This window comes from Dendrobium catenatum, unplaced genomic scaffold (assembly GCF_001605985.2).
Source record: "Dendrobium catenatum unplaced genomic scaffold, ASM160598v2 fragScaff_scaffold_737, whole genome shotgun sequence".
In the NCBI taxonomy this organism is placed as follows: Eukaryota; Viridiplantae; Streptophyta; class Magnoliopsida; order Asparagales; family Orchidaceae; genus Dendrobium; species Dendrobium catenatum.
The window spans coordinates 3,216-68,226 of record NW_021319199.1 but is presented as its reverse complement, the minus strand read 5'-3'; the positions used below and the strand labels follow the sequence as shown (position 1 = coordinate 68,226).

Genomic DNA, 65,011 nt, shown 5'->3' with positions numbered 1-65,011 from the left:
GATAAAAACATCTATTCTCTGACTTGTGCCATCCACTGATCGTCCCGGGACGATCCCAGATCGGCCCGGACGATCCCTACAGGAAATCATTCCTGGAACTTCTGTACAGAATTTGGAAAAAAATTGCACTGATCGTCCCGGGACGATCCAGATCGACCCGGACGATCCTGGAGCAGATTTTGATGTTACATACATGGCCATCACTATTTTTAGGGAATTTACCTACAAAAAAGAGGAGAGCCGGCGACTAGGGTAGAGAAGGTGGGCGAGTCCGACGGCTGGAGAAGAAGTTTAGGGCGTGCAACTCAAGGAGACCGGAGAGGAGAGGGGTTCGGCTTGGAGGCAAGATCTTCAGCCAAAGGGAGGTTGTCGATGCCGGATTCCTGAGCAGTACTCAGAAGCGTGATCACGAGAAGGGGGCAAGCATTTGCAGTAGTGAGAGAGAAATGCGAAGAAGTGAGGAGGAAGGCTCAGATGGGTATATTTAGGGCTTTTTTGGCTGTTTTTCAGTGATTTAGACCGACAGAAATTAAATACTTAATACCGGCAGCCTTAGCCGCCGATTAAGGTGCCATTATTAAATTAAACCAGCGCCACAGCCCGCGGTTATTAAACCACTGCTAATTCCGACGGCATTTTATCAAACACCGCCGGTTAAACTGCTGACTAAATCGCCGGTATTACCGTCAGCTATAGGACCGCCGGTAATAGCCGTTGCTAATAGTTAAATTTTCTATAGTGAAACAATTGATTTTCACTCTAACACACACCATTAACATTAACCTTGATGTCCACCAACCTTAACAAGGTTTTCAACCACCTTTGACACTAGCATTAATGATCGCTAATGTTAAGAATATCAACACTCACTGTAGACACTTACACCAATGCTCTTCATCCCCACCATTATCAACACTCAAAATCAAAACCAATGATATCACTAACATCAGCATTAACACTCGGCCTTAAAATTAGTAGCACTCACCGTTAGCACCATTATTAGTACTCGGCATTAACACCCACCATTGACAAGAAGGTTGATAAATGTCATTTATCCAAACTAATGCTCAATATTAATACCAATACTGATGCATGATGTTGAAATTAATGTTGAAGCATGACTTTGACACCAATGACGATGTTCGATATCAACACTAATGTTGACAACCTTCATCACCAATAAGGCTTATGGATGTCATCAATGACAATGTTGATGCTCAAGGGGTGCCAACAAAGTTGCATTTGTGGTTTCTAGCAATGTTGATGCCAACAAGACCAATGCACGTAGTTAATATGAACCGGTACCCATGCTCTCAACATTAAGTTTGATCCCCATGCTAATAAGGTCAATGGCCACCATAAATACAAACTTCAATGCAAGCAATTAACACCAACTCTTATACTTTATGCCATCATCGATATCTACAATCAACACTAATGCCTATCTTCGATGCAACATTAATGCATTCATCAATATCATCTCTAATGCTCATTATTGACACCAAAATTGATACTCATTATATATATCAAATCTGATACTTATCTTATGTAATAACCCATAAAATTTGAAAGATGTATTTTGACCTACAACAATCAAATAATATTTTAAGAGTTATTATAAGTCCAATTTACAAATCATTTTAAACATAAAATAGATATTGTTATGCTCTAATTATAATATATTTTTTTAAATTTTCTGGGCATTATAGATATGAAAATAAGAAACTCTCATTTAATTGTAATTTTTTAAGAAACTGTCACATGTTGGTACAAATAGATCTTCTGAGACCTTTAGGTGTCTATTTTGTAAACCGATTTCACCATAATATTCTAAACTTGTTATCTAATTTATGAATATTTTTCTATAATTTTTTTATCCCCAAATTTAAAGATATAAAAGGACTTACAATAATTTTATGTTACAAATTAAATAATTGGTATAATTACTTTTGTGTCCTAAATATATTTTATTATAAGAATCCTTATCCACTTACAAAATATTGTATCTCAAATGACCTTATCTTTTTCATTTTAGTTTATCTAGAGAAGGAAAAATAAAAATAAGAAGAAAAAGATCGGAGAGAGGAAAGAGAAATTGGGGTTTGGAGGTCATAGAGTCATTTTTGTCAATCAATCCAGTTAAGAAAGTTGCTCGGGTCGAGGTAGTTGCGTTTTGACTATCTTAGTTTTCAATAATTCAGAATTTTTGAGATTTTCTAAATCAAATTTATAATTCAATTTTACAAAAATACAATTTTATCGGATGCTGATAACTTTCATCCGTATAACTTTTGACATTTTATTGGTACAATTATCATAGTCATTTGAGTATTTATTTGAGATTTTTTATCAGGTGATTTTGAAAAATAATAATTTTTATTAATTCAAAATTTTATTTTGACATCTAAAATAGTACTTCTATTCAGTTAAAGTTTTAGAATGATGTTATACACAATCTCTGATAATATGATTAAATTCTAAAAACTCAATTTTGCCAAACTATAGAAGACCAAGTGGAGAATTATTTGACAGACACTATAGCATTTTGTAGAGTAAAACAATTATAATGTGATTGTTTCTGTATTGTAGAATGCACTTTATTTTTGATATATGTGATTGAAATATTTGAAATAGAGGTGAAAAGGGATTCTCTTAGCGACGAGAAGAAATTCTATCATATTATGTATTAGAAATTCTGGAGATTGAGAGCTATATTTATAAAGAATGGATTTTGTTAGCTGTGAGAAAGAATTCTGTTGGTGGCGAGAAGGAATTCAATTAATTATTATAAATGGAAAATTGGGGCATGATGGTCATTCTAATAATTACTATGAAACATTTGGTTATATTTCAATCGGCTTCAATACAATTTCAATAGTTATTTAAATGTTTATTTAAATTCAATATCAATATCCATTTTAGCTTCAACTTTTCACACAGTACTTTCAATTTATTAATTTAGTATTTTCAACTCTTTTAGTTAGAGTTATTGATTCATAGTTTACACTACAATAATCTTCTAAGTCATGTTAGCTCATTCTTGCTTTTACTTTCATTTTCAGGTCAAGGAAAGGGTAAAGAGAGAGCTGAGTAGTGCTGATATCAGACTTGGATCTGTGTTGTAGTTATATCTTTTTTGTTAGTTTCAATTTTGCAAGCTTAGCTTTTATTTTTGTTGTACATTATATTGTTAAGCACTATTATAGATATACCTCAGATTGTACATGTATTTTTTAATGATATATAAAAAAATTATTTTTGAGATTTAGTCTCCACTTTATATTGTATTTAGTAGTGGCTATGTGTTTTATAAATTGAAAGTTCAATTTTTCTTAGCACTTCTCCAACTGGATCTTAGTGTCAGTTTATAGCTCTTGTCATGGTCGAGCACGACATGCCTATGTGGTATCAGGTCATATTGAGTCGGGTCATTACACCTTCTTAGTAACTAATTTTTCCTCGTATAAAGAAAATGAAAAAGCATACTACTAAAGATCTCTTGATGATATCCTTAATAGCCCAAGGCTTCTTATACTTTCACCATGAATTTCAACTGGACTAGGTTTTGTAATTTTTCACCTTTACATATTTTATATATAAGAAAATCTCATATATTTATAAGATGCTCTCAACTTATCTAATTTGTGAGCATGTGTTAAATTTTTGTATAATATTAAAACGATAAAATCTCTCTACCACCACAAATATGTTAGCATCTAACTAACAATTTTCCATTTTAGCCTACTAAAATCTAGATTATTAGATGATAGCCCATCATTAATGAATATTATTTATTTAAATTTTATAAGCATTCAAAGGAAACATAACAAACTAAGAAATAAAAATTTCTTCAAATATAAAGCATTTGAAAGATACAAACCTCCTTTATTTGTTCCCTTTGTTGGAGCATCAATGATGGTTACAAAACGTGCTTCAAAATATCTTTTCCCTCACACAAGCATGTGCTTTTAGGATATCAAAGCCTATAATTGAATGAAGCATTACCATTTATTCAATTGGTCCTCATTAAATCCTTTATTTCATATCCACCCTTTCCACAAATTTTATGACAAAAATACCATTAGATATTGGAGATTATTCCTTCTATAGCCCAAACACTTTTCATCTCCTATTATATTAATATAATAGTTATAATAGTTTACATTGACTACTATAACTCAAAATATGTTTACTTTATTTTTTTACTTAATTTATTGCAAAAGTTTTAGTTTCTATTCTTGCATTAGTTGTGGGGATTATTAATTTAAAATTTTATTAAAAATAGTATATTAAAAAATTGAGCCTTTTTTATAAAATAAAAATTAAAATTACATTTCATTAAGTTTTAATTAAGGTTAGATGATTTTGATTGATTTTATTGGATTTCAAAAAAATTTTGGTTCTAATCAAAATTTGAACACAATTACAAAAAAAATATAAGATATAATGAAATCAAAATATAATATTGTTGTGTCCTGCAATATTCGCGGCAGCAGAGAAATATAAAGTTTAATGTTTTAGCTTTGTACATAGATCCAACACACAATCAGATGAAAGAGAGTGTGCATAATCAACATTTTAACGTGGAAACCCTCAAAAAAGAAAAAATCACGGGGCCTAGCCTAATTTGAATGAATCCACTAGTATTTGCAGTTGATTACAAATGAGGCCCTTCATTAGAGGGAAAGTCTTGGCTTGATATAACAAATATACATCATATAGAGTGTGTTACATGGTGGAAATAAAAAGAATAAATATTGATGTATTTGTTTGGTCGGAAGGACCATAATCGGTGGGCGACGGAGGTCCGAAAGAACATTGTCTAGCGACAGAGGTCAGAAGGACTATAGTCGACGAGCGATGGAGGTCAGAAGGACCATTGTCTAGTGACAGAGGTTGAAAGAACAGTTGACGGGAAGAAGTCTGGTGTCGGGTAGAAATCCGACGACTAGAATAAGTCCGGCCATGGGTAGAAGTCCAATGAAAGTCTAACGATGGACAAAAGTTTGACGACGGGCGAAAGTTCGACGTCGATTAGAGGTATGATGAAAGTCCCATGACGGGCAGAAGTCCGCGATGGGTAGAAGTTCGACATCAGTAGAAGTCTGATGAAAGTCCGGCGACGGGTGGAAGTTCGGAGTCAGGTAGAAGTCCGATGAAAGTTCGGTGATGAGAAGAAGTCCAATGATTAGTGGAAGTATGGCGTCAGATAGAAATCCGATGACAGGCAAAAGTTCAGCGTCGGGTAGAAGTCTAACAAATGTCTTGCGACGAGCGGAATTCTGGCGTCGAGGATAAATCCGATGAAAGTACGGCGACGGGCGGAAGTCTGTCGATGGACAGAACTATGACATCGGGCAGAAGTGTAACAAAAGTTTAGCGATGGGTAAAAGTCTAGCATCAATAGATAGTCGGGCAGAACTTCAGCCTCAGTTGGCTGCCGGGTGGAAGTCTGATGGTGGTCGAAACTCAAGTTTCTCTCCTTCCTTCTATTCCTTGTTTCCTTCCTTGCTTGGGCCCTTTTTTATCCCTCCTCCCCTTAATGAAGAATGAGAGGTCTATTTATAATTTTCTAAGAGTGCATGACCAATAAATAGGAGGAAGATCAAGGGTAAATTTAGAGTGGTTTGAATGGATAGCCGATGGTGAATCCTTTGGTCGTGGACCGTTTATTAGGCATTTGAATGTCTTAATGACATCAGAAATTGACAATCTTAGGCTCATTGGATTCATCTCATCGAGTTTCTCGATTCGACTATAAGCATGTCATGTTTGAAAAACCGTTTAGTAATCCAAATTATGGTTTGAACCTTTTAAATGCACTTTGGGTCTTTGATTTAGATTCATTTGGGCTCGGATTGAGTTGAATTTGGTGTTGTTGAGTTTGTATTTCAGAGATGTTCAGTTTGACTATAAGCTTGCTGAAATCGGAGTTATATGGTCTACAATTTAATTTTTGAAATTTTCAACTTGATTTTGCTTCAAGATTCGTGCCTGATCAAAATAATTTTTTGATGATATATTAAATATAAAGTAAAACCATGCATTTAACATATTTTGTGACGTTCAGTTGCTTGTACAATAAATTCAAATGCTTGAATTTTTTTTTTTGGTTGATTGCAAAGTAAAACTAATATTTCGGATAAGGTAGCATTGGCTATGGAGGTGGGTTGTGATGAGGGGCCGTATGATGGCGGTCAGTAATGGTGATGATGGCAATGGTGGCCAACAACGGTTTCCAATGATAGCCGGCAAAGGCTTGGCTTATGATCGTGGTTAGCAGTCAACGATCGGAGGTGGTCAGTCACGGCAAATAATAGTGGACAAAATTTCACACATGCAGTGTATTTGAAATTCATCAAATCAAAAGAATTTCAAATACGAATCACATAGCGAAGTCTAAATACCTAAAAATCCTACTCTACACATTTATTTTCAAATGAAACAACTAAAATTTCAAAACTCCAACAATAAATCACTCTACATCTTACCACTCCTAAATAAATATAGTCCTAATATCAATTAGAAACATACCATGGCTTGAACTCGGTATGAGCTATGCGCATTCATCCACTAAGCATTTTCCTTTATATTATAATATAACTCCTTTGCGTGTCTCAATTAATGATATTTGTTGGAAGTTCGTACTTAATGGGCTTAAATTTCTTGGAGATCTCATCTTATGAATAATTGGGTCCAGAAGAGCAATGGGCCAAAAAACACAATAAAGAACTTTTATTTGTTGGAAGTTCGTACTCAACCGATATTTTGTTTGGAACAGCATTCTTATTGTTTTCTAAAGCAACTTTTTAGTATAAAATTTCTTGAAAGCGGTAAAAAAGCAATGGCAAAAGCTGTCCCAAACGAAGTCAAAATCTTCATTGATTTCATGAGTGAAATTTGATTTATAGTTAATTTTGTGTTATTCTTATTTATAACTGGTTTCATTAATTGCTAATTTGGAACTGGTCGTATATTATAATTTCAATTTTCAAAACATTTGGAATATGTTCTTTCCTTTTAAAAAAATAAAGTCTATCAATTGTGTGAAAGACATTGAGTCTGGAAAGAGGGAATTGAATTTGATTACTTCTAAAAAATGAAATATTGATCTCACACAGATAAAATGGTAAAAAGGGGAAATAGAAATTTTATATGGTGAACTCAAAAAGTAAAAATTCATTGGACATGGATAATTAAATAGTTAAACTAGATTTCATTTTTATGTGTATAGTTAAACTAAATAGTAAAAAATCATTTTTATATGCTAGATTTCCCATAAAATACAAGAAGATGAGATCTCACAATTATTGTTACTTGCTACAACATTTTGAACTTATGAATCCATGGTGTGTATGAACTTATTTAATAATAGAAAACATATGATTCAATATTTGAATTATTGGATCCAAAATTGTCTATTGGCAGTATATGACCCTACTAAAAAGTTTGGCTAGCTAGAGCAAGAGAAGGGAAATTAGGAATTAGAGAGTATGTCAAGCATATATACGAAAAACTAAGCAATCTTTGCAAAAAATAAAAGTGACATGAAATCCAAAATATATATCATAACCTCATATTTATAGGATTAAGAGGGCAACAAGAGAAGATATGCTTAGAATATATATATATATATATATATATATATGATTTGATAAATACTGACTAATACATACATGTAGATGAAGCTGGAAGGTATACACATTTTAATCTATCTCTAATGTGGCTTGAGGTGTCCCTCGGGATTACCTGGGCGAGTCCTTGAGGGCAGGTAACCTAAATAGATCATTAAGGGAGAGTGCCCTAAATTAGTCCTTTGGGATATGCATCTTGGGCTTTCCCATGAAGGAAATCCCTTGGATAAGTAATGAGTCCCTTGAGGTGAGTGATGAGTCCCAAGGAGTTTGTGATTGTGAGGTGGGGACGAATATAGTTGATGGAGTCATGACTGTGAGCTTTTGTAGAAGTGTGTGCCTCTTATAGCTTGGACAAGAATATTTGTGGAAGATGAGTAACCTTGAATAACAAGAACTATTAAAATTTCTAAGTCCAAATAAGACGAGTGTCTCTTCAAATGAAGGCTTGTTGAGGTGAGTTCTTTGGTCAAACTCATTCATAATGTGCTTACTCTTTACTAGGTTCCCTAGGGGTGAGCTCCTATAATGCGAGCTTTATTAGGGAGAATACCTACATATCCTTAACCTTATTTTGATGAATTCCTATTGGAGAGAGGCTCGCCTCGTAAAGAGCTCCTCAAAGGATGAATCTAGTTGGTACTTATGAGAGATCTATATGAACATGTATGGACTATATTTAGTTCTTTGATTTACTTGCTCCTTTAAAGAATGACTTTTGCAAAGGACAAGGATATTTTAAGAAGGAAACCATTTAATATCTCAACTAAACAAGGAGGAGAAAGTAAATAGAGTTTATTTCCCTTTATTTACTATCGACTCAAGAAGAATGATGTTGAGATGTACTGCCTTTGGTTGTAAACAATAACAAAGAGCATTGATAGGGCCATAATTTCTCCTTTTTTTTTTGTCTTAGTTCTACTAGCCTGCTTGAGAGATGACCAAGTCAAGTATTGTGAATTATGTTGATGTTGACAGTCAATATTTCTATAAGGCCTTCTCTCATAAATACAATGTAGTTGAGGTTGAAGACATGCTAGGTATACCCCCTAATCTAATTATAGATGAGTAGCATGTGGTGCTTCATCCATTTATGAGGCTGATGATCATATAATCCTCAGTGCTCTCACCAACATAAGTGTCCTCTACTGATGTGATGATGTCAATCATTTGCATGTGCTATCTTCTCTCTAACCTGTGAGCACTATGGTAGTTCCTATCATACTTTGCAATGTTGTGGTTGATCATGCCTTGCTAGTAGTGTTTTGGGCAAGGAAGACTTGGTCATACTGTTATATTCTTCTACTTTCACAAGGATATTGGTGAGTTTATATAACTCAGCTGATATTTGTGTATGTTGTATATCAAGTGCATATTTAAATGGCCATTCATACAAGCCTTGAATCAGAGCTACATGTGCAAATGTCAGCTCGAAGTATTTGACTTCATACATTAGTCTTTGGAAATTGATGACTAAGCTCCTTAGTGACTTACTTGACTCCTACCTCATCTTTAAATGGACTTGTGAGCTCTTAAGTGTTCTTTGGCATTCATAAATTGTATATCGAGCATACTTTTGAACTCATAAAAGGATATGCTGATGCCTAATAGTAGGATAAAAAATATCTAAGATGAATTATTTGGAAGAGACGAAGAATAGTAACACTCCAATGCATCATAGATGTTCCATCAATGATGGTGCTGAATTGAATTATGCAGTGTGATTATATTAAAATTGATAGATAAATAGAAATGCAAAGGATAAACAATGGAAATAAATGAAAATAATGACATATATAGATATATATATATGGTACTTGGTCTGAAAGCAATATACATGTGCATAAAAAATGGAGAAGGCTTGAAATAAAATGTAAATGATTATATCTCCATTAGTACAAAATTTAGATGGTGCTCCAAAAATAAATGAATAATGAAAAGTTAAAAAGTTAACAATTGAAATACTAAATAATATTAGTGTGAATTCATGATTAATAATATTTACATCTTCATTATTATTAAATAAAAAGTTTTATGATATAGTATGACAACACATATGCATATATTATTATTATTATTATAATGTAGAACTGTAATTGACCACTTAGTCTGATGATAAAAACTCAACCCTTTATACTAAGCGTTTAAGATAAAACCCAATTGAATAATGGTTGATCGAAAGGCCTTCGTGTATAGAAAAAAAGTTTCAAATGAAAATAGGTATGAAATATTATATATATATATATATATATATATTAAAAGTTTGAGATGATATTTTTTTGACTATTTAGTTAATGTTGAAAGAGTTAATTTATCATCCGATTGTTGTTCACGACTTGATATTCTAAGTACTTAGGTCGAGCTGTGATACTTTTGGCTCATCAAATGATATATCCTTAAGAGTATGCAGAAAGTAAATTTTACTGTAGTATTCATGCAACTTAATTATTTTAGATTGCATGAAATTATCAAAAGTGAAATAATGAAAGCTTATGTATAGCAACAAATGCAAATAATGAAATTCGATATAATCATTAGAGGTTCTACATTTCAACATGGAGAAAAATATGCATTTTCCAGTTCTATTTCATAGAAGGGAAAGATTCATCAACTTTCTTATTCAACATAGAATTATATACATTTTCTTAAACATTCGTACTATTAACTAAACGAAATGCAATTCTTATTTCCATTGCTTAATATGCTCAATACTTAACAATAGAGAAAATACAATAATAATCACAAAAACACATATTTCCTCTTCTTCTCCCTAAATTGCTTTAGCTTAGCCTTCTAAAACTTGGTTTTATTTCTTGAGCATCATTGGTCTTATAATAACTTAGGGGTTGCTTGAGATTATTTAGCATTTTTATTATTTTATTTATTATAATATAATTATTTTAGTGCAAAATGGAATATATATTTGATATCTTAAATTTGAGTAAATTTATTTTAATTGAATATTGTAAGTAAATTTATGCAGCGATCATGTTAGTATCCATAATGGGAAGATTATTCGGGTGCGAAGTGCATACGTCATTCAAACGTGAATGATAGGAAGACATGCGGATTTTTTTCTCTCTCTTGTATACAGAGGAGAGATTATTACGTGCGGAGTCTGGACACAGAGAACCGTTTTGTTTTATGACTGTGAACAGTAAAATCACAATGATGAATAGTAAAAGCACAAGTGGTTTTACTGTTCACTGTCGCAAAACCGAACGGTCCTATGTATCTGGACTCCACACGTAATAATCTCTTGTACAAGATAGAGATAAAATCTAAGTGTCTTTGTGTGATTGTAGTCCGGACGAAAAGCCACGTCCAGACTCCGCACGTAATAATCTCTCCCACATTGAGTTATGATGGATGGCACCATTGATATTATAATGACATTATTGATGATAATTATATAAAGTATAAAATAGTATAATAACCTCCCTCTATTTTTTTAGCTAAATTCACTTTATAGTGCCCAACACAAGTTTTGTTAGAATTCTTTCTTGGGGAAATATTTTGTTAAAATTCTCAATCGACATTATAGTAACTTCGTACACGCAACTAAATCTTCTATTTTTTTAACAATGCTGTTCATAGAATCATGTACACCTCGTAGCTCACGTTCTCTCCTCGATTCCTCTGGGCATTTTCCGTAGAATATTCCGTTAGTAGTTTCAGATAATTGTTGATTCTCCGTTTTGATGCCGTTAACTTTCCATCTTGAGGGCAAATCCTGATCTCACCATTTCTTGTCAGCTATATCATCTTTCGTTCATTTCTTGCTTCTCCGACTGGTCTCGGATTCTCTTTCTCCTTTTCTTCACATCAGTTTATCTTCGCCTCCAATGGCGGCCGTCGCCTCTGAAACTGAGAAGATCTCAAAGCTGCAGACCGCTGTTGCTGGTCTCGATCAGATCAGGTAGCTGAGGATATGAGCGTCCTTGCTTATTTATTTATTTTTGTTTCGTTTCGTATCGAAATTTGAGCTCCGATCTTAGTTTCGGGTTTGCACGTTCTGTTTTTTCAGTGAGAATGAGAAATCCGGATTCATTAGTTTGGTCTCTCGCTACTTGAGGTAGATGTCGGGTTCTGTTCATTTTCTATTGATTTTTCTGTTCTTTTATGTGCTTGAGGGATTTGAGTGTTTGTGGTTGTTTGATTGAAGTGGAGAGGCCGAGCATGTTGAGTGGAGTAAGATTCAGACTCCGACGGACGAGGTTGTCGTGCCATATGAATCCTTGGCTGCTCCACCTGACGGTATTTGTTGTCCAGTCTTGTGGAAAATGTAGTGAGGTTTTGATTATTTATCGGAAGTTGTATTTAGCTCTGCTATTGCAGATCTTGAAGCGACTAAGAAGATTCTGGACAAGCTCGCTGTTCTAAAGCTCAATGGTGGGTTGGGGACGACGATGGGCTGTACTGGCCCTAAGTAAGTTCCAATTTCAACTCGTTAGATCTGACAACAGAACTTATTTCATTCTTGCAAATAGAGCTTTTTTGTTTGTTTTATTGTGCATGGATTCTTATGGGAAGCAAAGCTGTGAGATGAGTTCTTTTCAACTTTAAATAGAGTAACAAAATAATGGCAATTATGCAAGGAGTTGCTCAAAATTTATCCTACATTCAGTTGCTTAGATAATACTATGTGCTTCAAGATGCGTGCTATGTGCTTGAGCTTCAATGTATTGTGATCCTTGTGAGGGCTTTGGGCATGCTATATATATATATATATATATATATATTATGTTTCATCCATATTTGCAAATTAGTGATGCTCGTGTTTTACTAGGTTGAATAAGAATGATATTTCTTTTGCAGGTCTGTCATAGAAGTTCGAAATGGATTTACATTTCTTGATCTCATTGTTATTCAAATAGAGGTAAAACTATGCTGAATGAGCATTCCTTATTATTTTTTATAATAATTTTGTTTGCATTGATTATGAAATCTACGGTTGAACCCTACTTGTTGAATACAGTCTCTCAACAAGAAGTATGGATGCAATGTCCCTTTACTTTTGATGAACTCATTCAATACCCATGATGACACATTGAAGGTGAGTATCCAGTAGATATGTTCACATTGGAAGTACACTCCTGTAGGATATGGACTGACCAACTAATTTGTATCCTCTGAAGATTGTTGAGAAATATACCAACTCAAACATTGAAATTCATACCTTCAACCAGGTCTGAATGTAGCTTCCTTCAAGTAATTATTATTTTTTTTTACTGAATGCTTTGGCAAAACTTTTTCATCTTGTCTGTATGTTGTGCTATTTCCCAGAGCCAATATCCTCGCTTGGTAATTGATGATTTTCTGCCTCTGCCAAGCAAAGGAGAAACAGGGAGGGATGGCTGGTAAGTGATAGCAGATCTATTGAAGTTATGATATGCACATTGGAACTTATTTATATTGCTAATGGCAGCTTGTTTAATGTTGCCTTTGTGATGTCGAAAGCCACACCTTTATAAAACATCCACCTATTGTGGCATTTCTTGTCAACCATTCTTCTGATAGTAGTATGAATTATTCTTTTTGAAATAGAATTGGAGGTGGTTCTTTATTTATCGTAAATCTTTTCATCAAGTTTCTAAAGTTTTCATGCCTAGTTCACTTATGAACTAGTGTTTTGATTATTGTTACAGTTCGTTCTTCATTTTTAAAATCTTGTCTCAACATCTCTAGTTGTTGACTTGTGAATATTTGTGCTGTCAATTCTTGAATTTCTCAGTATCATCACCGTATTTCAACCATGGTGAGTATATCATTCTCATCATCATGATTAACCTTATCTTGATTATTCATGGTCAGCTTTATAAATCTTCATTTTTTCCTTGTTGAAGCACATGACAGACTCACTTTCTTTGAGAGCGCTAAAGTTAACAAGTGAATCCACCTCTATAAAATATGAATCATATATAAAGTAACACTAAATTTACTTGGTTTGATCAATAACGACTTACATTCATAGAGTGAGGAGGCATAAATATCCACTAAGATGCATAACAAGATAGATGAAATCCTCTTTTATAGAATGATAATGAAGAATGTAGTGTTAAGATCTCATTAAAATATTGGAGCAATTTTTCTCATTAGAAAGCCAAAGAGAAGAAGAATTACTTTCTCATTAAATCTCTAAGAATACAATAATAATGAATCGTCCTCCATAGGATATCCTTCTCTTGATCTCCCTTTTTTATTTTGGTCATGTCCTAGGAGAGAAAACCATGACCCTCTATGTCTTTACTTACATAAGAAGTCGTTGAGTTATCACTCAAAGAAACTCCACCCCACACATTTAATTGAACTCCCTCTTTATTAAGTCACAACTTTAGATGCCTAGTTTCACCTTTCTCAATTGCATCGTGAACTCATTACCATTTTAGTTAACCTATAAAATGGGCTTGAAATGGTAATTAAATATGGAAAAATTTATCTTTTTTGTCTGGTTTTAAGCCTATACTGTGCGAATCATTTTGAATAATTTTTATGTTACTTTAATCTATCCTTTCTCCTTCCTAATGAGCTGATATTAATTTTATCTACTCATGTAATTAGTGTATTTTCTGCTCATAATTGTACATGTCCAGACACCCTAACTCTATTTTCAATTACTTTATCTTTAATAGTTATCACTACAATCGTTCATCAAATATAGTTATTCTTTGATTTATATCTCATAATTTTGCCACATATTTATCTTTATATTTTTTATTTCTGTCATGTGCAATTTAGTTATCAACCACTTTTTTTATTATGCAACAATCATATTCATTCAACTTCATCAACCTAATTATAATTTTATAAATTTATGATGCAGCACTAGATAATAATTCCTAGATTTTTTTAGTATTATAGAAAGCTGTGGAAATTTTATTAGGATTACTAGTTTTTATTTTATTTTAAATTAGAATGAATTATCATTCTAGATAATCTTGGGTTTGATTTTGCATTGTTTAGGGTTTGATTTTATTTTGGCTATGATCTGATTTGATTCTAAATTAAACAGTCTTGCATTTAACCTTATTTCTATAAACAGGGATTCCTAGCTTGTGTTTGGGTTGTTGATTTAATGAATAGAGTGTTTAGTGATTTTAATTATGAGTGTTATCCCTTGATCCAATTATAAACTAACAGTTTCTTTATTCTCTTTTCCTTTTTTTTTATGTAGTAATTAGTCCTATGTGATTCCTTCGACTGTAAACCGCCGCCTCTTCTTCTTTGCATGTGATATCCTGTAACTCACCTGAGTGCACATTATTTCCTTTTTTTGTGCATCCTACTCAAGCGCGTCTAGCAGTTGATCATGCAACTTGCCTGTCTATCCTGCATGATGCACCTTTTCAAATCTAGATCAATTTTGGTGACTATCTAGCATTGTATTCATTTCCCACTCTCATTCGCTTATGACTTTTAAACGTCCATAATGCCCTTGATATCTTAGTGTTGCTCTCGCTAACTCCATTATGCCACTCTCCCTAACTCTAGTTGTGCTGCTCTTGATGCCTTCTTCTTTCTATCCACCTACTCTTTCGACCATCTCATGATCCTCATTGCTCTCACTCTGCTTTATCTATTTGCATCCCAACTCACACTACATACTTGCTTAAAACATGTCTCACTTATGCACATGCTTTTGCCTTCACGATCCCTACAACACTATCTCCTATTTCCAAATTAATGAACACATCTTTCTGTTCACTATTTGCAACTAAGTGAACAACCTCCTTTACTTATTTTCATTGTTTGCAGGGTTGCTCGTTGCCATGGTCATCTTCGCACTTGCACTCGTGCATATCGCTTACATCTCCTAAACCCTCACTTCTTCATAGTTTATTGCAAACAACAAATGCATCCAACTAACATTTTAACCTCCTTATTATGGGTTCATTTTATTATAATACTTTGTATTATGATTATTGTTATGATTTTAATACTCATAATTATCATTACTATTATCGTTATCCTTATGTTGATGCAGCTTGTGAGACCCTTGCATCCATATTGATAAAGAAGCTAATAGCTTATGCCATATGGCATATCAACTTGAATCTATAGTTTCATTGCCTCTCATCTAGCAACAATAAAAATTCTCACTAAAATTATAGCCCAAACCGCCAAATCACCAAGCTACATCACAATAGCCTCCTCAATTCTACCACCTCCCCCAGAACTTCTTAAGCTAGAAATCGTAATCATCCTGCTAAGTGCACCACCAATTTTACCCCAACCTATACGATTGCCTACAAAACCTTAATCTTCACTTACAACCTAACATACTGTTCGAAATAGAAATAAAGAATTGGAATAAAACATCAAGTTGAGAATTGCAAGCAACATATGAGCAATTGATTAAAATAGATATATGCAACATGACATTTTTGAAGACTTATGTAGCCATATGCAATTATGGTTTGAACAATTTGGTCGTTAAATGTATAGAATTTGAAGGATAAAGTAGAATGCTACAAGCTTGCAAATTAAATTCAAATATTATAGATGCTAGCTATGGAAAAGGCAAGTTCATATTAAAGGTCAGTCGGGCTACGCTCTTCAATTTAAATGATGCCAGTAACATATTCACATAAATAAACTTACGAATTGAAGGTTCCATATCAAAGTTCCATATGAATTTCACCTACTTCCAATTCAATTATAAAGTCACTAGCGACATACGATGGAAACCAAATTGACCTCTCAGATGCAGTTAATAATAATTATGAAGGTATCATTATAAAACTGACAATACTAATAGATCCGGGAGCTTCTGAAATACTCCTAAAATTATCTATGGGAAGTTTAAGGCAACAAATCTACAATGAGAGTTGCCAATGTTCTTTATGATTTGCCTAAAATTATCTATGGGAAGATTAATACGATGGAAGGGTGCTAATCCTGTTACGCATGTGCACTTCATCATGTGTCGCTTGATCATGCGTGCCTCGCTGCAATCTCGATCATCGCTTGATCGTTTGTGTCTCACCACAATCACGACCTTCTATTGTGTGCCTCATCATATTTTGGAAGTTTGATTAAATTTTACTCTTAATAATTGATCTACAGATTCTTGATCAACTTAACGTTGGGTTAGTTTGGCTTAAATTTTGCCATCTCAGGAACTGCTGAACTGGAATGAGAACTAGGCCAAACTCTGCTTAGCACTGTGAACGTAAATGTCAGTTCAAATCAACAGACAATCCATTGGTTCGCCTCGTTTTGCTTACAAACTTGCAGGATGAATTAGTTTGATTAAGCCAGCTTACTTGACTGAACTAACTGGACTACGTGGAAATCCTGAACTAGACTAAATAATATGGTTAAGATGTTCAATTTCTGGATTGGATTTTTGTGGAGTATTTGTTCACCAATCTATTTGCTCCGTCTCAATTATCCTGTGCTGTATAAAAGAATAAGATGTTGGTCTCTAAACCTAATATTGCACATACATTCTGTGTTCTCCTATAAATTAAATTTTAAACTTAGCAGAGAGCTCCCAACACAAATTTTGCTTAGAGAAATAAATACAATGCTCCTGCTGTATTACTAACAGCATTACTTACCATTTGTAGCCAAATCTCAAAAGCATTGAAGAATATTTGAAATTACTAGAGAAAAAAAACAGAAAAACAAAAAATGCATGCCTTAAGCTTCCTTGGTAAATGTAAACTCAACGCAATGTTTAAAAAAAAAAACTGTTTTTTTTTTTGCCTTGTCCAATCTCCAATAACATTTATTAATAAAACTTAGTTTATTCTTTGTAACTTGAAGGTACCCTCCAGGGCACGGTGATGTATTCCCATCGTTGGTGAACAGTGGAAAGCTTGAGTTCTTGCTATCTCAGGTGTTATGAAGTTTGCAGGATGAATCCTGAAGCATGCATCTCCCTAAGTAGCGATTACTGAATATTTAACTAGAATCTACATATTCTACCTGTTTTCCTCTGCAGGGAAAGGAGTATGTCTTCATTGCAAACTCAGATAACCTTGGTGCTATAGTCGACATAAGTATGCTTAAATGATTGTTACAATTAGATTTTTTTTTTTTTTTCTATTGTTATTGAATTTTGGTTTTAATGAAATATGTTCTTCTAATCAATTTGTTTTCCTGCTATGTAACAGAGATTCTAAATCATTTGATCAACAATGAGAATGAGTACTGCATGGAGGTAACAAAAATTGTCAGTGATGTTTGGCCGTAGTGAAGGACCTAATTATCTGAATCATGTATTCCTCCAGGTGACTCCTAAAACCTTAGCTGATGTTAAAGGTGGAACACTAATCTCATATGAAGGAAGGGTTCAGGTATGTTGAAGGAACATTTTTCATTCCATTCCAACTTTAATTCACATAATTTTATCTAACTTTGTTTATATAATCCTCATGCCTGAAATTATAAGTTATGTTTCTATTTACCAACAGAACTAGTTGAATGGTTACAGTTTACAAAGGGCAATTCTTATTTAGTGTCGAACTATGGATTACACTTTTTTTTTTTAATTTCTTCCTCCATCTATCAAGTTATATATAATGGCATCACATTACTGACAACATTAAAAATTGCTGATGTTACATTTTGGGCTCCGAAAATTCGGCCCCGGCCTCCCCGCCGCACTGCTATTTTTCTTTTATTCGGCGAGGGAGTTTTAACGAAATAAGTTCCGAGGTAAATTTTGGAAGGCCATTGGGTTTGTAGTTAAAACACTACCCAGAGATTTCGTCATCATTTTGTGAGGACTTTATGATATGAGTTCTGGTTTCCTATAGGCGCAAGCCCCTATAGTTAATTACCTCTCCCGATCACGAGAGAGAACTTTCGATTAAGGCTAGTCGTCAATCAGATACGTAGAGATACGTAGTATCTGGCATATAGTAGCAACATTGGTTTGGATTTGAGAATTTGAAGATTCTGAAGGGTTTGGATGTTGGAAGTTCAAGTTTAATATTTAAAATATAAATCTTCACCATCTTTCACTTAAAGCGGATGGTGGGGGAGTGGATGATAGACCCGATCAAGATCCCATGGTTCCGTTGTCTCGGGCCATCGTGGTCCCGGGTCTACTTAGTCAGAGGAGGTAGTCGACCCAACATAACAGAAGGATCCTTGTCAGTAGCCATGAGTTGCTTCGTCCAAGGAGACCTTGTTGACCTGGGGTGAATGTTTGTCTAATGGGATAAATTTGAATCCACCTTTATTAATAGAGGGCTTTGTGCCATATCGATCATATCCTATTGATTCATATCTCAAGGATTTGATGTCATTAAGGAGTGTATTGGCTCTGGCCATAATCGGTATTTCGTGGTGCCATTTAGCGGCAAAACCACTCGGTTTAGAGGCCCTAGGTCATAACCAATTATCCTGCGGTGTCATCTAGCGGCAAAAGCGTCAGTCAAAGGACACGTATTACTTCCTTAATGGCAGGAGATTGTTTGAGAATGATCCCTAGTAATATTTTCGACTAGGCATTAACTCTATGTGAGCCGAAGTAAATTTAGCTATCTCAGCTCGGCAACCTATTGCGGAGGGTGGATGAATTTTGCTTTAAGTGTTTGATGGATGGATTTCAATTTTAAATATCTTGGACTTTGGATGATTTTTGGAGTTTTGAATTTTGATGAGCATTTGGATATAATTTGAAAGTATTTGTAAACCCCTCCGTTGAGATAAACATTCAATATGGCCATCAACGGGGTGTATTTGAGGTCATTTCCATTTTGTGGATGAACATTGTCAACTCTGTGGAGCTATTAATAGAGGATCGGGTTTCTCAAGCTTGATGCCTTTGTTTGTGAATTCTCTTGATTATAGGCCTTGAAGGCCTAATATGAATGTATTAAAACAAATACACCGGTCCCCACAACTATCTATTTATTTGAAAGTTCAAACCCTGTCGACTTCTATTAATCCATATAGAAAGATCGGGTTCGAACTGGAATTCACTTATCGACATGCGGAGCATCCCTAGGCATCAAGCGTACCAATAACACGCTCGTCGGGACCCATGCTAGTCGAGATTGTATTTTCCCCTTTAGTGTACCTATGTGCATACAAATTATGGTGCACGTGCAGGGGTATTGAAATATTTGTAGTTGTGTAGGTAATTTCCTTTTGAATACACAACATTTCATTTGAGAGCCTATACCCGCCTTCTGTCCGCTAGTACGAGTGTTGCGGATTCGGTGGCGGCGAGTTGTAGATCTGGACGCCTTCTGTCTGCTTGCATAAGTGTTGCAGATTTGGTGGCGGTCCTTGTAGTTTTTAGACGCCTTCTGTCTGCTTGCATAAGCGTTGCAGATCCGGTGGCGTTGTAGTTTGTGGACGCCTTCTGTCTGCTTGTATAAGTGTTGCAGATCCGATGGCGTTGGATTATTGGTGTTACGAGGCATCTTCTCATCTTGATATTTTCTCCCCTTTTCTCATTCACCGGGGACGGGACTTTCTGGACTTTGGAGTCAATGATCGTTGATTTGAAAAGAACTCTTTTTAGGCTCTTCGGTGTAGTGGACTTGTTATTTCCAGTGTTTGTGGGCACCTGAACGATTTTCTTCTCAAGTATAGAACTAAGAAGAGACTTTGGAACACCAGGAAATTTGGTTCTAATTTGTTCAAACATTTCCTCTCTTATGCCAGGGGGTGTCCTTTTTCGTACATCGGGTTGCCTTTGTACCCGGTATACTGACAGCACTTTGATCACCACTGTCGTAGGCAATGCTTGTACTTGTGCCCACAGTGGTTCGTTGTACCTCGACATATCCACTGTTGTTATCCACAAGTGTTCGTTTGCAGGGAGTCGTTGTATCCACTACGACCTCCTGGAAGTGTTTGTAGAAGAACCATTGTCCTTCCTCCATATCCACCTTTTCACCAATCTCAGGTGGTTATCAATTATACTCGTTTGCAAATTGAATTTGTTTGTAAAGACTGGTCCTCTACTATCAAGTACCAGTATTGATGTCTCAATCTACAGGCATAGTTGATAATGTTGTTGTAGTCTCTTTACATATATTTGTAGGATGGCCACCATATCTGTGTCTTGATATACCAGGAGGATTGATGTACTTTCCCTAGAGTTAAGTCCTTGTTGATTGTAATTTGGAGATATTGATTATATGCAGGTTGCATCAGCCGTCATTATTCGTAGGTGTTGCATTGTATTCTTCACCCACCAACTTCTTTTGTTTGCAGAAATCTTGATGTATTTGAAATCAAATGACGGTTGAATTCGTACAAAAGACCTCTTGCTACGAGTCACTTGTTTGCATGTGAATAACAACTTTGGAATATTGTCCAGCACAACTCTTTCGTTTGTTTATTGATGCTCAACATTTGATCCAAATTAGAATTTATTGATTCTTGTTGAGGTTAGATCCAATTTTGGTCTGCAAGTTCAAATTTGATTTTTGCAAGTTCCATCCGAGTTCAATTCACTATACTTAATCCGGATCAAGTCTCAGTGTTCAAGTTTACAGATTCTTGTATTCAACCTGGTTTGAGTTCAAAGTGCATGTTCAAGTACTTGTTCAGGGTCTTCTGAAGTCCTTGCAAGTTCAATTGAATATTCAATTTGGCTCGGATGTGATTCCAGTTTGATTTTATTTCATTTGGATTTGACCTTTAGAAATTATATAAATTTTGTTCAGGTTCAAGTCAACAAGTCCTCTGTTCTTGTTCATTTGAGTACAGGTCCTTGTTCTTTGTTGTTCGTACAAGTACTTTGCACATCTTAATTCAAGTTCTGTGCATTTTGTTCAAGTACAGGTCCTTCGTACTGTTGCTCAAATGATGTCTTCAAATTGTTCAGGCTTTGTGTACTTCAGTGAAAATTTCGGCAGCACCCCAGCATATCCCTCATTTGGGGGAAAATAGGGGAGCTGGACCTTCCCACCACGCTACTCGAGCGTGTATGGTAGGTGTCCTTAGACACCGCGGCTGTACAAATTTTCACCCCACCATGCTACAAGAGCATGTATGGGGCCTTCAACAGTACACGTACGAGAACACCAGTAGCTCTCCCCACCACGCTACAAGAGCGTGTATAGGGCTTACCCACCTCGTCGTATGCGTCGCACCGAGCTCCCTCCTACCGTGCTACAAGAGCACGTATAGGTGGTTCTCCGGTCCGCTACAAACGCCGAAAAAGGGATTTGAAGTGATTACCCGTCTCGTCGTAGGCACCGCACCGGGCTCCCTCCTACGTGCTACAAGAGCGCGATAGGTGGTTCCCCGGTCCGTTGCACACTACGAGAACGAGAATATGAGTTTTAGACGATTATCCACCTCGTCGTAGGCACCGGACCATATTTCCTCCCACCGTGCTACAAGAGCGCGTATAGGTGGTTCTCCGATCCGCTGCAAACGTCGAAAATGGGAAATCTTAGATTTAGAAATTATACCTTGCGTAGCAGTCGTTGGTGTCAGTGTCGAGGACTGTCCCCACCACGCTACAAGAGCGTGTATAGGGCTTACCCGCCTCGTCGCACATGTCGCACCATTCCCTCCCACCGTGCTACAAGAGCGCTTATAGAGGGTCCACCGGTGCGTCAAGCGCGTCGAGGGCGGGATTTAAGTTAGAAATGTATACCTTGAAGACTGGCGGACTGACGGTGAAGGGCACAGAAAGCCGAGGCAAGGGCATCTTTATTTTTATTAATATTTAATTTAATTTAATTAAATTTACTTATAATTAATTAAAAATAATTAATGATATTTAATGAAATTAATTAGTAATGATTAATTATAATTAAATTTAATTAATTATAATTAATTCATATTAATTAGCTTCAATAAATGATAATTAATTAATCATAATTAATAATAATTAAAAATTATTAATTAAATTAATTTCAATTAAATTTAATTATAATTAATTAAAAAAATTAATTATAATCATTTAATTAAAAATAAACATAATTAATAATAATAAATATAATTAATTAAATTAATTATAATTAAAAAATAAAATAATAATAATAAAACAACATCTCTCCCTCTCTCTCTCGGGTTCGGCGGATCCACGGGATTTTGCCGGAGAAGAGCACGTGAAGGATAGAAAGTTATCTTCACAGCACGAGCTCCCGTCGTTGCTTGCGATCAGACAGGAAGGGAAGCCGACGAAGGAGCAAAGTCGAACAGCGAAGGAGCCGGAGAAGCGCTTCACGGGGAGAGAGTTACCTTCACAGGCGAGCTCCCGATCTTGCTTCCGATCTGACATAAGGAAAAGTCGTCGAAGGTGCGGGCTCGACCAGCCATGGGAAAGCCGAAGAAGCGCTCGAATGGGAGAAAGCTACCTCTACAGCGAGCGAGTTCCCGTTCTAGCTTTTCCGACCGAACAGGAAGGGTACGCCGTCGAACGAGCAAGGCCAAGCGAGAGAGGGTGATCGTGAGAGGTCGAAAGCCTCTCATTTTCATTTCTTTGACGACGCTCCAGTGAGGTCGTGCGGTGTCGTGCTATGAAACGACGTTGGAATGGTTCCGACGTGGCCACGACGTGCAGGATGAGGGCAGGTGAGATTTGATTTCCTTTTTTTTTTTGTTTTACACGATACAGAGGGTCAACATACATTTAGGAAACTATAAAAATCTCTTAAATTTGTTGGTAATAGTTGCTGTATATCTTTATAACCCCATGAGTTGATGCCACATCTCCATATTCATGAGCTAATGACACCACTTCTTTCTAATTAGAACTTTCAATCCCAGTTTCACGGCCTGGGACTGGATACTAGATAATGAGTACAAAAGTGGGTTTGCTTGGTGGTTAGTTCTGAATTAATTATACAGACTAAAGGGAGATTGCTGGAAGGTTCTTGCATTTCAGTTGCTAGAAATGCGCCAAGTGTCATGAATACAACAAGATCTGCATATTAATTTTTCATCCTCGATCTTAATTTTTAGTGAGGAAATTCGTTTATTTGCATTCATATCAATTTTTTTTTAAGATGTTTATGCGTTGATGAAATTTTAGCCAATAGCCATACTCAGGTAAGAACCACTGGGACCATTAAAGATGAAACATTAACTAACACCGAAGGGTAAAGTTGAATCTAGAAATGATGAACTATCATTGAAGGCTCAATTTGAGACTAAAATCTTAGTGCTTGCTTCTGGTTTATGCCTGTTATAATTCATGTCAATTATTTAATGCTTTAGCGTAAACTGAATTAAACCCTTTTTCTGCCGTTCTCTCTAATATATTTATTCTTCCTTGAAAACTATTTTTAAATTATCAATTCTATCATGAAGGAAATTGTATGGTTTTTTATATTAACTTGCTTGTCCATCAACTCCTTGGTAGAATAACTAAAACATTCTTGCTTATGTTCGCAGCTTTTGGAAATTGCACAGGTTCCTGATGAACATGTAAGACATTGGAGGATTGTAATTTTATATTCAATACTTCTAATTTTTGTTAATTAGTTTAAGCTTATTTTTATGATCTTTTTGCTTTCAGGTGAATGAATTTAAATCCATCGAGAAATTCAAGATTTTCAATACCAACAACTTGTATGCTATCTCATTGTAATGAATTTAACCTTAAAATGACGTTTAAAATTTAATCTATCGTACGATTCATGCAGGTGGGTGAACTTGAAGGCCATTAAAAGGCTTGTAGAAGCAGATGCACTAAAAATGGAGATTATCCCAAACCCCAAGGTGAGTTTCTTTCCTGGTCTAAATGCACTTGACTGTAAATTACCATTGGTTCATATGGAAACCTTCATGCTTCTAGGAAGTAGATGGGATCAAGGTTCTTCAACTCGAAACGGCTGCTGGGGCAGCAATCAGAGTAACGTTTCTACTGCATATACAGTTTTATCATTTATCTCATTGTGGACAACTTCCAGAATATTAATTCTTGATGCCCTTTAGTTTTTTGATAATGCTATCGGAGTGAATGTTCCACGGTCTCGTTTTCTTCCCGTGAAGGCAACATCTGATTTACTATTAGTTCAGGTTACTCTATTTTCTATGATTATGAACCTAATACTGATGCATTAAAGAATGTTATGGCTAATCTCATTTCTTCATTGTTTTGCAGTCCGATCTGTACACCTTGGTTGATGGCTTCGTAGTCCGTAATAAAGCCAGAGAAAATCCTGCTAACCCATCAATTGAACTAGGACCTGAATTTAAAAAGGTGTTATAGAATCCATATTAGCTCTTGCTTTACTGAAATTTTCATTTGATTTAATGCTTAATTTTATTATGTTAGGTGGCCAACTTTCTTGCTCGTTTCAAGTCCATTCCTAGCATTGTTGAACTAGATAGTCTAAAGGTTTCTGGTGATGTATGGTTTGGCACGGGAGTAGTCCTAAAGGTAATCATTTTATAGCTAATTTTGGTCTCTATATTCAACTAGTTATTACTTTCTCGTGTTTGATGTATGAATAACTAAAAATATGCACTTGGTCATACGCATTGAGTCAACATTGTTGGAATTGTTGACTAATAAAAATAATGAACAAAATAATGAAAATGAAAATGGAAGAGATGTGTTTGCATTGCTGGATCCACAAATAATTTAATTTCACTTTGACAAGATTAATTGTTGTCATTGGTTGGGTCTACATGTCCATGAATTTGCTACTACCTACAACTACACCATACTAGAAGAATGTTTGGATTCAACAATAACAGCAATCTTTCTGTTCAAACAGTCAACTGATGCTTGGATTTTTATTACTTGCACATATAGTTTTACTTTCATTTTGATGTTATTTTAATTGTCCTTCTAATCTATTTTGTAACCGCATGCCAAAGCAAAATGACAATTAAGAAACCCTAGAATCTAATCTTGTGAAACATTAATTTTAAAATTGGCAAGCTTAACAAATTTTATTAAATTCCTGCAATTCCCTTTTGTTTCACATCAATTTGGCTTATGTTAAGAAAGATACAGATAGACTTAAAAAAAACTTGGTTAGAAAATATTAGAAATGACATTTTTTTATTAGATTTAAATGAGAATATGATTCTTAATAAAACACAATGGAGAAAAATGATTCATGTAGACGACCCCATGTAGTGGGATAAAGGCTTGTTGTTGTTGTTGTAGTATATGCATGCTTACATAAATAACCTAAAGAAAAAAACTACTAAATAAATGAAAGTAGTGTTCAATTAGCAGCACAAGAGTTGTATTTACAACAAGCCTGAACTTTAAAATCTATATTAAATTTGCTTGCCTTGAAAAAATTAGTGACAATGAATTTAACATTTGATACTCATCAAGCAAATCAAGTTTTAGCCATTGTGCTTCTTACAATGCAATCCATGAATAATTATATACAACTTATTACACCAGCGAACAAGATATCTCTACAATTCACCATCAGTAGCGATGGAAAGAAAAATCTTAGGCATGGGCTGGAAGCTCATGAAATGAAGTCAAATAAGATACACTGAGTAATCAATTAATATCATAAATTATTGAAAATTTTAGCATTTAACCCTATACAATACATGATTTTATACAGCAATACCTTTCAAGCAGATAATTTATTTAATACTCTTGTTCGAAATCTTTTGGAATGTAGAAGTGTATTGGTTGAAAGTGCATGTTTCTTCTTCATATCAACAGCCGATTAACAGTTAGTTTTTTTTTTGTGAATATTTTCACAAAATCAGTCAAAACATACAAATGACTAATATGATATGAGCCAAGAAATAAAAATACTGACATGCATCCTTAAGGGAAGCTAAGAACTCATAATAATATTGTAGAGGGCAACTAATTAAAAATAAAAATAAAAATACAAAACCGAATATATATCATATATATGCTTAGATTAACAGACAATTCCTTTTAAGAAAACTAACTCAAATGCTTAAATATTGCCTGTGATGAAATATGTACTTTTATATTTGACCAGATAAATGAAATTTAAACCTGAAGATTCTTTCAAGGCATTTATCATTATCAAATTGTTTAAAATTTTAATGCAATTTAATTTTCTTCTTAAGTCTCTTTTTTGTTAATATGTGTCACAAGCTTCAAAGGAGATGAAAATGATTTCTTATTAGGAGCATTAAACCTATGTAGTAGACCTAGTAGGAGAACTATTTTAATATTCTTTGATATCCAAAGCTTTGTATAAAGTCTCACATAGTATTTTTTTTGCGATTTTTAGTCTAATTTATCCTTAATCCTCAAATATCATAATAAATAAAATAAATAATGGTATATTGGTAGTTTATAGATTTGTTGCAATATTTCACCCAAATTAGTTGATTATTGATTTTGTTTGCTTTGTGCGTATTTTGCTGAAGGGAAAGGTGATAATAACTGCAGTCCCTGGAGAGAAGTTAGAAGTTCCTGATGATGCAGTAATAGAAAACAAGGTATATTACTAAACCCTTATAATTTCCAATGTTCAGCTCAATTGCTGCTGACTCTCTCTCTCTCTCTCTCTCTCTCTCTCTCTCTCTCTCTTGTTTCCTTTTTCTTAGGAGATCAAGAGCTCTGAGGATATCTAAGCTTTAGCTTTCTTGCATATGGAGTTTTCCAATGGCAGTCATCTGCTCATTAATGGTAATAATAATCAATCATGTATAAACCCTGAGAAGCTACAAAAAAAAATACTCATGCTTTTACTGCAGTTTAAAGATATATTCACCTTTCCTTTTTTTCAATGATGAGCTTTACGAACCCTTTTTTTTTTTGTCTTCATTATATTTTCTACGATTGCATTTTCCGAAAGCATCTCTCATATAATGGGACAAAGGCTTGTTGTTGTTGTTGTTGTTTCGAAAGCATCTAATTTCGAAGACTTTGCAATAAATTGCATTGCTTTGACCTCAAACTCTATACCAAGATTGGGAACACATGACATTTGCGATGCCCGTGCCATCACTTCCGCTCGCATCACTTTCGCTCGCTTGCTAGTAACAATATGTGTCGATCTTCTAGTTTGAATACATGACACCTCTCAACCTCATGACCTTCACCTTCGCAACGGCGAACACCGTCACTCGACCCTATTGGCAGAGCCCTACATGATGAGTGCTTCTTGATCATGATATTTCAAATCATAAGAAAAAATTATTGTACTTCAAGTAATCTAATATAAAAAATTAAACCCTGAAATTTATTTTTAAAGTAAATAAATATCATAATATATATATTTTACATTATATGTAGAATATATTTGATTGTAAATCACATGTTTCTTTAAATTACACAAAAGTTATCTCGGGTTCTCTATGTAATTGAAGGAAATGAGCCTTTGGGTATTATACTTGATCATATTTGATCCTTATACGAGCAACCCTAATTAATGAAATTATTAGTGGCCACTAAAGCAACTATAATCAAAATCCCTATAATTTATTAGGTTTTTTAGTTGTATTAAAATTATGGCTATTAAAATGGTCCTAATCTTTTGGCAAATTAAGTTTTACCTCACATTATGATAGTTCTTGCACTCATGCCTACATTGGCTACATGACTTTGATTACTTAAGTCTTGAGATAATCTAAGATAAACATGCCTATAAATTTATAACAAAATTTTTTTTATAAGTTGTCAAGAGGTATCTATGTCTGCGTATAAATACAAAGGTTAACTACTAATAGATTGTAATCATAGCTATAATTTGGGTTAGAACCCTATTCAGCGCACAGTTCTCCCGTTCGGTATCCGCACAGAATAATCACTCCTCAAATAGAGCATGCGGAATGAGCTTACATTGAGCATGCCGAATGAGCTTACAGTGTGTTTAATTTAATTTGAATGTGATGAACATGAAATTTTTTAAATCCAATTATTTTAATATAACATTTAAATTTCATTTGAGACTTTTAATAAATCTTTTTATTTAATTTTTTAAACTAAAAAATTACTTTAAAACATATTAAATAAACTGTCCAAATGAAACCTTAAATGTTATCAAATAATGAAACAAATATAAAAGAAAACGAAAATAATAATAATAAAGAAAACGATCCAATGTACTTCAAAATCAGCTTTAAGACGAGCGGATTTTTTTATTGGAAATAAAAATTTTGTGCTTAAAAATGCATAAATTTATTTTGAGATTCATATAATACAAAATTTTTATATGTAATATTAATTTTTTTAAAAAATTCATATTTTTCAAACTCATCCTAATCCTAATAGATTTTTTTTTTTTAAATTATTGGAAGCATGCCAACAATCCACGGAAGAGTTGAGGAGGCCACCTACACTCTTGACAAGTGTTTTCTGACTCCATAATTCAAATATAAATACTAATAATATTACATGAAAATTTTCAATCATTCGACTATTACTATATATATGAAGTAGAAGAAAAAACAAAACATTTTAATAGAATGAAAATGAATAAAAAAAAAAACTCTTTTGTCCTGATCAAATCAAATTTAATAGGTCTGCCCAAGTCAAAATAAGATCACATTAAACCATAAAACTAGGCCTGGATCTACTTGGAGCTGAATACTAAATGAGAGAGATTATTACGTGCGAAATTCAGACACGCCACATCATCCAATGCACTATGCATTGAGTGATGCGGCACATCCGGATTGACCTCCAGAAGCATTCGGACACCGCATTTAATAATTTTTCCCTAAATGATGACTATATATATTTGAAAAAAAAGTAGCATAAAAATATCTTTGACGCAATGCAAATTGCATTAGAATAGGCTTCATATTCATTAAATTTGTACTGAGATTAGTGCAACAGATTGATATCCTAAATAGCACAAGCGCAAATCCAATGAATATGAAGTCCATCCAAATAAAATTTGCATCAAAATATCCTTACCCAAAATTTTTCCTATATATTTCAAGTAAGAAGCTATAGTTTAAATGGCATAAAAACTAGATCAATGATCCTCCCATATCCACTTTGGTGTTCTCATTCCATCATAACATTTCATGAAATAATAAAACATGCAAATATAAATATTAATAATATTACATGAAAAATCTTACTATATATATGAAGTAAAAAAAAATAACATTTTAATAGAATGAAAATGAATAAAAAGAACTTTTTTTTGTCCTGATCAAATTAATTTTAATAGGTATGCCCAAGTCAAATTAACATCACATCAAACCATAAAAACAGGCTTGGAGCTGAATCCTAAATGGGAGAAATTATCTTATGTAGAATTCAGATACACCATGTCATCCAATGTAACATATTAGGTGATATGGTGCATCCGGATTAACCTCCGAAAACGTCCAGACACTGCATGTAATAATTTTTCCCTAAATGGCAACTATATATTTGAAAAAAAAGTAGCATAAAAATATCTTTACACAACGCAAATTGCGTCAGAATAGGCTTCATATTTATTAGATTTATATTGAGATTAGTTCAACAATTTGATATCCTAAATAGCACAAGCGCAAATCCAATGAATATGAAGTCCATCCAAATAAAATTTTCATCAAAATATCCTTGCCCAATTTTTTTCCTATATATTTCAAATCAAGAAGCTAGTTTAAATGGCATAAAAACTAGATCAATGATCCTCCCATATCCACTTTGGTGTTCTCATTCCATCATAACATTTCATGAAATAATAAAACATGCAATACAAATAATATCATTTGTTTCAAATTCTCATGTATTCCATATGGTTCATCTTTAATATCATCAGTTAACACATTATTAACACTACAATTTTCATGCCTTGTAAAAATCTGGAAATGGCTAAAATATGTTACCAACCAAGTTGTAATCAAACTGAAGCTTCAATTTCATCTGATGCCACAACAGCTCCATTTGGATCATCATCAGCTCGAAGCTGTGATGAGACATCATCAATGGCTGAGTTCAGCTGAGCAATCTTCTCTGTCAATATCTTGCGAGTTTTCTGTTTTAGGGTTTAGGCCAATAATCCAATAGAAAACTTTTAGCAAAGCAAATTCACAAAGGAAGAATATAAGTGTCTTTGATCTATAAACATGAACAAGAAGGAAAAACTTATTAAATTTACCCATGAACTTTTTCTTTTGCTTGATATATAGCTATTCCATGAAGTCAAGTAATAGCTAACAGAGTAGCATACCATAATAAATATGCTTATTTGTTTTAAACGGTTAAGGTGAAAATGGTCTCTTAACTCTTTATGAAGAATCAAAATGATTCGCAGTTACATTAAAGGTTTATTTTGATTCCTAAGTTTTTTAAAAGGAATCAAAATAGTATCATGATTGACTATTTTCATTCCTCTTTAAGAAGTTGAAGGACTAAAATGATCTTTTAATATAATTCCGGATTATTTTGATCTTTTATAAAGAGTCATGAGACTATTTTGATCATTTTCTTCTTATTAAACAGTTGAAAGCAACTTTACCAAACTATAAATGGCAAAAGTCGCCGTGTCCGATGAAAATTAGCAATAGTATTACATGCAATATTCTCCAGTTTAGTAAGGTTTGAAAGGCTCATAAAAATTTATCTATGAACACACCCTTTGTTAATGTTTCTTTTTTTTTAATGGCTGGGTGGTCCCATTTCACAAAAATTAGAAAATTTTATCCTTGACAATTGAACTTGATTCAAACTGTAGGTCTACAGGTCTACAGGTCTACAACTCTATATAAGCTCATGAAGTTATAAGGTAAGGCATTTTATTTGTCACAAAGAGGAGTAAGTCCTATAAATTTTATACTGTTACTATTTATTAAACAGAAAATATGATTAATAAATATAAATTTAGAAAATTAAATAAATTCCAAAACGCAAACTCTACAATACAATCATATGATTTACATTCTAACTTCAAAATCTAACTAACCCAAACATATAAAATCAAATAAAATGAGTAAGATGTAAGGCTGAGTCAATGGGAAAGGATTAAAATGGTCCCTTAATTTTTTTATAAAGGATCAAAATGGTTCTTAATTATATTAAAAGATCATTTCAGTCCCTCAAGTCCTAAAAAAGAAACAAAATATTCTCATAGTGAGACTGTTTTAATTCATCTTTAAAAAAATGAAGGACCAAAATGCTTCTTTTTAATATAGTTGAGAATTATTTTGATCTTTTATAAAAAGTCAAAGGACCATTTTGATTCTTTTCTTCTGAGACGCATATAGCTTCAAGGAACATGAGCAAAAAAATGACAAGAGAAATAAGGAGAAAACGACAAAAATGTACTAAAAATATATTTGATAGACTGGATATACGGGTGACAATGATAAGTCGAGCTCAGAGCATCGATGTTTTTTTGGGCCTATAGAAGGAATTAATTTGGTAGGTCTAAACTCTTAGATTAATGGTAAATAACCTTATCACTCATTTTTTTATTTAAACATATAGGAAAGATATTTATAATAGATTAAATAAAGCAATTTGAAATAAATTTAAATTATATCATGGTCCCCGGGCGTTTGGGGCAATGCCATGGTCAGAGGATTCATAATTCGGTATCTTTTTTTCTTTTGTTTCTTTCACTTTTCTATTGATTCTTCTCAGCTACGTATGTAAATGTAAAAGATTTGTGAGGTGAATACTTAAAGAACTATCAAAGGAAATATCAAATAATACACAACAATAGAAACTCATTTCCTATGCTTAGGCATCTAAATCCTATAATTAAACTTATTCCAGCTATTTAGGTTGGCTTTGTGAATTCTCCTGCATTAATTTATGTTGAGTGCAACATAATATATTAACTCTATACTATGCAGTCTTTTTTTAAGCTTTCAAGTTTTTTACTTACAAACCCCTTAATCTTCCTCGTTTAAAGATAATAAACCAATCCAACAAAGTCATTACCAAGCCAATTACATGCTACTCATTCTAATGCATTCAAGATGGCAATAACAAAGATTGGCTTCATATGGAAATCTATAGTCTATACTTGTTGGAAATGCAAATAGTGTGTGGAAAAGAGCAATTTGATGATTTGAACTGTGTCCTCAATTTCTTTTATTTTTGGGTTAAATTTCAAAATGACCCCTCGACTATTCGTATGTGGCCATTTTAATCCCAGAATATAATGTTGTTTTAATTTAGTTTCTCGATCATACAAAATTGATCCAAAATGATCCTTTCGGGACTAAATTGGGTTTACTTTTGTAAAGTTGAGGGACTAAAGTGGGATCAATTTATATTACAATTATAACATGAAGGACTATTTTGAATCAATTTGATATAACCAACGGATTAAATTGAAGCAACATGATGTCCATAACTCCATGCCTATAACTCCATAAATATATTGGATGAGAAGAAACACGCAACAAAAGGATGTCCATAACTCCATGCATTCATTGGGGGAGAGATGGACAGCCATAGCTTTCTTCATTCATCTTGCAAACCCTAATTCTCCCAAAGGGGGAATATTTAAAGAATACAAAGAGTCATAAGACCCATTAGTCACACGCTAACTATTTAACGATTCAAACAACACTCAAAATGAATTAATGGAGAATGAGGGTTCACAAAACCAGCCCAAAGAGCCAAGATAATGTTAATGTGATGATGAAAAACATATTCTTCTTATTAAACCATGTTAACCTGAAAACCATCAATGTCTATGTCAGGCCTCTAGAGAAAGATTAATCAAATGTTCTTGGTGTTTTTATAAACAGGACAATATTCCGCAAGAATCATGATGGCATCAAATGTATCTAAGAAGGCATCCACCATACTGAAGAAGACTTCCACAGGCATTGATTATAAATTTTCTTTTCCCCAATCAGAATAACATAAAAACATAGTAGACGGTTAATGAATAACACAGGCAAAAAAAATTGGAGCTAATGTTAAACAATATTATCATGAATGGATCTACTGAATGATACATCCATAGTCCACGTATAACAGCTTTTGCTAGGCTGTCTCAAACTGCTTTTTTAAACTACTTTTCACAGACCTAGAAAGATTAAAATCAAAACACTTTTAGCCTTCGTTTCAAACAGCTTTTTGACTAATTTTGTGATAGGAAAAGCAGCCAATAAAAAATTGCCTATGTTTGGTAGACAACTTTTTCAAAATGTTACCATAAAAAAGCTTATTTTTGGAAAAGAAGAAATTGTTGTTGAAAAAATTGCTTATAAAAGCAAAAAAAAAGGCATAATCCGCATCAAATGAATTTAACCCTCAATTTTTTTGAAGTAATTTCTTTAGACAAAATCAACATAAATTTTATTGTCTGTGACTGACATTGAGATTGCATCCCTGCCTAAACTCTTAAGTTTTGTTCTTCTATTTAGTCTTAGCATCAGTACATTATATAGGCATTAAAAGTAACAATGATGAAAGGATATCACTTATCCTCCTCTAGCTTACTACATGCCTAAATACTAAATGGATCCAAGGATTGTTAAAAAAGGAATCTAAATCCTACATAAGAATAAGTGACATAACACGTAAAGTGCATTGAGGAAAAAAGAGTAACGGTGAAATGATATCAAGGTCATCTACATGCTATATGAGTTCTATAAATCGACAGAATAATCTCACCTCCAATGCCTTCTCTTCATCATAAATAAATTTTGGTAACCTCCTCATCAAATCCTTCCGGTCAGTTCCAGCAAGAACCTTGCTAATCTGGAATGAGAAATGAATTCATGCAGAAAGTTAAGGATTATATTAAAGCAAAGCTAAACATATGAAACAGGCAAGATAAAAGTTTAAGAACCTGAGGTGCAAATACACAACCAAGAGTTCCAACAATTATTCCTCCCAAAACAAAGCCCCCAATGAAGACGCCAGCACTACTTGTTCCTTCATCCCTGAGGAAGTTTGCAGGAAAGAAAATTTGCTGAGAATAGATTTCCATCCTCACATAGCATGTCTAAAAAGCATAATGTTTATCGTTCTCAGAATAAAAGAAATAATTCATTAAAATTAAAAATATGAGGGCAAAATATGTATGCACTTTATTCCATGAATATATTATGCATTCCAGTAAAACCACAGGAATCAAGGAATTTGGGAATTCTGTTGGGGGAGAGATGAGGAGTAAACACCACAATGACGAAACAAGCCAGAAAGTAAAAAACAACGGAAAAGTAAAGGATACTAAGATTAAATGTGAAAAAACTTAAAATAAGGGAAAAAAACATGGAACTACTCCGCACCAAGAAATCCACTATGAAAATTGGGAGAAATAAGTACACATCCCTCTTCTCTTTCATTCTCTCATTTCGTTTTTTCTCACATGCACCGTTCTCAATATCAACATACTCAAAAAATACAAGAGAAAGTAAGTTATAACCATCAAGGGATGCAACCCTTGAGAAAAACAAGAAAAATAACTGCTCGGTCCGTCTTGCAGCGCTGCGGCGCTCAGTCTCTGTTTGACAATGCTGCAGTGCTCAAACATTCGGTGTTGCGGCGCTCAGTCTTTGTCTTGACCCGCTGCGGCGCCATATCTCAAATGTTGTGGTGTTATGATCTCTGTCGTTCATCACTGGGGCACTTGGGAACACGACGACGGGGCGCTCGGGTACGCAAAACCGGGACATTGTACAAAAAGAAAAAAAATTCAGGTGCAAGCAGGGGAGAAACCCCCGCACCTCCCAGTGTATACGACAAGCTTTGAGGTCCTAGATAATATAACAACCCCATTGATCAATGTTGAAGTATATTTTCACATTGACAAAATTCTAGTCCGGATTGAGTCGACTCTAACCCGACTAGGCTCGATAGTGCTCGACCCATTTAATCGAATGCCGTCGAAGAGAAATCGGACCCCGATTTGTTGAAATTAAACTTTAATTTCATCAAATTAGACTCGTTTTAATTAAATTTAATATAGTTATCATCATTCTTATGTCGTGCTCAATTATAAAGTATGCAATCTGTTTGAGGATATAAAAATTCTCCAACAATCAACGCAATCAAATTCCACACAACAAATTTGATATAGATTTGTTTATGTACAAATTATTTAATTTTAATTTAATAATTTAATAAGAATATATAATTTATAAAATTGAGTTCCGTGTTAATTGCAAGTCAAAATTTTATCCTCGTCTTGCACACGGGTAAAACTTTTTTGACTTTTTATCGTGCGACGACCTAGGTAATATAGGTATCTTTCTTAAGGATTTTTTATATCATTATTAAATTTAGAGAATTGGAGAAAAAAAAGGCTTAATTTTATTATACAAAACAATTCCTATTTATAGATCTATACAAGATGATTTAATAAAGAAACAAATAACTACAGAATCATGCAGAATTACCTTAATATAATCCTTTTCTAATCAGCCACCCAAATATACAAGGAGATCGGTCTGATCCAGGCAAGCCTCCCACGGATCCCTATGTTGGCCATGGGATCAAGGACCACGGGATAGACAGCGTGATCCAGGTGAGCCTCCCATGGATCCCCATGTTGGCTGTGGGATTAAGGGAGAAGGGGCAGTTGGGATTTAACACTCCCCCTCATGCTGAGGAATACATAATTATCATTCACAGCTTGGTAAATAGTCCCAAAAAGGTAGAGTTATCAAAGTCCCTTGGTAAGAATATTTGTAGCATCGATTTCATCGTTTTCTAGCACCCCATGCATCTTGGTTTCACCTTCAATAAACTCCAACTACTCTTTCTTTAGGAGCAGCACCGTTACATCACCATCATACAAAATTTTATGCATTCTTATACTTTGAACAAAAGAATCAGTAATGCCATCATAAAACCTTTGATCATCTAGCCATCAAATTTTTATCTTTGAACAAACAATTGAGTCATCCAAGCCTTTCTTATGCTTTCTTAGTCCAACAGCCTCTTGTACGGCCTGAGCATGCTTCCATCTTGATTATGTTTTACCAGTATCTTTAATATGGTTATGATCTTTAACCAAATCTTTTATTATGCTTTACAAGTATCTTTAACATAGTTATGATCTTTAACCAAATCTTTCATTGTAGACTTTTGAGAAGAGAGAATTTCCTTTAATTTCAATCCTTTGTCTTCAGCCTCAGTATACTTAACTCCTCTCTGCTTCTTAGTGCCAGCAGTTTGCTTGTTCTCCGATAATCTCACTCTAACTTTTATTTGAGATCCATTTCTATCTCCATTACTTAGAAGTTATTTGTCATAATTACTCCGAGATTTTTTCTTATTACCAACTCCATAATGATCATTTGCTTATTGATAATTGCAATGAAGCATTTCTTCCGCCTTTGCGAGAACTTAGATCTGACCTTCTATCAGGCTTTGTTGTACCTGAATCCAAGATATGTTCAGAATTAACTCTAGATCTATCACTATGATGGAAAAATTCAACCTTTTTCTTTGCATCCATGGAATCCCCATTCCCATTCTGAAAAGATCCATTATTCGTCATTGGTTTATAAGATCCATCTACAGCAACAACAATTTTTTTAGGATGAAAAATTTCACCTTCCTGTTGTTCAGATCCCTAAGCCGAGTCATTAAAAAGAAACCGCTCAGATAATTTATGGTCAGCTTCCCAATTTTCACTGGAAGCATTCATTTCATTATGTATCGAAGTGTTAGGTTTCCCCTGAAATACAACAACAACAACATCAAGCCTTTTAACCCACTAAGTGGGGTCGGCTACATGAATCCTTTTTCTCCATTATGTCCTGTTAAGAGTCAAATTCTCATTTAAATCTAATAACAAAGGTTATTTCTAATATTTTCTAATCAAGTCTTTTTAGGTCTACCTCTGTCTTTCTTAACATGATCAAATCTAATACATCTACTCTCCTAATAGGGTTAACTAAAGGTTGTCGTTTTACATGACCAAACATCTAAGGCGACTCTCTCTAATATTATCTATCACTGGAGCTACTCCAATCATTTTAAGGATATGCTCGTTTCTTGTCCTGTCTTTAAGAGTAAATCCACTCATCCACATGAGCATCCTCATCTCAACAACACTTAACTTAATATAATGCTTTTCTTTTAATGGCCAACATTCTGCACCATAAAGCATTGCAGGTCTCACCACCTTCTTGTAAAATTTTCGCTTAAGTTTGAGTGGTACTTTTGTATCACAAGAAACCCGAAGCATTCCTCCACTTAAACCATCCAACTTGAATTATACTAATAATATTCCCATCAATTTCACCAGCACTCTGAACAATAGACCCAAGATATCTAAAACGAATACAATTACTAATAACTTGATCGCTCAAAGTCACAAACCCCCACTAGATCTTTTACTACTAAAATTACACTCCATGTATTCGATTTTAGATATACTCAAACGAAAACCTTTAGACTCTAAGGATGACCTCCATAATTTAGGTTTGCCTTCAACACCCCCTGTAGTCTTATCAACAAGAAGAACATCGTCAGTAAAAAGCATATACCAGAGTACATCATCTTGCAAATGTCTAGTAAGAACATCCATGACTAAAGCAAAAAGATAAGGGCTTAAGGCTGATACTTGATGTAATCCAACTGAAATCAAAAAATACTTGGTCAAATCACCTTGTGTTTGAATACAAGTAATAATTCCAGCATACATATCCCTAATGACTTGAATATAAGCATTATTAACCCCTTACTTTTCTAGAACTCTCCATAGCACTTCTTTGGAACTTTATCAATATGTTGTCTAAATAAATAAATAACATAGGTAAATCCTCCATATTCTCTCTAAACTTCTCTATCAACCGTCTCAATAAATGAATAGTTTCCATAGTAAACCTACCTGGCATGAATCCAAATTGATTTTGAGAAACATAAGTATCATGTCGTAACCTATGCTCCATAACTCTCTCGCAAAGTTTTAAAGTATGACACATCAACTTAATTCCTCTATAATTCACACAATCTTGTGCATCACCTTTATTCTTAAAAATAGAAATCAACACACTCATTCTCCATACATCTGACATCTTTTTAATATTCAAAATAATATTAAAAAATTTAGTAAACCAAGAAATTCCTTTATCTCCTAAACATTTCTACACCTCTATTTGAATATCATCAGATCCAATTGGTTTTTCACACTTTATTTAAAGCCTCTCTAACTTCAGTTTTACTAATAATCAATAAACATAAAAATCTCTATTTTCATTTAGAGTGCTGAGGTCACTAAAGTCAATCATATTCTCCCAATTTTCATTTAAAAGCTTAACAAAATATCTCGTCCACCTTTGTTGAATATCCTTTTATAAAAAAAACACTTTTTGATCTTCAAATCGTTACTACTCTTATCTTTTTGTTTGACTAACTTATACATATATCTTTCGCCCTATTTAAGATATAATCTATTATATAAATCATTAAAAGCTAAAATCTTTGCATCACAGATAGCTTTTTTAGACACCTTATGAGTCTCTTTATATCTTTCCCAATTTTCAGAGTTTTTAAATCTAAACCAATTATTATAACAAAGCTTCTTTTTTTTTTAATCTTTTCTAGCACATTTTGATTCCACCACCAACTATTTTTATTATTAGAAGCTTTTCCTTGAGAAATTCCAACCACATCCTTTACAACATTTTTAATATTACTAGCTACTTTTTCTCACATAACATTCGCTTCCTCATGTACAAAAAAAATGTTAAGATATTGAATTTTACTTCTAACAATATTTTTATTAGTATTTTTTAAATGCCCCCATCTAATCTTAGAATAATATTTTACTATATTTTTCATATTCTACCCTTCATCTTAAAGTCCAAAATTAATAAGCGATATCGGGTATATAAAATTTCAATCGGAATAACTTTAAAATCATTGCAATTTAAATGATATATTTTTTACAAGAAAATAATTAATTTGAGTTTTACTATATCTATCTTTATAAGTGATGAGATGTTTATCTCTTTTCTTAAAAAAGATATTAACAATTACAAAATTATAAGCTAGAGCAAAATTTTGATATAATCTTACCACTTTCATTAGTTACTCCAAACCCATAGCCACCATAAATACTTTTAAAATCCTTTACCTCTCTATCAACATGTCCATTTAAATCTCCTCCAATAAAAACTCTTTCTTCAAGAGGTATCTTTTGAATTAATTCTTTTAAGTAAAGTTAAAATTTTAATTTTAAACACATATCCAAACCTACTTGCGGAGTATATTTATAATATTAATAATCTTATATCGATAATCTTTGTGGGCCTCCAAAAAGACACCGCTCCACGGGGGACAGAATACAAAGGGTACGATCATACTATCTCGTAGGACACAACGATCGCAGACCTTTGCACTCTTCATAAGCGGGCCAATAGAAGGGTATATAAGATTATACATGCGATTAACCATTAAGAATTACAGTTTTCGCCTACATACCTTGATGAGTAATAATATGCATAACCTGATCAAAGTCATGAGATTTCCCCCACCCGATACATTAGCTCGAGTGGGGTTTATTTGATTCGGGATTAGGTTTCCCACGAGCGCAAGCCCTCGTAATTAATTACATCTTAAGCCGGGGCCTAAGAAGACTCTCAATACATTATTCTCTCAAATGGGATTGAAATATAGGGAGGAGTCTAGGAACTTCCTATTCAAAAGGAAAAAAAGGTTCAACTTGGCTTAGTCAACATGCATGACTCACATCATCATCCGGAAGGACTAAAGTAGTGAAAAGAAACTGGAGAAAAAGACAAAACTGCACTCAAAGCATATAAGAGAAAAAGATGAAAGTGACATCATTCATGTGATGCAGATATGTGAGATTTATAGCCTCTGAAGGATAGAAGATTTATCCACCGATGAGGCATACTACAGGACACTGATAGTAATCCTAAATCTAGAGTTGGTTTAGTGTTCTACACAGAACGCTAACACACATGTCCTAGTTAATGCATTCTGGACTTATATCATGCCTGAAAATGAAAGCCAATTAACCACCTAGTTATATAAAATAAATGCTGTCTGGTTTTTATTAAAAGATGGATGTGTGGCTAAGTTTTTGAAAATCAAGGCCGACATTTAGAGAGATTCCTAAGTGGCCTTCTACTTATGAAGGATATTATGCCCCTAAAATTAATGCGATTAAATTTTGATTTTAATTAATTTCTAATGCAATGCATGCTAGTTAAAAATATCCAAATCATGAATGTTTTTAGTTTTAAAAAGGCTTAAAAATAATTTTTTAGAAGATTAAGCTTCCCCAGGTTTAGAATCTCATCCTTATAGGTCGGATTATCTGAACTCTACCCGCAGGCGGGGAAGTGTCTTAAAGCAAAGAAAGAGATGATGCATTAATATGCATACGACCCCGGATGACCTCCGGCTTATTCCTTAGGTCGTTATCTTTCTATATTATTTAATTCTTGAAATTTTGAATTTTTATTACGAGTAGAAAAAATTTATCCCCAAAGAGCCCGGCGAAATCAGGTGCACATACATGCAAGAAAGAAATTTATAAAAAACAGACAATTTCTACTGCACAAGCAAAGTAAACACATCATCAAAATAAAACCATAGAAAATAATATCCAAAGTCCATGACAAATGTCATATAATGTACAACCCATTGTCTACATAAAAATAATGGTGGCAAGACTCTACAGACAACATCCTGAATTCTAATCCTATTGAATGACATAAGTCTTAAAACAAGGCATTTCGTCTTGATCTTCGTCTTCTAGTTCTTTTATAGATCGTCTTCCTTCAGTCTTCTTATACTTTTTCCTCTAGAAGGATATCCAAACGAAAATTTTTTTTCGCAAGAGGTTTTCTTTTCTTTTTAGATCCCTTATATTTGAAATATCTTATTTTTATAGACTTTCACAACTCTTTACTTCAAATACATTAGATCAAAAAAAAAAAATCTAGACTCTCCTATAGGGTTATCCTAAACAGTTAAAATAAATACATTCCAAGCAGTTATATATATGAAAATAAAAGTATTCATGCCAGTCACACTTGTCCATACTTTTATTTATTTGGGAGATAAACGACTGAAGCACTTGTAGCAGTTATATATATGATTTATTTATTTTAACCCCTTTTTTAGTGCTCCCATGGGCATGACCACCTGTAGAAAATATTGTTAGTAGCAAGATCTCCCCTAACCTATGGGTAATCTATCGCACAACACATCATAAAGATAATGCAATAATAAAGCTCGTTATAAAAGCGAACATCACATAAAATTAAAACAACCAGCACACAAACAATTCTGTGTGTGTAATAGCTGTGTGGTCTTGGATATACCCTATTTTGGGTAATTAATTCAAGTTACTTGTGATCCGATTTGTTGAAGGTTAAGAGGAAAATTTTTAATTAAAGTTTAAATATTAATGTTTTGAGATTAATTTTAATTAATTTAGTGGTTAGTCAATTTTAATGCTTAGGATAATATTCTCTTAAATTTAAGTTGAGTAAGCGAATTTTAGAAGGTTTGAGGTCATCCTGTCCGCTAGATTAAGGGCTCCAAAGTTGACTTTTAAAAACAAGCCAAGTTTTGGGATCCTAGTATTTTTATCAAATATTAGATCTTATGGGGAGTAATTAAACTTTGAGTTTGCTGGATTTAAAATTTTATATGCAAAGTTATGACTTTTAGAAGTTTTGGGCCTAGTTATTGAACTACGGTTGAATGAGGAGTCAGCTTTTTAATTTAGGATGGTTTTTGAAATGCTCATATTTTTAATAAATACTAGACTTTAATTATAGTTGAATGCCTTTTAGTTTATCAAATTTAGATTTTTTTTAAATTAGTTATGATTTTTCAAAGTTTGAGTATTTAGTGAATTATTAAAATCGTCTAATTCAAGGTATTTTAGGGACTTTGATCCAAATCAGCCTCAAACCTCTTGGAATCATCTCCAAAAGTTAGGAATGACCCAAGGAAGAATTTTCAAGTGTTTGAGAAAATTTTAAAATTTTTCATAATTTTTTATTATTTAATTTAATTAAAAGGGAGATTTTTAATCAAAATTAAATTAATGTTCAATTAAGGTCCAATTAAAAGGCTTTTAATTTTCTTGGATTAAGGGTTAAATTCTGAAGGGTTTGATATATCATTCACAATTTTTGGATTTACTTTGAATTTATTAGAATTTTTTGAAGTTATTGAGGTTTAATTAAAAGGTGAATGAGGGTTTGTTAATTAAGTGGGCTTAAAGGGCACTAAAAATTTCTAGAAAATTTTAAGGGATTTGAAATATCACTAAGTTTAAATGTTTTAAATTTCATGTCATTCTGAGGTGTACCATAGTCCCTAGAATTCTCTAGGTTTTCTAGACGGGTCCTAATTATTATTCATAAGGTGTCGTTAGGTTAAATAAGTTTAAATCAAATGTGATGAACCAATTCAATATCAGGTTCATCCTCGTCATCGACAACCTCTTCAATTATGGCGATCTTATAGGGGCTTGAACACTATGAGACAATTTGCCCATAATCATGACAATTAAAACACTTGGTTCCAGGGTTAATTTTTGGCGCCTCACGCTTAGGAGTTTTACCTTTATAGTCAGGGCGGGGTTGGAATTGACCAACAGTGGGTCGACCAGTCATAAAAGCAGGAGGTTTGTTTTGAGGTTGACTGGAGGAAGTTTTAAAAGGATGCAGACGAGAGTCTTTGTTTTATAAAATGGGACTGAGTCCTAGATTCTTCTAAATTAAGTATAAGACTGTAAGCTGCTTCCAAAGTAGTAACTCCTCTAGCGAAAAGTTCATTATGATGGTCTTTCCTAAGGCCAGCTCTAAACATGGATAGGATTTGAGCAGGTGTGGTGGTCTCTTCGCCACTACAATGAATCATGTAATCATCAAAGACAGACATATAATCTTTCACAAATTAACTACCCTGAGTCAGTTTATTCCATCTATCTAAAAGTCTGGGATAGTAGGATGGAGGGAGGTATTTTTGTTTGAGTTATTGCTTCATAGCTCGCCAGTCAGTGACGGGGTATTCACCACGAGCTTCATGCATGTTTTCTAGGTTCGTCCAGTATTGATTAGCTCTTCCAGTAAGCTTTATTTCAGCGAACCTAACCTTCCTAGCTTCCGATATATTATACCACATGAAATAACTATCCATTCATTTAAGCCAATCAAGAAAAACTTAGGGATTGAGGGTACCATCAAAGAAAGAGACATCTATACAGGTATTCTTAAGTAATTGAGCGTCATTATCTCTCCAGTTTGGGTCATAACCTATGGGTTCATGATTGGGCTGTGATGGTTATGACGGTAAGGGTCTCGTGGAGGTCCATTATGAGCTCGTGCCTCTTCAACATAAGGGGAAGGAGGCCTAGAAAGGATATACATCGTCTGGTTCCCTAGTCTTTCAATGTGGTACAAATGTTCTTTAGCTTGTCGTCTAAAGTTAGCTAACTCGCCTTGAGTTTATCTTATTTATTGGGTCACAGTTCTTAATCATCCTACAATTAAGTTTAAAGTACGTTGAATTTGCTCGGGATCCATTGACTCAAATTAGATAACTAATGTAGACACAATAATAATGTAAAGATGATATATGGAGGTGGATGCAAGCTATGACGTCTACTAAAAGCAAGTGGAGAATCCTAGAATGCAACTAAAACACAACCATGCTCTGATACCAAGATGATGTGAAATATAAAAGGATTTGCAGGAATTCAATAAAATTTGTTAAGCTTGCCAATTTTTTAAAATTAATTTTTCACAAGATTAGATTCTAGGATTTCTCAGTTATTGTTTGCTTTGGCATGCAGTTACAAAATAGATTAGAATGGCAATTTAAAATAACAAAAAAACTATAATAAACATAAATGCGCAAGTAACAGAAATCTACTAGTTAACAATTAGAAAATTCACCTTGAATTCCCCTCACTCACACTCTTAAGAGCTATTTAGCGGAGGAATAATTTTAGCAAACTTAATGACGCCACCAAAAGATAAAAGATGCATGCAGTATTGCCCAACGAAAACTTATCCGGAGGGGAAGAAGTTGGTGGATGTTGGAGAAATTTCCACTGTCCGGTTTGATGCTAGTCGATGGTGGTCGTCAAACTGAAGAGGATCCGATAGACGTAGTCTTCGACGGTGTGATCGATCTCCAAGTTGATGTCGAAGAAGGGTGATCTCAACACATCTACGCGTCCTTGATGATCGTATACAAACCCATGGTCTTGTTCAGGATCGGCCATTCATGGGGAAGTAGGCCGAGGTTGTGTATCTTCTTCCTATGATGGTGTATGAAGCAAGGGAGAAGAGATGGAGAGGAGGGAGAGGTTTGGGTGGTCGGCCAAGGCTAGGAGAGGGGCCACTTTAATTTCATATTTTAGGTTTATGTTGGTTAAGGGGAAATGAATTAAAATTTGAAATTTAATTTCAGATTTTAGAATTAAAAATGAGGGAATAATTTTGAAATTCAAATCTCCTCTAATTGGGGAATATGTGGGGTAGCACAGCTTGAAAGGAGGGCTTTGATTGTGAGCAAAAAGGGGAGGAATTAATTAAGAGAGAGGGACTGGGGGGCCTGCCAAATGAGAGAGGGGAGGGAGTGTCCACATTCAATGAATGTGTCTACATGCAATGAATGTGGAATTTGGGATTAAATCCAATTTAATTTCAGATTGGTAGCAATTAGGGGAGTTTCCAAAATAGGTTTAGGCTACTTAGGAAAGATTTTGGAATTCAAATTTATTTGAATTTGAATTAAGAGAATTTCCTAACTAGTAATGGGCTAAATTAGGAAAGTCTTAAAGAGGCAATTTGAATTGAAATCAAGGTGATTGGGGTTCGGTCGGCGGCTAGGGTTTGGGGAATAGGATGGCTGGCGGCTATAGGAGGGGAAGGGTTTAGGGTCGGCGGCAATGGGGGGTTTTGAGGCTTTGGCCGATGGCTATGGAGGAGGACCTTAGGGCCGGTGGCTATGGAGGAGGACCTTGGGGCCGACAGCTAGGGAAGGGGTTTTGGGGAGGCTTAGGTAGGCGGCTATGGGGAATTTTGGTGTCGTTGGCCGGCGGGTGGTGGAGAAGAGGGAGGGGATTTGGAGAAAGAAAAGTGACCACGAGCCCGGACACTTTTTGCGGCTGGTGGGTGTTGCTTTGCCTTCACCTATGGGCTTCACCAATCTCTAGAGCTCTCAACACTCAAAGGAACTAGAAGGCTGAAATTTAATTAAACAATCATCATCATCTCAATACAAAAGCTAGGGCCTTCATATATAGGCCTCAAGGAACAAAACACAAAGACTAAATTGCCCTCTGGGTCACAACACAAACTAATCCCTCTCAGGGGTACAATGGTAAAAACTAGAACATAAATAAAGAAATACATAAAATGCATCACAAGTAAAGACTCCTAATCGTAGCCGTCAATCTACGATGTCTCCTTTATTAGACGCGCCAGAATCTCCTGCTGATGTCCTCATCAAGTTAACTTCGACATCAGTTGATCAATTGGAAATTCAGAACAAGAAACAACAATGAAAATAGAGCGGCATAAAATTTTCTATTTATTACAATAATTTTCACTGATAAATGGAAAATTTATTAACAACAGATTCCTTGTTAAAAGTTCAAAATTCCACTTTGCAAAGCATGAATACAATAACCTTTAAAAAATAAATAAATATTCCAGTATGCAATATTGGAGAACTTAGAACTGATGTACCTCACAGCATAATATTACAGACTAAAAATATGATATTAATGAAGATCTAATAGAACAGATAAAAAATTCTATTTCATCAAGATGGGGCCATTATTATAATTCTGATAGCAAAAAGGTCACCAACCTGTATGCAGCTTGAACAGAAACTTGCCTCTTCTTAACCGAAATCATAGCTTTTGTATGGTGAATTGTACCAAATGACAAGTTCAGAGAGTTTGGGAGAGATTTATGTGATGGCTTCACGTGAGAACCTTAAAACAAAAGGGAAGGATAAGGCAAAAGATGGAACAAACAATCAATAATAGAGAACATTTGTAGCTGGGTCACTTACAAAAATATGACTTCCTCAAGTTACTGGAAAAAATAAATTGATGATTGAACTATAGGAAAATATAAGTTAGAACTTATACATGCCAATAGTTGGTTAGAAGCAAGCCATGACAGTATAATTTATACAGAAATGAAAACTAAATCTTTAATCTATGATTAACACAGCTACAATAGATGCCACAAAATGGGGTTATCTTTTCTGAAGCAGAGCAAGGTGTGATAAGGCATCGTACAAGTATATATGTGCATATAAAAATCCATATAATAATGTAAACATATCAGGACAACGAAATAAAAAAAAAAAATTACATCAAAAAATTGTTATGTTTAAGTTATATACTAACTAAAGCTGAATAACCAACGGCAAATCTTTCTTTTTTAGATTATTGGGTAAGAGCAAAAACAAAAAAGAAGAAAAATCATAATACATTAGTATGTGTGTACATACATACATATAAAATGGATATCGAGATCAAATAACGTTAGGTCTATGCTACATTTTCCAAAAATGTATTGTGACTTGACACAATTAGAAATTCAACTCCGAACATATATTATATGAGCAAAGTTTGAAGGAAATTCTAAGTTGAAGTATGCTCCTATAATGCCTCCTCTCAATCTACGTAAACCTAGAAAAACCTATAAAGAATCAATAGACTCACCCACCTTAGCCCGACAGTAACTTGTGGGTTTAGCCAGGCCATTAGCTGTTGACCCTGGTAACATAACTAGTTGAATTGATTAAACAAAAATAAATTCTCGTAAAACTACTTCAAGCAAAAAAGTTTTGCAAATTTTATTCAATATGTTATTTATTTATATAATTAAAACTAGCCATTTCAAACATTTTTTTACATGGATTTTTGCTCAATAAAGAGCCATCCACTAGGCTCACAAAATTTGGCTTGATGTTGCTAGCCCAAGCCACAAGTAATAAACTAAGAACTACAAATATAAGCATGGAACACAAAGACAAATGCAATAGACACAAGGACGACAAAGCTTTAGAAGAAAGGCCGCAAAATTGAAAAGAAAGCAGTCCTTAATTTAGATAAGTATGTGTAGTTCAAAACTTAAATGGAGATTAGATTTTGAGCTCTGGTTTAAAAATTTATAGTATAACTGTTCATTATCATGTCTAGAAGTTACAATAAATGGTGACAACAGCATCAATAAAGCAGCACTAAAAACACAATGGACAATCAACGATCAAAGGTCGTGATGTCCTAAAGTGACTACATTGCATTCAACATATGTCCATTGTTTATGCTACATTGGTAACAAGCTCAACATGATAGTAGTTTGTTAAGCAATAATATATTCTTATGGATTCAAAGATACTACAATAACAAGGTCAAGAATGAGTGAACAATTCAGAAAAATCAAGATAATAAAAAATTTAAAATCTATCATAGAAGAAGGTCGCAAATCTTTTAAAAATTAAAAGCACTAAAATAATGGGCCGGCTACAACAACTCGTGATTCAATTATTTCAACATTAGACCAATCTCAAACCCATTGCATGTTTTGTTATTTTACTTTTATTGAACCAGTTGGTCTAACACTTTATTCAACCCAAAACCGGATTATGTAAACACCATAAATAGACACAAATGCTGTAATTGAATTCAGGATATAAGATTTTTGTTTTCTCCCTTTTCTAATCTCTCTTCTTCCTCTTATTCTTTGGAGACCTGCTGCTTTTAAAAGTAGACATTAAGAACATCACTTCCTGCAGCATTAGCAATAGCGGGCACCTCTAATCTTGCCAGTCCTTCACTCTTGTTCTTCTTCATCAAATTGTGGTGGTTTGGACTTTCAACTGTTGCCTACCACGCTATTCAGCTACGGTTATCTCTGCAGCTAGCTGCATTTTGTTGCTTCCAGCTCCTTCCACCGCCTTATTTACTTGCAAGCTTCAATATTCCTGCAAGAATCCTCAAGATCTCCTTTACTTCTTCCCATCGGACAGCCTCCCTTCAATCAACACGTTCCAGCCTCGGTTTTTAACCTTCAGCCAGCACATTCCATCAACAGTCTTACCAACCTAAAACATTTTGAACATCAAGAACAACAGTTTCAAGACCAGCATTTCCTCTGACAGCCCAAACAGCAACAAATTCAGCCAGTTGCTGGGTCATCTCCTAATTTTTCCTTCTTCCTTTTCAAGACTGCATCAGGTCCCAATTCTTGGTATCAAGAACCACTTCTTTTATTTCCTTTCAGCAGCCACCAAAGACCTCTCAACATGAAAAATGCAGATTTGGTAGAAGCTCTCCAAACAATAAAAAACAATCAAGAATTACAATTCTCCCAAATCCAAAAATCTCTACAACAAGCCAATGTTTAATTTGCCTCCATTGGCTCATCACTTAAACAATTTCACGCTTTCATGCATTCTATTGACAAGAGTCCTGATATTTTGTGCATTGGCCAACCACCACCTCCACTCCATTAAGATCCTTTATCTTCTGTCGGCATACTTAGTTCCGTCGATTGAATCCATTCTCCACAACCGCCACCATTTCCAACAAGATTCTCTTTTGTTAAATCAATGAAAATTAAACTTCCTCGCTTTAATGGATTCGACATTAAAACATGGACCTTTAAAGCACCGGAATACTTTGATTTTCATAGAACTCCTATTATCATCGTGTTAGCATAGCTTCCTTTCATCTTGAAGGACCTAAAGCTATTTATTACCAAGGGTTACGCATGAAAGGTCTTTCTATTTCTTTTCAATCTCTCAACCTTGAGGGCAAAATTATTTTTAATGGCAATAAGAGTGTTAAGCAACAATATATTCTTGTGGATTCAAAGATAGTATAACGACAAGGTCAATAATGGGTGAACAATTAAGAAAATTCGCATCAAGATAATAAAATATTTGAAGTTCTATCATAGAAGAAGAAGTAAATCTTTCAAAGATTGAGACTACAACAACGAGCCAGTTACAACAACTCGTGGTTCAATTTATTTAAGGATTAAACCGGTCTCAAACCCATTGCATGTTATTTATTTTATTTGTATTTAACCAGCTGGTCTAACCCTTTATTAAACCCAAAACCGGTTTATGTAAACACTATAAATAGATTCAAAATGCTGTAATTGAATTTAGGAAATAAGATTTTTTTTTCCTTCCTTTTCTAATCTCTTTCATCCTCTTATTCTTCCTTAAAGAGTCTACAGCTATTCAAAAGGTGGCTTACCCTTCTGATGTACATCAAGAAGTGTAACTCAATCATAGGTCGTTTTGGCCCAAAACCAATTAAGCAACCAAGATTTGGTTATACATTGTTACGGCCAATATTTGAAGGGGGTTTGCAGGGAATGCAAACAATTCCGTTATCCTCTTTATGCTCAACTCTCCTATCTAATTCTCACCCAAAGAATTCTCATCATCATAAGAAGCTCCATCCCAATTTCTTTTTCATATAATTGTGTTAGGAGATTGGAATCTGCATATAAAAATTTCCTTTATTAGAATAGTTCAATCTCAAACTTACAAATTCCATATTAATCCTTTTTATTTTATTTTTCTTTCATTAGGAATTTTCAAATCAGGAAGTTTCAATTTTTAGGGATTGATTTAATGACCAAATTATTCTTAAAATAGCTCACCTCCAGGTATAAATGTTTAATGTTATTGCAATCTTATATATAAAAATTGGAATCATCTTTTACCACATGCAGGTTTGCATAGATCTTTTTGTTGAATCCTAAATAAAATATCTACACTTTGTTTTCCGTTCTATTTTAGCAGGATTTTGTTACGCCTGCTCCCACGCCGGCCCAGGAGGGGCCGGCAGACTAGTCCTGGTCTATGCGCTGCGGAAGAAAAACAGGGAGAGGGGGGCTGAACTCCTGTGGGCCCCATGAGGGGCTTAATGCAATTTTTGGGGGAATGATTTGAATGTATGGGTTAATAAGGTAAGTTGTAATTCTCCTTTGATGTGAATTAGGTGAATAGGAGGGAATTAGGGGCATCTTGAATTGGAAGGTGATTTGAGATCTAGGGTTCGTGTGCTTTGGGCTCTTGGCATTGTTGGAGATTTGGAGAGTTGTTCTTTCTCTCAAATTGAAGAACAATTGTATCCTTGCTATTTTATTTCTACTTCTAGTGGAATACAAGGCTATTATTGAGTTTTCTCTCAGATTTCTCATTGTTTTCCCTGTGTTGGCTGCTGTACCCTACTGAATCAGCAGTTTTCTTGCTGTTGTCCACTCCGATTTCGATTAGGTTTGCTTGTGAACTCAAGTATTCCTTAGGGTTACTTGCAAACTCAAGTATTTCCTATCAAATTGGAATCAGAGTATCGATTTGGGACCATCGGCGGCTGAAATTCTAAAATTTCAGCGGATTTTTTGTTCAACCGGAAGATCTTGTGTTTCTTGGGAAGAGAAATGTCCGGGAAGAATGTAGAAGTCTTGGAAGGCTAGATCGGTCAATTGAAATCAGATTTGGAGGGAAAATTCTTTGATTTTCAAAACCAAATCACCTCCAACAATGAAAGGATAGAAGGGAAATTCACGGTGATGGAGTAGATGTTGAAGAAACTGCTGGAGTTGAAGACTAATCCTACGACATCGGAAGCGAGAGAGACCAATAGAGGCCATGGCGTAGGAGGGAATCCGAACCCGTTTAGGGGGAGGAGAATTCCAGAAGTGGAGATCATTGAGGGAGAGGACGCTATGTCACCTCTAGAGCCACTTTTTAGAGAGGAGATGAGTTTGGGAAATGACCAGAGGAGTGCTGATTTCGTCGGGAGAAGGTAAGAATTTCATCGCCGGGGTGCTGATTTTGAATGGAGGGGAATACGATAAAGAATTTGGGTATAATCACCGGATGGAAGATCGTGACAGTTGGGGAGCACCTCCCTTTCGAGGAATGGGAGGTTATGGAGGATTCAAGGGACACGGGGGAGACCCACGGGTGAGGAAGCTGAAGATGCCCGTCTTTGAGGGTGAAGACGGCCATGGATGGATCTACAAGGTGAAGCATTACTTTGTTGTCAACGGGTTGACAGAGGAAGAGAAGCTGACGGTAGCGGGATTGTGTTTGGAAGGAAAAGCCTTGGCATGGTATCAGTGGCGTGATAGGAGGGAGCCTATCCGGAGCTGGAGAGAGTTCAAAGATTACTTATTAGAGCGTTTCCGAGCCGATGGGAGAGAAGACTTCTATGAGCAATTCTTTGCCTTCACTCAGGAGGGAACTATGGCAGATTACCGGGACAGGTTTGAGTATTTGGCTAGCAGATTGGATCATATTTCAGAGCCAACCCTAAAAGGGAACTTCATGAAGGGGCTTAAACCTGAGATACAAACAACAGTCAGGGCGCTGGAGCCGAGGAACCTAGGGAAGGCTATGGAACTGGCGCAGTTGGTGGAAGAGCAGAAGAAATCAGAAAGAGGAGCTCGAGGAAACTGCTTAGGAGGCTCTTACAGGACGACGACCACTCTTCTAGCACCCAAGGGGTCTGCAATGGCTGAAAGAGAAGAGTATGTTTACAGAAGACGAGGTGCAAATGACAACAAGTAATATAGATTTTTGTGTTTTAGTGGCTCTTTATTATGAATGTTGTAGTATTATGTTTAATGAATTTTATCGTCCGACTTTCCATACCCGCCTCGTAGATCGAGCATCCGGGCCAGGTCGTGACAGAACTATCCAGGGGAATCATACAAGAAGACTACCACCTTCTTTCCATCAAAAGGGGCAGCGCCAGGGAGTCTGAAGGAAGCACTAAAGGAGAAACTGGAGGGGGGAATGGGGACAATTCAAAAAGCTGACAGAGAAGAAGATGCAGGATAAGAGGGCAAAGGAGTTGTGCTTTAGATGTGATGAGAAGTACATGTCAGGGCATATGTGTTATGACCGAACTCTTCAGGTTCTCCTTGTCTGTGAAGATGAGGAAGACGAGGAGGGAGGTGGGAGCAGATCTGAAGAGAAGGTGAAGTTGGACCTGGATGTAGCAGAAGTCTCTCTGAACTCTATAGTGGGATTCACTCCGAGTCACAATATGAAAGTGAAAGGAGAGATAGCTGACCGTGAGGTGGTGGTGTTGATTGATAGTGGGCCAATCCACAATTTCATTTCCACCCAGATCGTTGAGCTGTTGGGGATGGAGTTAGTGGATACAGGAGGCTATGGGGTGATGATGGGCACGGGAAAGGTGGAAATGGGTAGAAGAGTTTGTAGAGTGGTAGTGCTGAAGATTCAGGGGTACGGTTACTGCATTGAGGGGGAGAGACTATTGTATCAAGGGAGGTTTGTGATGCCACGAACCTCCATACATATTCCACACTTGTTACAGGAGTTCTATGGCAGCGCAGTTGGAGGCCATTCAGGAATTCATAAGACATATAGGAGGCTGGCAGCGGAACTCTACTGGAAGGGGATGCATAAAGACGTTGAGGAGATGATGGCGATGTGTGCCAAAGAAACAAATACATGACCATGGCTCTAGGAGAATTACTACAACATTGACACTTCCAAACATAGTTTGGGAGGAAGTGTCCATAAATTTCATCGACGGCTTACCAAGATCAGAAGAGTTCACGATCATTATAGTGGTGGTTGCAGACTTAGCAAATATGTACACTTCATCCTCTTACGACATCCTTACACCGCAGTGTCAGTAGCAATAGCATTTATCAGGGAGGTTATGAGACTGCATGGGATTCCTGAATCGATTGTGTCTGATCAAGATAAAGTGTTCCTCAGCCAGTTCTGGAGGGAGCTGTTCAAGATGTAGGGCACTGTCCTTAAGAGAAGCACCGCCTATCACCCACAGACAGATGGGCAAACAGAGGTGGTGAAACGGAGTCTGGAGACCTATTTGCGGTGTTTTGCTTCTAAAACACCGTAGTTGTGGGTAAAGTGGTTGCTGTGGGCCAAGTATTGATACAATACATCGTACCATTCTGCCTCTCAGATGACTTCATTTAAAGAACTATATGGAAGGGACCCCCCACACCTAGTACACTATGGAAGAGGAAGTACACCGATTTCTTCAGTGGAGCATTATCTGGAAGAAAGGGACAATGTGCTAGAGGAGTTAAAGAAACATCTGCTGAGGGTGCAACAAATTATGAAGAAGCAGACGGACTCACACAGGATGGACATGCAGTTTGAAATGGGGGAGAAGGTGTTCTTGAAGCTAAGGCCCTACAAGCATAAATCAGTGGCTAACAGGCGGAACGAGAAACTGGCTCAGATGTATTTTGGTCCCTATGAGATCTTGGGGAAGATTGGTGCTATGGCGTATCCTCTGAAGTTACCCGCCTCCGCTACCATACACCCGGTGTTCCATGTGTCACAGTTGAGGAGAGCTCTAAGAGAGCATGCAGTTAGTGCAGAGCTACCAGCATCAATGACGGAGGAGTTGGAAGTGACTTTAGAACCCCTAGAGCTTATAGGGGTAAGATCACATAAAGAGGGCAATAAGAAAGTGCTGATTCGATGGAAGGATCTCCCTGATTTCGACGCTAATTAGGAACCATTTGAAAGAGTGAAAGAGCAATTTCCCTCTTTTCACCTTGAGAACAAGGTGAGTTTTTGGAATGGGAGTAATGTTATGCCTGCTCCCATGCTAGCCCAGGAGGGGCTGGCTGGACTGGTCCTGGTCTATGTGCGGCGAAAGAAAAACAAGGAGAGGGGGGCGGAACTCCTGTGGGCCCCATGAGGGGCTTAATGCAATTTTGGATGGAAAGATTTGAATGTATGGGCTGATTAGGTAAGTTGTAATTCTCCTTTGATGTTAATTAGGGGAATAGGAGGGAATTAGGGGCATCTTGAATTGGAAGGTGATTTGAGATCTAGGGTTCGTGTGCTTTGGGCTCTTGGCATTGCCGGAGATTTAAAAAGTTGTTCTTCCTCTCGAATTGAAGAACAATTGTATCGTTGCTATTTTATTTCTTCTTCTACTGGAATACAAAGCTATTATTGAGTTTTCTCTCAAATTTCTCGCTGTTTTCCCTGTGTTGGCTGCTGTCCCCTACTGAAATCAGCAGTTTTCTTGCTGTTGTCCACTCCATTTCGATTAGGTTTGCTTGCGAACTCAAGTATTTCCTATCAGATTTCACTCAAAATGTATGGACGGCATTGCTGATCTCTTACAACCTTCATTGTTGAGTTCTAGAGAGCCTTCAGCTCTCATTATTTATCTCATATAGCCTTAATTGGTCAATCCTAGAAAACCTTTCAGCATGAACTGATCTTATGACTGATTATATGTTTTTCAGTTTGATTTCTTATGACATCCCTTATTCGAAATATTATAAATCTCTGAGAACCAAACTGTAATCATCAATGACTCCAATCAGAATCCATCAATTGGGGAAATTCAGAACATCATTCTCTCATATCGGTTGAATAGGAAGAAATTATATACCATGATCACAAATTATGAAATGTTTCAAAAAAGAAGGATGCTAAGTCATCTGATGAAATAGGGTTAGGTTCAGGAGATCCAAAATCTAATGTTTTAATGAGGAAGATTTAAGATTTATCTTGACATTCGAATTTCAAGCAGCCAAAGATCAACAGAAACAATATGTTCTTCACTACTACTCCAGAGCTCTAGGAAGTAGTTCAGCAAGCCCACTATAAGATACAATATGCCACTCTAATAAGCCTGGTACATGGTGGGCTCCAAAAATTCGCGCCCCAGCCTCTCTGCAGATCCCCTATCTTTCTTCGGGTCGTCGAGAAGAGCTTTAACATTTAAGTTATGTGGCAAATTTTCAGAAGACAGATTGGATTGTGAATAAGACACTACCCAAAGATTTTGCCCTCATTTTGCGGGGACTTTAGATCTGAGTTTAGCTTTCTATAGGCGTAATCCCATATAGTTAATTATCCCTCCCGAGAATGAGAGAGAATGATGCAGGACTAAGCGAAATAAGTCATGCAATTAGAGATTTAGGCTAATATAACATCAAAGACAGCAAAATAAACTTCAAAAAAATTAAGAACAATAAGAAAATTTGAACTATTAGATCATGTGATAGCAATAAACTAACAAGTAAATGCTAAACATTAAAGAATAGGTGAATCAATTTAAACTAGCTAACATGGGTTTGTACAAGTCCAACATTTAATTAAGGGACTAGTCACTAGAGTTTTTGATCACTCAAATTTAAGTAGGGCTTGGCAGATTAATCAACAAATGTGAAATGATGTTACTAAAAATGAAATGAGAAGATCAATATTTAGTTAGAAGAAGAACAAAGGAAGGGTTTGATACTTAGCTCATGAATGGGAGGAATGAAGTCCTTGATGAAATGATGGCTAGCTCCTCCTTGGAGTCCCCTTGAAACCCTTACTCTTTGATAAATCGATGTCCTCATTGCAAAAGTAGATGCTAGGTTTCCTTGGAAAGGTAAAATAGCGAGGAAAAGAAAATTTAAGCTATAGGAGGATTTGGAAGTGGAGAAATCAGCTTGGGAGGTGAAAATGTAGAGTTGGTTGTTTGGGAAAGAGAGAGGGCTGATGTGGTTTGCTTGGGAAGGGAAATATTTGGCTTGGAAAAAGGAAAAGTTAAAGTGGTTGCCTTGGGAAGAGAGAGAATTAAATGTAGCTTGCTTGGGAAGGGAACTAGTTGGCTTGGGAAAAAGAAAAGTTAAAGTGGTTGCTTTGTGAAGAGAGAAAAGTTAAAGCTATTGCGGGTTTCCAAAGGTCACAATTAATTCAGACAAATGCTCAATTAATGTGAATTAATTACAAGATTGGGAAGCCCATGAGTCTAGAATGTTGGGGAGAAGGTGGATATGGGTAGAATGGAAGGAAGAGAAGAGGTGGTGGATTGAGGGCAGCAGGTTGCTACAGCGGTGGGGATTATTGGATCGCTAGGGAAGGAGAAGAAGAGATGGAGAGGGAGATGATATCAACCAAGAGCTCAAAAGCTGTTGGGTATTTCTTTGCCTTTCTCCAAAGGACTTTACACAAACTCAACTCACCAAGAGAAGAAGAAACATATAACTAGAAATTTTATATCAAATATTCATCATCCTTACAAGAGAACAATGGGTATATAGGCACCAAAACATAAAAGAAATAAAAGGCAAGAAGGCCCTTGGCCAAACAACACAAAAGCTCTCTCAAGGGAGGGTAAAACTGTAACAAAAATAAATAACACCACATAAATCTCCTATATAATATGAAAACTAAAAATATAAAGACTCAATCAAGGTTGTAGATCTTCAGCCTCTACAGTGATAAACCCTCCAAGCTCTGATGTCCCCTTCATAATTTTCGATTAAGGCTAGTCGTCAAACAGGTACGTAGAGATACGCATTATCTAGTGTATAGTAGCAACATGAGTTTGGGTGTTTGAGAATTTGATATTTAAAATTAGAAATTTCATCATGCACTTGAAACAGATGGTGAGGGAAGTGATGATGGACCCGATCAAGATCCCATGGTTCCGTCATCCCAGGTCTACTTAGTCAGAGGAGGTAGTCAACCCCACCTAACAGAATGATCATTGTCGGAAGCCATGGGTTGCTTCATCCAAGGGTACCTTATAGTCCTGGGGAAAATATTTGTCTAAGGGGATAAATTTGAATCCACCTTAGCTAACAATAGACATGGGTTGCTCCAAGCTAATCCACTCAGACATCAAGCTTTTCTTTATCAATAAATCCATGATATTAATTTTAGCTTTTATCTTGAATGGTTTTTGTCATCCTCAAGAAGAAAGTTTGAGGTCCTCGTTTTCTAAGTCAACTTCTTACCTGTAAGAACTTTCATTAACTTCTCATTGTCATGATGATGAGAGGTCCTTCTCTGGTTCCATTCCTACATGAATTATGGTGTTCTTGATTCACCATACAAATCTACTTGCTAAACATCTTCATCATCAGAACCATCTAAAGTTAAAAGAGCACAAATTAGTTAGTGAAGTCATCGAAGGTTTCTCCATGTAATCTAGATACCTTAGCTTTTCGTGTCTACTCTTGAAGGATCTAGAGCCAAGAACAATTCTCCTATCTTCTTGCAGCTGTTTTCATCAACACCTTGGACAAACATTTTTTCTAAACCTATCACTCCAATGTCAAGAACCTGATCCAAAACCACCAACAAGACACCAGAAACAAGATTCGTCTAAATATCAAGCAAGCAGACATGGAGACAGGTTGTTAAGCCGAATTCATATTTTAGAGCAAGAAATACTCGTTTCATTAAATGATGTGAAACCAACATGCGCAGGAGCCCATTTAAGAAATTGTAAGAATAGTTGACAATGAATTACCAATTAATAACTTATCGAAATAACAAGCAAGATCGTCAAAGAATCTTAGTTTTCAACTAGCTTAGGCGAGGAAGTACCTGTAGATTAGCCAAAACTCCTAAGTAACCAAAGATAGTAGCAATACCAAAAGCTATTAATCAGCAATCCGCAACTTAATAAAGAGAGTTTTCACCTTGGGGATGGATCACTCAACTACACTAGGCTTAGCGGAAAAAGGTCTTCAGCACACCCAACGATGCCACGAGGGCGGTAGCAACACCAATGGCCTTGATCCATGGAAAGGTCGGCGGTGGCGGAGATGGCGGGGATGGATGGCCTTGGAGGATCCAATCGTAGTCTTGAAATTGGTTGTCTATGACGTCCACGAGAGTAGGCAAGATGCGATTTAGATAGTCCTCAATAGTGTCGTCGAATCCAAATCCAACGTCAAAGAACTCCGAACGGGTGATGAGAATAATGTCGTAGATGTCGTACACGAATCTGCTATCAAGCTCAGGATCCGCCATTCGACATTGAAGTGGAGAGGGGAGGCGTCGTATTCTTCTTTCCTTGGCTTCTCAATTCTCAAGAGAAGCAAGATGGGGGGCGGCGGGAGCAGGCGGAAGAGGATAGCCAGCGGTTTCCAAGAGGGATCCAATGGCAATAGGTTTAATCCCAAAACCTGAAATTAATTTCAGATTTAAGTGGATTTAGAGGGAAAATTCAAATTGAAATTAATTCAAATTTGAAAGGAGTTAATGGGAGTTAATGGCAAATAATGAGAGCCCATTAAGGGAGGCCGACGTATGAGAGAGAGGGGAGGAGGTTATGTTAAAACCTGAAATTAATTTCAGGATTTGAATGAAATTTGGGGGGAATTTGGTTTGAAATTTGATTTCAAATTGGCTTGGAATTAATGCCTTAAGTGAGCATTAATTGGAGAGAGAGAGAGAGGGCCTAGTAAGGCCGGCGGCATGGAGAGAGTGGGAAGAGGGAGAGATCACAAGGAAGAGGTGTCCAATTTGGGGAGATGACGCGGAAATAAATTTAAAAGGCTCCAATTTAATTTAAATTAAATTGGAATTCTTCATGAAAACTTTCTTAAATTGGAAATCCAAATTAGGAAAGAATTTGAAATTTGAAATTCAAATTTCAAATTTGAAACTGCGGAAGGAGGGATTGGGCGTGTGGGGAAGATCGTGGGCAAGGTGGCCGGCCGGGGCCGTGGGAGTGGCCGGCGGCGGGCTTCCAAGGGGGCGGCGGCAACAAGGGTTTTGGAAGGGATTTTCTTATGGTGGAGGGGAAGGAGATGAAAGAAAGCACGAATCAAGAAGATACAATAACTTAACCACGAGCCGCAGACTCTTCCAACGACTGGTGGGCCTTGCGATTTGCTTCCCTTGAGCTCTCTCCCTTCTCAAGCTCTCATGCAAGAAGAAGTAGAAACAAAACACAAATTTTCATTCAAATATTCATTAGCTATTACAAGAGAAAAGATTCATATATATAGGTCTCAAGCATACATGAATAAATAAAGACTAAATTGCCCTCAGGGCCCCAGCATGACTCAACTCAACATAAGGGTACAATGGGAATACATAAAAATGCATAAACAACTAGAAATATAAGCTCTGAGTCATGGCCATCGATCTGCGATACTTCCGGCGATACACATGTTTGAACCTTGGATCGATGTCCTCATCGAACAACTAGGCAATTACAAAGGAAGATGAAGATGGTGCTCACTTGAATCCCCTCGCTCTGAACTCTTTAATTCCCAAGTTTTAGAGATTGCGGAATTGAATAAAAAAGATTGATTCCAATTAATTTCCTTGTCTATTACGAAATCCCTTTGTATAAATATGGTATGCACCACCTTCGAGCCCGAATTTGATACATGAAATCATAATTACAAGTTATGATGAGGTGGTACCACTTTTGTGGACCACTAGAGCCAAGCTAACGCTATAACTATTTGACATCAATCTTCTCGATCACAGAAGAATTTGGCTCTTAGGCTAGCATATTCCAAAGACATTTTTTGAGTTCTTATCGGCCACAACTCTCAGCAGATCTCAATATTCCCGAGGCTTCTCTTAACAAAATTGCAAACCACTGGGGTGTTCCCTTAACTTCCAAGTTTGGCTTATCCTCCATACATCTTCTCTACAAGTCAGGTGATCCCCTAATGACGAAGAGACATCCCAACACAAACGTGTTGGATTGCTTGAAAGAAATAGAAAAAGTTTGGTACAAAGCAACCATGACACTGATAGGAAACACTTGGATTCACAAGTGTTCCTAGCCAAAATCAGTAAACTGCAGCAGATTTATTGCTGTCCACAGCAGGAAACAGCCCAAATCTGTTGTTTACAGCAGAAAAACAACAACACCACAAGGAAATCTGAGAGAAAACTCAAAGAAAAACTTGTATTCCACTCGTCGATGAATAAAACAGCAAGGACACAATTGATCCTCAATTCGAGAGGAGGATCGTTCTCTCCCAAATCTCTGGCAACGCCAAGAGCCCAAAGAAAACCTAAATCTAAGCGATCTCAAATTTCAGCCAAATTCAAGATGCCCAAACCCTAGGAAAAACATCTATTTAATGCATACAAATCAAAAGGAATTCCCTAAACAGTCCCTACATTCAAATTTCTCTCTGAAACCCCCCAAAAATCCTTCCTAAAACGCTCTATATGAGCGGTCGGGCCGCTCGTTCTGGCGGAATCTCCGCCTGTTTTGCGATTTTGCCCGTGAACCGGTCCCGCCTGGACCGGCTGGACCAGTCCAGTGGACCGGTCTAACAGACACCTATTGAGCTTAATCATCAGTAGGTAATGAAAAAGCAACCATAACACCCTTCATGGTTGTACTGTATCACATTAATATTAAAAGTATGATTTGGATTATTTCGCATGCATGAATGCTTGGAACTTTGGTTCCTTTAAGCCACAGTTAATTAATTCATCTTCTTCCTTACCTTATTCATGTTTTTATTCATTGTTTTTCTCCTTAAACATAGATACAGCTAATTTTCCTTGTTTTCACAGAGTTTCATCGTTGGATATTGTCAGAAATAAAGAAAATTATTGAATAAATAAAAATTTCTCTCCTTGTATGATGCCCTCTCTCTCTCTAGGTGTCCATTAAGAGCTATAACTTCCTCGCTCCAACAACAAATGAAAAAAAGCTTTACCTTCTTCATAATCTCCTCCAAAAAAATCTTTGACTAATCTCCACAAAACCTTAGCTAAAGGAGTCAAGTCAGGTGCGTAGCAAGAGGTCTTTGACTAATCTTTGACTGCGCCTTCTAGCGTTCAATCTCAACTTTCCCTAAGCTGCATAAAGAGTATTTTTGCCTCCGCCACATCAATTGAAATTAAAGCAGAAAGATCCCCTAAGTTCATAAAAGATCTAAGGTTTTATCACCACTAGCATCCATCATCAATAGCTTTAGAAAAAATATCACCAACATCAGTAAAATAAAATCCGTCAAAAAAATCTTCAAAACTCTAATTTCCTCCTGCCATCAACACCGCCTGTCAATTAGTTTTGATCACATATATTACTTTTTGTTTTTCCATAGACGTAAGCATCCTCTTTATAAATTGACAAACGAAGGAGCCATTACCATGCCACCATGGCTACAAGAAAGGTTTATCTATTTATGCATCCCAATCAACCACCCTCCATAATAGTGCTTTTTAGCAGAGGAAATTAATGTTGACATAAATTAAAATATACATTTTGTGATGGATATTTAAGTCACTTTATGTCTTCCAAAACTCATGTTCATTCAATTATTTATTATGGATATTTTGATCCAAGTCATTAATTTGTGAGTAATTTATTGACAATTTGTAGCAGTTTATTATTTCTTCAACATACATATCTATGGAAGGGAACATCAATATACTACACAGGAAAGTAAAGTTGAGGAAAGAGAGAAAGAAAAAGTGAAAGGGCACGAGAAGGCTCCATTTTTAAATTGTACTATCTACTATTTTATAGATTTAAAAATATAAAAATAGATGGAAAATATCTCAACTAAGGAATTCAAATTTTAAATTCTTGTTTGAAATCTTTTTCCCCCTAATTTTTAAGCCCTGAAAATAGGAATAAGCATCATTTGAAAATAGAGCCTTCTCACGGTTTATCCATTTTTTCATCTTCTTTCTCCTCTACTTTGCTTTACTTCATAGTATATAGATAAAAGAAAGATGAGAGAGAAACAAAAAGCAAAGAGTAGAATGACATGAATCAAATCAAATATATCTAATCCATATTTATTATAATAGTATATATTTATATCAAAATATATTAAGGGCAATCTTAGTCATCCAATCCACTATGATTCTCTATTTGACAATCATAGTGGCTTAAGAAAACCAATATGGCTTTCAAATAGAGAATCCTGGCCATCCAAAGTGAACTGGATAGCCCAGAGTAGTCATTGCATCTAATCCATATACATATATACTTTCTATATATCTATAAAGTATATGAAAAATAGAAGAAAAGTGGCATATATTCTCCATATTTGTATTTAAAATTATATACATGTAATATTTCATATAAAATTAAATAAATTCATAACGTTTTTATAATTTCTACAATATGGGCTATAAGTGAAAGAGGATGTATGTCAAGAGACTCAAGATCAATAATAAGAATGGCAAAAGTGTTTGACTGAAATATTACTCCTTAAGGTTACTACAAGAGTATATCTGATCATGCTCAGGAGAATATCTTATTAGTGCCGCACATCACAGAACTTCTTTCTTGTGTTTGATGTAAGGATTTTCGTTATCCATCGGCCGACTAACAAAAATTGTGATATTTTTGTTTGGTGAATATGACCTAGATAATGTATTCACTAGAAGCCAAATTCCAAGGCCTCCATTTGAGAAATTTTACTAGAAGCATACCGTGAGATGAATTAGAGTTTAAAATTCAGATTTTTATTTTTCAACCTAATTTCTATGAATATACTTCCCATCTCTCAAATAGTTTTATCTTTCAAGTGAAAATTTTCATGTGCTGATTGCCAACAAATCATCTCCATAACAATGAAGGAATAGAAAATCATATCATTTCCCAAAGAGTTCTCCACAAAAATAAATCAAGCTCTACATTATGATGCAGTTTTGCTTGATAAAGCCTCATGCTCCATATGATACTCATTTGAGAAGACTATCTATCTGTAATTAATTAAAGCACCAATGAAGGAGCTTTAAAATGCCACATGCAAGAATGATTAATATGCTTATGCTTTCGAAAGAAACAGGGTAGTCTATACATTACTGTAGTCTCAGCTCAAGTCCGTTCATAAGAGAATTGCAACTCTTCAAAGAGCTTACCTAGAATAATTAATCCAAAGCTTAAGGTCTATAACAAGAGGAAAAAAACACAAAAACATGCATGGCAGCAGTTAATGCTGGAGTTTCTAGTTTAATCCTATCTTTTTTAAGCATATAAGCAAATAGGCCTTCTTCTATTTGAGCTCTAATAATGTTCTAAAATGCGTATATAAGCTTCATTTATGCATTTGAATGTGTTTTCATGCATGTTTCAAGTCTGATTGTAAAATGAAGCTGAATTAGGGACGTACCATATTATCATATGGTATGATCATAACATAACTGATTTTAACACATTACCTATGTCATGTACGGTTGCCTCTCTATGTAAAAGGTTTTAGTCTTCAGCTCATAGATGCGATGAGAAATAATAGATTCACTCAAGATGAATTTCTACTTCTTTATGAATGGATATGAAGTGCTTAACTTTGTTCTTAGTCCTATCCCTGAAAGAAGCCGGTGAATCACACCAATGAAACTTGCATGAGAAGCTAGGATCTAAGTGCAAAACGAACCATGCAGAACATTTGATCCATATCTCACAACAACCCATTATTAGTGTCCAGGTTTCCATCACAGTCCTATCGTAGCTCTAGCAAATTTCTTTCTCACCAACATGGCTCTTGCAGTTCTTATTTCTAATGGTTCTCTTCCAATGGATCTAAAAGGAATGATCCAAACCAAATTAGACCATCACCTTACATTTTTCTTTTCATGAAAATATTATGTTTTTCACTGTTTTCTTAGCAACTTTGCATTTGTAAGTTCATGAATTTGATTAAAAGAATGGGGTTATAGAATAAAAAATAAAACCTAGATGTGCTAGGTTTAAATGGATGTAAGAAAAAAAAAAATTTAAATGGGGATATAGATGACGATATAACATGTATAATTAAGTGTAGGCATTTGAAATAGAAAAGTTCCATAGAAGTATTATGTGATAGAAGAGTATCATGGAAACTTATATACAATTTTATAAAGTTGTAATTAGGCCGAGGATGCTATATGAATCCGAGTGTTGAGCAATTAAAAAATTTTGATAAATAAATTGAGCATCATATAAATGAGAACATCAAGATAGATATATGGAAAAATTAGGAAGGATATATTAAGAAATGCTTAGATTTGAGGAAAGACTGGAGTGACATCCATTAAAAAAAGATTTATGTGGTTTTGACATATACAACTAATGATAAAAAACACACATTAAATGAGTAGAAAAATTAGTGTGGGAGGATTAGGAAAGAGGGTAAACAATATAGAAGTTGAACAAAATGATTTGTGGGGAATAGATTTACCACCTTTGAAAGCAGTCATCAGGAATAAATAAAAAATGTGGATTCAAAAAAACAACCAAAAATAGTTTGGTTGGGATGATCTTGATAGTGGATTTAATCTATTATGTGCATGCACATTCTAGTTTGCATAATATTTCATAGTTGGTTATACTTTGTATGTATTTATCATGTAAATCTTAATATTCTCCTCCATCAATAATACTTGATAAATCCTCGAAAGGACACACCAAACATTTTTATCAAGCTTTATTATTTTGTGAAACCCATCTAGAACACAAGTTTAACACCAATGGATATATTTAGAACAATTTTGTTGAATAAACCCAGAATTAAATTAGCAAGTTGGGGCAATGCAGTTCTAGTAAATTGTTATGGAGCTACGGGTGTTTTTCTTTAAAATGGTAGGAAACTGGGGCACGCATTTCAGAGATTTTTTGGTAGATTGTCATTGAAAAAATTCCAGCAGTATCATCCTTGAAAAATAGTAGCAATGAGATCAAACAATTCATGCATGGATTAAACATTTGAGAAGATGTTGCCACTCACTAAATCAAAGATTATAATGAACTAAAATATCAGAAAGAGGTTATAAAAACAAAAGAATCTATTCTGTTTATTTGTGAAATTGTGACACTTTCTCTTCTGGAGATGATGAAAGTAGATGATTTAAAAAAAAAAAAAAAAAA

At 35.1% G+C, this 65,011-nt stretch overlaps 3 protein-coding genes across 3 annotated transcripts; 2 read left to right on the top strand and 1 right to left on the bottom strand.

Annotated features, from left to right (window-relative positions):
* Positions 1-11,385: 11,385 nt before the first annotated feature.
* LOC110093903 (UTP--glucose-1-phosphate uridylyltransferase) lies at positions 11,386-27,295 on the top strand. Its single transcript, XM_020818943.2, has 21 exons — positions 11,386-11,553; positions 11,662-11,709; positions 11,800-11,891; positions 11,973-12,063; positions 12,453-12,513; positions 12,613-12,690; positions 12,773-12,823; positions 12,921-12,994; positions 17,406-17,478; positions 17,584-17,641; positions 17,756-17,802; positions 17,873-17,938; positions 23,961-23,993; positions 24,085-24,137; positions 24,212-24,287; positions 24,364-24,420; positions 24,504-24,587; positions 24,673-24,771; positions 24,847-24,951; positions 26,904-26,975; positions 27,084-27,295. The coding sequence occupies exons 1-21, from the start codon at positions 11,480-11,482 to the stop codon at positions 27,108-27,110; spliced, it is 1,419 nt and encodes a 472-aa protein (XP_020674602.1). The 5' UTR covers positions 11,386-11,479; the 3' UTR covers positions 27,111-27,295.
* A 2,807-nt stretch (positions 27,296-30,102) lies between these two features.
* LOC110093898 lies at positions 30,103-46,382 on the bottom strand. The gene is made up of 4 exons (XM_028696354.1): positions 46,225-46,382; positions 34,241-34,334; positions 34,063-34,149; positions 30,103-30,460 (listed from the first exon to the last, which is right to left on the bottom strand). Exons 1-4 carry the CDS (start codon positions 46,269-46,271, stop codon positions 30,326-30,328), a joined length of 363 nt encoding a protein of 120 aa, XP_028552187.1. The 5' UTR covers positions 46,272-46,382; the 3' UTR covers positions 30,103-30,325.
* A 6,983-nt stretch (positions 46,383-53,365) lies between these two features.
* Positions 53,366-53,926, top strand: LOC110093899. The gene has a single exon (XM_020818937.2). The coding sequence runs from the start codon at positions 53,366-53,368 to the stop codon at positions 53,924-53,926; it is 561 nt and encodes a 186-aa protein (XP_020674596.2).
* Positions 53,927-65,011: the final 11,085 nt, after the last annotated feature.

Coding starts and splice junctions, on each gene's coding strand:
- LOC110093903 (XM_020818943.2), top strand. CDS start 11,480: ATGGCGGCCGTCGCCTCTGAAACTGAGAAGATCTCAAAGCTGCAGACC. Junction 17,803..17,872: donor AGAATGAGTACTGCATGGAG/GTAACAAAAATT, acceptor GTATTCCTCCAG/GTGACTCCTAAAACCTTAGC. Junction 24,421..24,503: donor CTGCTGGGGCAGCAATCAGA/GTAACGTTTCTA, acceptor GATGCCCTTTAG/TTTTTTGATAATGCTATCGG.
- LOC110093898 (XM_028696354.1), bottom strand. CDS start 46,271: ATGATTTCGGTTAAGAAGAGGCAAGTTTCTGTTCAAGCTGCATACAG. Junction 34,150..34,240: donor GTTGTGTATTTGCACCTCAG/GTTCTTAAACTT, acceptor TTCTCATTCCAG/ATTAGCAAGGTTCTTGCTGG. Junction 30,461..34,062: donor ATGAAGAGAAGGCATTGGAG/GTGAGATTATTC, acceptor ACCCTAAAACAG/AAAACTCGCAAGATATTGAC.
- LOC110093899 (XM_020818937.2), top strand. CDS start 53,366: ATGACTTCATTTAAAGAACTATATGGAAGGGACCCCCCACACCTAGTA.